This window comes from Lepisma saccharinum, chromosome 10 (assembly GCF_977018435.1).
Source record: "Lepisma saccharinum chromosome 10, izLepSacc3.1, whole genome shotgun sequence".
NCBI classification, from domain to species: Eukaryota; Metazoa; Arthropoda; class Insecta; order Zygentoma; family Lepismatidae; genus Lepisma; species Lepisma saccharinum.
Window position 1 is genome coordinate 87,110,176 of NC_139238.1, and position 72,089 is coordinate 87,182,264.

The following is a 72,089-nucleotide window of genomic DNA, read 5'->3' on the forward strand; positions in this document are numbered from 1 at the left end:
TAAAAGAATCATAGTTTTAGGGGACAATAACCCCTTTACGTACCCTTGATTATTTTTCTGACACTCTTGCAAAACCTCCGAGGCTAAACTTTGATCTAAATGTTCTGTAAGCCAGTCTCTGTGTCGCTTTTACACCAGTGTTTTTCTATTCAGTTCAGGAGAACAGTTCTCTGTTGAGGGATTATGTTCCTGTTCTTTTAGCTACTCTTTTCTTTTTTTCTTTTCAATTTCAGTCGTCCGTTGTCATGGATGAGGTGGAAATCCTATCTGATCAAAAACTTCCAGGTCACTAGTAGCAGCAAATATACTGTCTCCATCCAACATCAACGCATGTTCAACTGCGTAGTCGACCCATTTGTCTTCTCCTTCTTGATACGACCACGTCACGTTACTTTCCGTAACCCTGCAAAGACATTTTCAAAAATCGTATTAATTAATATTTGTAGGCGCCAAAACAGAACTGCTACAGATTGATACTTATCAGTATCGGTGTTGTAATTGTTTCCCCCAAAATTGATGTATTTTTCCTATTCACATTTCTCGTGCGACAAATACTGATGCTACGGCTCCCGAGTGACGGCAAGTGCCTGCTCTTACTCCGGCAGTACTGCGCCACTTTGTTCGGTGATGCAAAATGTTCCGATAGAAAATGAAAGAACGTGAAAAACATCTATTTACACGTGGTTTCACGTGGATGTCGTGATTGTTCCACGTGATTGATTGATTGATTGATTTGGTGTTTTAAGTCCACTTTATGCACAGTAAGGCTAATCGGGACTGGACCTACAGTTTAAAGTGGGATCCGAACCACTTGTGCCTCCACCGGGTATCGAACCCGGGACCCCTTGATTACAAGGCGACGACGCTACCACTGCGCCATCTGGGAGGCCCTGTTCCACGTGTAACATGCACCATATATTATTTTTTGCAACTGTCTTTTGTGGCTGGAAAGGTTATATTAGAAATAAGGGGTGTTTAGGTTCGAATGTGGTCTTACGTTAATTAAGCATAGATGTTCACTTATGTAAAAGAGATAAATGTACCAAAATAATTAAGACACGGGATTATTCATCATGTCGACGGTCCAAGAGTTCGGCCAATGAATAAGGATGCACAGGTTCCTTATACATTGGTCTTCATTTACGAGCCAAGTTCATGCCAAAATTATCATTACAAGAAGAAATCAGAAATCAGAACACTGAAACATGTTATGACATAGTATTTAATGCACTGCAGTCGACATACTTACAACGCTTCGCCACCCGTCTACGCACGCACCATGCGAACAAAACACTATCGTTTACCCATAAGCCTTTGGGTAAAAGCAATTTAGCAGCGGTGACCACTGATGGTCAGCGTTGCACGCAAGCACTAGTCTTTACTCGAGCACCATTTCCTAACAAGTTTAAAAAGTTAAAGTTGAAATTTCAAAGCTAAGAGTCTAGACTTTGTCAAGAGAGGAGAAAATATTTTCCTCTCCGACATGTTAAGGTGCTGAAACGAGAGTCTCGATGCGAACGTTGAACTGTGAATTGTGTTGAACTGTGTCTCTTAAGTCCTTTCTTTCTCCTTTTTCCTCGAGTTTCCTTCGTTCCCGGAAGAACTATCGCTTACTCTATTGGTCGTCGAACTTTTAACTCCTCCCACACATGGTCATGTTTACACTGAAGTGGTGAGAATCGCATACACTGAAGGGCGTGAAGGGCGATAATCGCGTAGCACAAAAACACAATAACACCTTGTTTGAGAGCTGATCCAGAGAACGAAAAGTACCTAGTTCTAATTAATTTTTATTGCTCACAACTCGGACACTTCGTTAAAGTTATGCCCTCTGTGGCTGTCTAAACTTCACTGAGGCGAAGAGATACGAAGAGATATTTTCGGGCAGGGTTGTAGTTCAAGATTCCATATTATTACCCTTGTCACTTCACTGTCACTGAGCCAGACTGGCGGGCGCGCGCTCGTAGGAATTATGTCCATCTGCGAGGCTGTTATGTGAATTATGTCCATCTGCGAGACTGTTATACGTGAGACTATTGTCTTGATTCAAGGCCTGGCCGGCTGCGAACTCGCTTGAGAACAGAAGGTCCTTGTTCAGGACGAGGGTGAGAGTCTTCGTCGGGGGTTTTAAATTTTAAAGTGCCTGAAGTTCCGTGATTAGCTCCATCTCTAAATTTCAACCATCAGGCTGAACTTGAATTTATGGTGACGTGAGCCGAATGTGGACTGGATGGATATGAGAGTTTATTGCGGTATTTTTTATGTAACCACAGCCGGCCCTTCCTTACAAAATGACATTAAATACCTTAGTTTATATTTTAAAACGCATGGTTATGTTATTTGGTTATTAACCTTTATGTACTACGTTCAAAGGAAACCTTTGGAAGAGTAGTAGATAGTATTTGTACCTTTGAGCACAGCTTTGATTTCTTGACCAAACGACCACAAAAAGTTGAAAAACTCACTTTCTCTCCACGTTCCGCGCCTTATTTATTGTGCTGAGGATGTTTCACGGGCGCAGAAAAGCAGTGATGAGTGAAAGATGAGCTCTCATCCTCTCATCCTCTCATCTTCTCATCTTCTCATCTTCTCATCCTCCAAAATGTTTGTAGATCGTGACCTTTGTAAACCTCTCTCTCGAGAACGATGTGCCACACACACACACACACACACACATACATACATACACACATACACACATACACTCATTTTCTCTCCACGTTCCGTGCCTTATTTATTACGCTGGCGATGTTTCAGGGCGCAGAAAAGCAGTGATGAGTGAAAGATGAGCTCTCATCTTCTCATCTTCTTATTCTCTTATTTTTGAAGGACCAAATGTTTGTAGATCGTGACCTTTGTAAACCTCTCTCTCGGGAACGATGTGGCACACACATACACACGCGCGCGCGTGTATCATTTTCTCTTCCTGTTCCGCGCCTCATTTATTGCGCTGACGATGTTTCACGGGCGCAGAAAAGCAGTGATGAGTGAAAGATGAGCTCTCATCCTCTCATCCTCTCATCCTCTCATCTTCTCATCCTCTCATCCTCTCATCTTCTTATTCTCTCCACCTTCAGAACATTGTCGTCAACATTAGAGATGAAGTTGGAGTGCTGGAATCAACGGGAACAAATATTTATATATCGTGACCTTCGTAAACCTCTCTCTTGGGGGAAGGATGTGGCATATACACACGCACGCGCGTGCGCGTATGCCTTTTATTATTTCCGTATTGTAACACAAACAAACAAACAAAATAATAATTGTTGTTTTTAGGAGGCCTGGCCCCTAACCCCGCCAGGGTGCGTGGTGCCCAACCCAAAAAGGTTCTAACGGCTACGGTTATAGATTACCGCACCTCTGTAGAGTTTCACGTGTTTTTTTTTTCCCCCAAACTTCCATGAAACCCTACAGAGGACCTCCGTAATGCATGCAACGTGTACTAACGACTCTAGTGTTATTTGATGTTGTGATATTTTTGGATATAGAGTTTTATTGTGAGATATAGATAAAAATAATTATGTTTATTATAATATTTTCTTGATGAAGATGGAGAATATGTGTGTGTGTTACAAATAAAGTTGCATGCTTATTTTTTTAGTGTGTGTGTATATGTTTTTGATGTTTCGACAGCATCTGAAACGATAAAAAAGAAATTTTATTGTTAATTTTCACGTGTAAAAACAACAACAAATTTTGTGCAAATTCTGATTGTCTCGTGCTATAGTGCAAAAAAAAGATATTGTAACTAATAACTAATGAAATTGATATTTGTAACTGATCTGAACTAGTGAAATTCGTATTGTGCTATTGTAACTGATTGTGCTAGTCCAAAAAATTACTTATTGTGCAAGAAAAGATGTTAAAAAACTTGTTAAAACTGCTCTGTGATCCTCTCGTTCTTCACGTCGTAGGCGAAGGACTTCTCTGCAATCAGGATGACACTGCATAGGGTATCCTCGGGCAAGGCATCGTGGAACTCGCAGACGACCTTGATGTTGGTTCGATCGTTGACCACAACCTTTTTTCTCTTAGATGTGTTGATGACGGTCATGGGTCTCCGTGCTTTGAACTCGCTGGGCGTGTAGTACATGTCCACACTTCCCTCGGTCACGCGTTTGTAAGCCGAAAACGCTTCGTAAAGTTTGAGGTAATCGTTTTTGGTCACGTCGAGGTTGTAATTCTCGCGCGGGAACACTTCATTACGTCCATTCTTCAGATAAACGTTCTTGATCTTGCAGTCGTCGAATTTGCTGGAATCTTTTTCCTGATTCTTGTCCCTCCCGGTCTGAAAGAGCACTACGACAAAATCTGGCATGTCGAACTGTATGTTGTTGAACTGCGTCGTCACGTCGAATTCCATGTGACTTCCCGTCGCCATCTTCTGCACGCACTGGTAACCGTGAAAGTGAATCGGTACCTGCGGACTTTTCAAGATCTCCGCTTTGTACTTGAGGGCGTAGTTCGTTTCGTATTCCACCACCGGCATTCTCAATTCCATGCTCCGGATGACGCACTTGGCTGCTTCGGGTAGAGTGTTGGCTATCGGCGTGGTGCCGTCCGGACCCAAAGTAGCGTATCGCATCAGTGCGTCGTTGTCGTTGGCCGCTCTTCGAAACGTGACCCTCAGTCCTCCCTTCCACATGATCTCCTTGTAATCGGAGAAGAATCCTGGAAGCAGACGCATGGGAAAGAGCACCGTGTGACTTCTCGTCGATATTTTGGTCCCGGCTTCGAATCCCCCGGCCTGGTAGTACGCTGCGTCCGTTTTGGATAATTTCAACGTTCCCACTGCCGTCGACGTGATGCCTGGATAATCTATTCTGTCGATGACGGTGTTGTGTTTCCTCACCTCCACCTGCGAGAACAGGTGAGGCACGAAGTTGTCCACGAGTATCAAGTTTGCTGCTGCGGGAAACGCGTCTCCGCTTTCTTTCTTCACCACGTCGAATTGAAGGTAGAGGTCTGCTCTGTGAGGATGAATGAACCCATCGCCTACGTCCACGTCGTATTCGATCTCCCTGTTCGCTTCGTTCAGATTGGCGAACGTGCGACGGTTGGGAGGGAAAGATTGCAATTCGTAACTTTCGATTTGCTCCATTTTACATGTATGGTTATTTATTATACGTTGATCTCCATGATGGCCGTCGTAGTGGCACCTGCGAAATCCACCACGTCTCCTTTCTCGTTCGTCACCACCAACTCTATGTCGTCTATGCGGTTGCGACATACTGGAAAATAGATCGGCGAAGAGGGCGTGTAGATGATCGGTTCCATGAACTCGGAACTTGGTTTGAAAGTGGCTATGATTCCCGTCTGCTTGTGACTTCCTAATAATCCGTCCGAAGATTTCGTGATCATACCTTCCGCCACGTTGCAGTGTACGTTCAGAGTCTCTATGGCCAAGAATTTAGGAATGTTGGTTGCCACGTGCTTGATGCCAGCTTCGAGTTTGGTGTCGTTCTCGAAACCTAAAAGCTCTCCCATGGTGCCCAGGTCCACGGTCTCCGTCGCGGATAGGATTTCCACTCTGTGCGTGACCGAATTTTGAGAAAGGTATGTGCCTTTGGGTAATTGAGCTTGCAAAGTGGAAAGATTGTATTGTCCTGGCGTGACGACGATGTGTTCGCTTCCGACGCTAATTTTGTTGTTGTGCTGCGTAACATTGGGTATGAGGTACATGCTGTAGAATGCACGCAGAGCCACGGATTTAGGATAGACGATGTCGTCGTGCAGCGTGAGTTTCAAGATTGAAGATTCGCTCGTGAGATGGAACACGCCCATCCTAGTGATGCTGTTTGAGGTTCCACAATGCTTTCTGGAAATCCTCGATCGTAGGGTTATTTATTTTAGAGAGAAACGCGAGCACGGAGAGGCAGAGATGACCGCAGTTCACGTCTCCGAAATTTTGAATGCGTTCGTCGTTGTAGTATATAGAGGTTTTTTTTGTTTTCAGATAATGAATTAAATTTGTAGGTGGAACACCTCCGAAAGAATCGAAAACGAATGCTTTATCATTGTCGTTTTTGTGGTAACATATCCAATGCGTGCCTGGATTTTCTTGACCGTCCAAGTTGACTACTCCGCATTCTCTTTTTTTAACGCTTGAAGGTAACGAGTCGGACATGAAAACTCCTCTGAAGTGTTTGATTTGTAACGGTTCGATCAGAGATTCAATGTCTCGGTTGGTGAGTGCTTCTGTTTCTTTTTTTTAAACTTCCTCATCACGCCCTTTCCTCCTTTTTTCTCCATGGCCAGGTTGTGACGTTTCTGTTCTTCCAATTCCGCCTTGTTCTTCTTCGAGTCGATGACGGTTTTCGCGATGGCGGCACTTCCGCCGGCCAAACTTCCAACGGCCCCCAATGCTGCCAGGATGGCCGGGATGCTGAATATGAAACCTCCGATTTTTTGCTGTTTCCGCGAACGCTGCAATCTTTTCAATTGAGGTGTGCTGAGCAGCAATTTCATTCCGTGTCCTTTCGACAAGCAAGAACGTTTCTTCTCGCGTTGTTTCTTGGTGAGTAACCCATCGAGGGCACCTAGATTTTTAAGATTGGAGTATGGTATCTGGTACACGACACCCTTGGGCTTCATGTTGATGCTCTATGTGTTATTTTTACGGTATGTTATTTATATATATATTCTGAGATTTTTTCTTGTGTAGTTTTTTTACGGTATGTTATTTATATACCCCACCCCAATTTTTGTTTCGTGTTCATGGCGATGGTGGTACCCAGTGCGGCGACCCGTTCACCCAGCGATGCGTCTCTGCTCACGAACCTTTCGAAAGCTGCATGTTCCAATTTTTTGTCTGCTTCGTGACGTGCGTCCAGATCCGTCTGCGTGGTGTTGTAAGCGATGTCGTGATCTTTGCATGCCGCGTCCAACGGATTCACACCCTTGTCTCCTCTCTCCAATCTTTTCTCGAGTTTGGTACCCGGTCCGCAGTACTGGTAGCCAGGTAGATGCATCTCGAAAGGTAACTTGTTGATGATGTCGTTCACGAGTCCCTTTCCTTCGGCCACGTTCCAAAATTTCGGAGGCAGCGTGTTGATGATTTTGATCAGGTAACCTATGCCCTTGTCGTCGTTCACGATGAAGTTGGAAAGTTTCGTGCTGATCATGTCCACGATGCCAACCTTCTCGTTGTAGAAATTACGGTTGCCTGCATTCTCTTCGCCGGCTATCACCAACAATCGGTCCACGAGTTTCCTCACGTCGTCCACCCAAACGAATTCTTTGGGTAACGTGTTGTAGCGTTTGACGCCGCTGCCTGTTTTGACCTGGTTCCAAATCGGTTTGATGAGATTCCTGTACTTCTCGCCGCTGCTCGATTTCACCCTATTCTGCGAGGCGTCGTTGTTCTGGTACAAGGCATCCGTCATGATCAGAATTTCCTTGTAACTTTGGTAATCTTCGTCGGTGTAATCTTTCGGCTGCTTTTTGGCGACGAGTTCCCACAGTCCCACCGTACCCGGATACCTGTTCCAACTATCCTTATCGCCTAAATTGACTTTAATGTCGTTGCCTTCGAAGGTCACCTTCGATTTCCCAATCTTCCACACCACACCGCCGCCTTCGCTGGTTTCCATGCTGGGATACAATCCGAACACTTCATCCTTGTCGAATTTCCCCGTACTCAGGTAGTCTCGTGCCAAAGGTCCCAACTCGATTTTATCCGAAGACGTGCTGCCTATGGCTCGACGTCGTGCCGGTGCATCCTTCAGTTCGAACGGCGTCGAAGGAATGCTCGAAATGGGTGTGTGTACGGCGTAACTTTTAGCTGCGAGCGGTACGAGTTCGTTGATCAAATTTTTATTTTGTTCCGTGACACTTTTAATTTCTTTACCTAGACTGCTGATGGCATCGATCACGGGTTGATCCTGACGTTTCTTCTCTTCGTAGAATCCGCGATTCTCGGATTTCCAACCTTTGAAGCGTTTCGCGAGGTAATCGCGAAGCTTGAGATTTTCGTCTTCGATTTTTCGTTTCGTCATGACGTTATTTATACACGTCGTTTCTCACAACGTTGCAACGTTTAGAAAGTCGTTGATTTTGTTTCTGTATTTTCCGTCGTTGGGTTTCCTCGTCATGTCGATCGTCGCGAATCCGAAATCGTCACCGTTCCAGCAAGTAGAGCAGCAGCGTTCCGAAAATTGATTGTAGTTCATGTCTCCGCCTACGTAGTCATCGTACGCGTGCTTGAGGTTGGTGTGATCTTGACGAAACAAACATATGAAATTAGCGTTGTCGCGTACTAACTGTTTTGGAATTTTGGAAAACGTTTGAGCTAGGTAGAAGCAATCCATTTCTTTGTGACGACCTTGCGTGAAAAAGTTGCGAATTTCATTTTGATTTTCCAGGATGGCGTCGTCGAACACAACGACTTAATTTTCACGACAATCGTCGAGTGGTTTTATTTCCGAGGCGAACGTTGCAATGTCCAGACCATCGTACAGTTTCATCAGTTGCTGGTATTTGGATTGCTCCAAACTTTTCGAGAACACGTACAGGTGCCTGTTCTTCCAATTTAACCAATTCGGTGCGAGGAGAAAATTGTCCACGAGCAGTGTCGTTTTCCCACATCCCGAAGGACCTACGATCAGACAGCGGATGCTGTCGGGAAGCAACTCGCCGTTCTTTTTTTTTCTCGTTTGACTTTCCGGATCCGGTAGACGCTTCACCACGTTCCACGTACTCACAAGATCACTTCGTTCGCGTCGATCCAACTCTTTTCCGGAAGTCCCAGCCATTTGACAAACAGTTTGTCACCTTTCCTACGCAATACTTTCTCGATGAGGTACGTGTCGGGGTGTTTTGTTTTAGAGAGTTCCTCTTCGTAAAATCTTCCTTTCAAAATCTCGCCGCTACTATCTTTTATTATATACGTGTGTCGGTTTCCGGGTAAAACTCGAACCACCGTAAAGAGTTCTGTGCTCCAATTTTTTGTGAATCCCTTCTCGAAGGTGCGTTTGAATTTGCTGATCCTCACCTGGTCTCCAATTTTGTATTTAGCTTTTTTTGTCGTGGGAGTGTACTTTGGACAGTAAACGGTAGAAATTAAACGCTGCTCGTCGGACTTGGTAACGTCGGCTGGCTTCATGCCTATCGTTCTGTGTACCGTATCATTATAGGTGTCGACGAGTTCCGGCAGGATGTCGACCCATTTGTAATTTCCCCGAAGCGTGAATCGTTTCCACATGTGAGTTTTCAAGGTTCGATTAAATCTTTCCACGATGCTGGCTTTGATGTGACTGAAGCTCGAATAATGTCGAATCTTGTGTTTTTGAATAAACTTTTGGAATACGGCGTTGTAAAATTCTTTACCGTTGTCCGTTTGCAGAAACCGTGGTCGTCTGCCGCCGCTTTCGCAAAAAATTGTCTTGAATGCTTCCGTGACGCACGTTCCCGTTTTCGCCTTCAAAGGTAGAGCCCATGCGAATTTCGAAAACGTGTCTATGACGGTGAGAAGGTACTTGTTGCCCTTGTTCAATTTATGCACGTTTTTCAAATTGCCGCTACTCATCTCCACGAGGTCACTTTGCCAGAGGTCGTCGATGCCCTTGGTTACCACAGCCAAACGTTCGTAGTTACGGCGTGCAGGTTTATGCAATTCTTCGACGATGGCTTGCCTAGACATTTTTTTTAGAGATTACGTTTCAAGAGAAGCACAAGCGTGATGGGATTCAAAGAGGGTGGCACTTCGCTCGTGTTTTGAATGATCAGCTTATCGCCGGCACTCACGTCGAAAACGGTGAGATCTTCGTCTTCGTGTATTTCATATATCTTGCGCGTTTCGTTCCAACGTGCCAGAGGAATGTTTCCTGCTTTCTGGACACCACGATTCGATATCAAAGTCATGGTGGGAACGCTAGCTTTTCTGCCATGAGACCAGTACGAAAATTCGTTTATCTGAATCGTGCCATCGAGGAGAAACTTGTAGTACGGATTATAAGGATGTAACATGTACAGTTTGTTACCTTCGACGAACGTGGAGATTCTCTGTTGATTTGGTACGCTGTTGATTTCGATGGCTTGCAGAGAATGCAGTTTAGCGAATTTAGTGTCGACGCCGAGCAGATTACTGTGAACGTGTCCGAGTTTATTTTCGATGGGCAGCAAATGCTCGACTATGGTATCCGTTACGGTAGACAACGACGGTTTGATTTTCACTTCCACGTTCAACTGCTTGTAGTTTTCGTTGAGTTCTTGCAACTTGGCACCGAAAGAGGCCAGCGTCGATTCCTGCGTGGATTCCAGCACTCCGACTTGATCTCTGATGTTGACGACGATGTTCTGAAGGTTCTCGACTTGATTCAATTTCGAGCTCTTCTCGGTAAGATCGTTCACGATGCTTCGCATCTCTGTAAACTGCGTGTGAAGGTCGGCTACGCTCTGCGAAGTGGGCAGCGTCGACACCAGCGAACTGATTTCGTCTCGAATCTGTTCCACGTTCGCCGTCTCCGTTTCCAGTCGTTTCAGCATACGTGATATGTTCCTTTTCAAAGCGTGCAATTCTTTGGAGGTGGGAAGATTGGCCATTTTACTCTCGAGATCGCTCAATGAACTTTTGATGTCGCTCGAATCGGATAGTGCCGTCACCGCCGTTTTCAATTTTTCCAAATCTTCGCTTGAAGGCACGCTCGTTCGTAACGATTCCAAGTCACCCTGTATGTTGTCCAGTACGTGATGAAAATGAGTAAGATTGGATTCGACGTTCAAATTTTCCAAATATTGGATCTTCTGCTGAACCGTGCTTAACGTGTCCTGAATACTCGTCAACACACTTGCTTCAGCGTGAATATTTTTAATTTCTTCGTTGATCAACTCCAGAGACGCCTGAAGCGTAGCGATGGTGGTTTGAATGTGTTCGAAATCTTGATAAGCCTCCAGTTGAATTTTTATGTTCGCGACGCTTTTACCGATGACCTGCAGTTCGTCCGACGATGGTAGGTTCGTCATTGTATCTTCCAAAGTCTGCAACTTGGATTTGATTTCTTCCAACGTGCCGGTGAATTCTTCTTGTAATTTAGAAACAACAACCTGCAAGCGTTCTACATCAATATCATTCACGACGGTTTGAAGTTCAGAGAAATTCTTTTCTATTGCGGAAGTTCGTTCTTCGATTTCGAGTTTCAATTTTTCCAAATCTTCATTTTTCGATTGAAATTGCTGTAATTTGGCCAAATCATTTTGAAGCGAATCCATGCTCAACTGTATATTTTGAATGCTGTCGTAAGAAGGTACGTCGACATAATTTTTTATCAGCGTCTTCAGTTCGGAATCGATTTTCAGAATGGGGTCGAGACATTGCGTTTGGAGCGTAGCGATTTCCGACTCTAAACTTTTGTTTAAGGTTTCCTGCAAAGCAATCAAATCGGTCCTCAACTTCTTAACTCGAATGTCCAACATGAGAATCTCTTCTGCGTGGTCTACACGCTTGGTGTTGCCGAAAATGTCGTTAGGCATTTTTGGTTAACGGTTATTTATAATAGAATAGACGATTCGTAATTCTACAAAAAGAGGAATGAGTTTGTCGTAATCTCCGAGGAGTTCCACGTACAGGTAATCTCCTGCAGACACATCGTACGTAATGTTAGAAAGCATCTTGTCGTGCTTGATTCGAAAAATGTTCTTGCCGGTAGAAATTTTGATTTCGCCTGCGTTTTCCGGATTCACGGTGATTTGAAGTTTCCCGTCGATCGGAATCTCGTAGAAATATAAATTGTTATTGAAGACGTAAAACATCTTGCCCACATCGTCATTTAGTTTCATCCAAATGCTGTTGAGATGAACAATCAGTAAACCATTGAGTTTAGATAATACGGAAGGTAAGAGGTTATTGAAATTTGGCGGTGCAGTCTCCATGTTGATCTGTTTGCGGAAGCCAAAAAGATTCATTGTCCTTGTTAGTTATTTAAGAATACGGTCAAAGTTTTTTTTGTAATAACAGGCAAAGTTTTTTTTTGTTTGCTTGCGTCACAATACAGGCACGCGCGCGCACGTGTGTGTGCGACACATTGTCCCCCGAAAAAGATTTACAAAGGTCACGATATATAAACATTTGGTCCCACAGTTGGAAACTTACGATAAGTTGCATTCAAAAGTTTTAAAATATCATATAGTGGAATTTTTGTAGAGTGGGTAGGCAACTTTTATTTGTAGGTTAGCTTAACCTGTGAAAGATCATATAGTGGAATTTTCTTCGGATGGGTTGGCAAAACCCAAGCCTCAAAAAAAAAAACATCCAATAAAATTGCCAAATATAAAAAGGAGGCAATAGACCCCCCTCATAAAAGGCTACAGTAAACCCACAGTGTTGCCAACACTAGGCCCCCAACAGTATTGCCAGACATAAAAAAATACATAGGCCCCTCAGGTCCTTTGATGAAAATTTACAGTGAAAAAACCCAGTAGGTTAACAACACTGTCAAAAAAATCTACGGTAGTGTTGCCAGATGTAAACAGAGGGCAATAAACCCCCCCTCATAAAAGGCTACAGTAAACCCACAGTGTCGCCAACTCTGTGCCCCTCAAAATATACATCATAAAAGGCTACGACGACAGCTTTTTTTTTTGTAAAAGGTTATGGCAAAAATACCAGTAGGTTGGCAACCTTGCTTTATGCACTGTAAAGCAAGCCTCAAGCAAGATTGCCAGCTCCTTGCTTGAGGCTAGGTTAGACAAAAAAAACCTTGGTGATTTTTTCGAGTAAGATGTTGGTAACACTGCGAGAAAATAAGGCTTATGCCTTACAAGAGCAAACCATCAAGGCGAGCCCCACCGAGCTTTACTTTCGGGTGTAGTGTTGGCAACACTGCGAGAAAAAGGTTGCCAGCTCCTTGTTTTAGGTTAGGTTAGACCAAAAACTTTGGTGATTTTTTCGGGTAAGAGTTGGCAACACTGCGCCTTACGAGAGAAATCCATTAAGGCGATCGAGCGCCACATGATGATTCGAGCGCCAAATGATGGCTTAGAACCGGGCCACTAGGTCTACTTGGAAGTTAGGTTGAAATGTTATTAAGTTCACGTTTTGCGGCCTGTCACATAAAAATATCGTTTTTGAACTTTTCAAAACTCACAGAACTATTTAAATCTTTGGATTATTAGGAAAAAATGAAAACTGGGAATTTTGATCCAGGTTCTATACTTTACATTCAATTCTACGAGTTATGCTGTTTTGAATATTCAGCTAGAATCCTAATGATCAACTTAAAGAGTTTTATTGTTTTTGTGTAATTTATAATTTACAATAAACAATTCCAGGAGGATGTCGACAGACCATTTGAATCCCCTTCCCGACGCCCATGCCAGTTGCTTACCTGAATGAAGATTGCAACCAGTTAGTGCTTCCGTCACCTATAGGGGGGACATAGCCAACATCGTACAACATGACGAACGTGTTGTCGCCTACCAAGGCTGATGTGGTTCCTTCCCATATGTCGTCAATGCCATCATTTTGACGCATGAAGAAGTTGGATGTAGCCTGAAAACGAGACAGGTTGATATCATATCATTCTTATAATAATTTACTCTGTGCCAGTGTTTGGAAGTAACATCCCCCCCCAAAGTTCTTTAATAAAGGCAGCATTTAGATGTTACTCTAATGTACTAAATTATGTACAGGGTGTTTCAGCTGATTTGCCCTGATTTCAATCTTTATTTTAAAAAGTACTACAACAGATACAAACTTACACAAGGTATCATTGGGAAGAGGAAGGTTAAAATATATTTTTGTATGTTTTCAATCTGGCCACCATGCAGTTCGGTGACAACGAAGACGAACACATATGTTGCCGAATACACGTTTCAATGTCTCCTTCGAAATGGCTGCAGTTGTCCTGATTTCATCTAGCACTTCATGAATATTCCTCCGGCCAGATTAAATAAAAATCTTGATTCAGGTATCCCCAGAAGTAAAACTCCCCTGGCTTTAAGTCCGGACTTTGTGGGAGGCCACGATATGCCACAGTTCGACATTTCAGGATATTGATTCAAAATAACACGATGTCAGAAATGCTTGTTTAGGAATTCAAGAACTTCTTCTGTGGTGTGCGGTCTGGCCCCATCTTGTTGAAACTGCTGCCTTCATATTGGAATAAGTTTACATCACAGTTCTGGGATGTACACTAGACAAGAATTTTCTCTGGATTGTCCGACGACTCTTGAAACTCGTGTGGGTTCTCTGCAACTCAAATTCGAATGTTTAATTTATTTATTCACGTCCCTGGCGAGATGAAAATAAATCTCGTCAGTTACCCATAAATTTTCCAGGACAATCATCGTCTTCCATAAGATCCGATTGATTTGCTTTATTTTACTTCGCTAATTGTGCCACTTTTGGCTAATTTTCGAAGATGGGAATGAGTGATGACTTGATGAAAGTGATGAATGGACACTCGCATACATTCATGCCCAGGCGATTCAAACCCGGGACCCCTGGCGTCGTAGCGCGATGTGCTAACCACTCCGCCGCGGGGGCCGGCGTCTACAAGATCCGAGAATTCATGTGCAAAATCCACGAGTAATTTCGACAATATGTGTTTTTGCCTTCACTGCGTTGCCAAACTGCATGGCGGCCATATTGAAAACATACAAAAATAAATTTGAACCTTCCTCCTCCCAATGGTTTCTTGCGTAAGTTTGTATCTGTTGTAGTAATATTTTTTTAATGAACCTTGAAATCAGGGCAAATCAGCTGAAATCAGTTTTTGTATCTGGAGAATGGTTAGAACACTCAAATAAAATATTGTTTAGTTTCCCATCGGACTGTTCACTTGAATATATTGATTGTACAATACAGGATAAGCTTTTATTACTTTTTTGTAGGACTTGGATGAAAATATCATTTTTTGTTGTAATTGACAAATTTTCTACAGTTTGGTATGAATCAAATTCGGTACGATCGGCGGCCAACAGTAGGAAGATTTGTTCATAGATCTTTTCAATATGTTTTGATTCTACACCCTTTGTTCTTTAATAAATAGAATTTTGGTGAGTCTCACTCAGAGAAACCTAAATGTCACCTTGGAAACAGGCTGGAGCTAGTAACAGCAAAATTATTGCCAGATTCATGATACAGGTAAGCTGATTTCCACATGAATCACGTTGATTGGATTAATTCAAAAAATTCTGATTGTCAATTACCAATAGACAAAGAGCACACGGCATAAAACTATTGCAAGCTTTTGAAAACTATGACAAAGACATTTCTGGAAACCTATAAAAATTCTGATAATTTTTTACGGGTCGTTACGAACATTGCTTTCGAGGTGAAAAAAACAAAAACATTTGTATATCAGAGATCCTTGTTTTGTTTTTGTTCGTATTCAAAGTTAATCCTCGATTTTGTTGCTAATGCCTGAGAGAGAGTTCTAATACAAATACCCAGGGGTCCCGGGTTCGAATCCATGCCTGGGCATGGATGTTAGCAAGTGTGCATTCATCAATTTCATCATATCATCACTAATCCCCATCTTGGCAATTAGCCAAAAGTGGCACAAAAGAGAAGTAAAATATACTAAATCAATCAATAATACCAATTCAAAGTAAATGTACCTAATTTTCACATCAAAATTGAAATTATATATCAATTTATACATTACATGCGTTGTTAATTGGACATTGCCCATTGTCTAAGTACAACGTTTCGAGAGGGCATATTTTTTCTCGTTTCAAGATGAACAATTTGTTGTTTAGGTGAACAATCTGTTGGTTAGGTGAACAACTTGTTTCTTAGGTGAGCAATTTGTTGGTTAGTGCATCAGGTGTATAGTAAAATTTCAGGTTTCTTTCGAAAAAAGTGTTAGAATATGTAGAATCACCAGAAGATTGATATGTCCAATTAACATTGCATGCTAACATAGAAACATTGTGAGAAACATTCAAAGAACAATTTATACATGCCTTAGCGTCAGGTATTTGACCGAAAACCGGAAAAAATACGTATCATCCTCGTCGCCGAGGGATTCCACGCTTACGTTGGTTATTCTCTGGATGCTGGAAATGTTGTGCAATACCGTGCTCGTCGTCATAAAATCCACATAGTAAGTTCCCTCCTGTGAAGAAATCATATCGTGCTGAAAAGTTAATTCATAAACCGCGGTTCTCATTAATCTATGAGTAAGTTGTTTGATGCAATATCTTAAATCATGCTAAATCATTTACAATCATTCACGATTTTGTTCTGTCTTTTTTTATCAACAGTCATTCTTATACAGAACGCCACCTAGGAAGGCAGTTGAGATTTCTGCCATGAGATTCGTGAACGAGCGCGCTGTTGCCAAGCCGATTGTCACTGCAACATTCTGCGTAGTTTATTGGCCATGAACACTCACATCACTTAATAATGCGGCAATTTCCTTTCTTGTACAGCTCATTTGCAGATAATGGAATTATATCTATATTATTCAGTTACTTTTAAGCCGATTTCTCTTTTCTTTTACCCAGTGTGTCTTTATATCTTTCTTTGTGAAAGTGAAATATATATATATATATATATATATATATATATATATATATATATATATATATATATAGTTCACTAAGGGAAAAAATGAGCGCACCATTAGCGCATTATATCAATGGTAATGCACTACTAAATTTGTTGACCCTGTACGGGCTGTCAGGCTGCAGCCTGGTCAAGCTGCAAACTGGCTCAGGAACTGTGGAGGTCTTCCTCCTTCCCCTCCTACCTTGTTTAAAATAAGCAAGGACTTGACCTCGTTGGATTTTTGCGCTTTGCCAGAACTTCCTACTAACTGTTTTCATAGTTGGAGTTCCTCAAAGACTGTAGACCGAACAAGAAATCTCGATTGTCTAATATCCAATTTATCAAAACGTATAACATGTGCAGTGCTTCCAACTCTGCTCATGCGCGAGACTACTTCCAAACAGTACGCGGAAGGATGGTTCTGATTGCCTCCAACGTACATTTGTTGTGCTTAAAACCTGCTTCAAAACAGTTCGAAATAAATGTCTTACAATAACAGAAGTTCGAGCGGGAGGATAACTTATTTTAACCTAATTTTGCATTTATCTGGAATTTTAGATATAATCGAACTTTTACGTTACATGATTAAGCCATACTTGATTTATTAATATTTATCAATTTATTTCAAGTTGTGGTGTGTTTGGATGGAATGAGGAACGAGAAAGTGTAAGCGTCAGAATGAACTGGAATGCAGAATGGTGCGGGGGTAAAATGTGGTATGGGTGTTAATGTTGAGTGAATGGTCAAATTTTTCAAGGAAATGAGAGACCAGAGTGAGGGAGTTCGATTAGAGACAGGAATGAGAGAGCATCGAGGAGATGAGAAGGTCCTCTCGAAACCCAGGTAAAACCTAGCCAACCTAGCACCTAAGGCCGCGTCTGTCTGTGCTTGTAGTACGTTATTATTATTATGGGAATCAAGAGGTGTTTTATAATTTATTTGCATGAATTCATCGGAGTTTATTCATTCCCTTTGCCAAGGATGAAAGGCTGCCGAACACATCCCCCATTGAGTTAACGTAAATTAATGCGGGTTTTTCCTTTACTCTTTCCCTGAATTGTATCAGAAATGCAGAAGCATGAATATTTTTTACACCGCTAGTTACTTATTAGGTAGAAGAAATGAATGGTTGTACCTGGAAGTACCCCCAGGACATTGTGCAATTTTTATTCGTCGTAATTTGATTCCCATACATTTTTCTATTGGTGTTAGCTTAAGTATTGCAATTTTATGTCATCTAATGGTAGTGATGAACTGGATTGATCCCTAAATGTAATAAGAAACTTTGTAGAAAGGGCTGTTCCACAGGAAGAGGCTATACCTTTCCATGTAGCTACTTCCATCACCGTGCACAGGGTGGTAACGCGCGGCCAGGGTAGATTAGCCCAGACTCGACAACAGGACGACTCAGCTGAATCGCAAACGATGGCGCATCTACGTTTTATATATCCGTCATTGCTTTACACGATCCAGTTCGTCAATAATATAAGGGACAATAGGATGACAATATCTGTCATGATTGTGACATTTGTAACGTAAATTAAGGCCGATTGTGCCGAAACTGCCCATAGATGGCATTTGAGTGCTAAATTTATATTGAACCGAACATTAATACAAAGATTTGATAATAGATGGCCTCAAGGTACTCTATGTGAAAATTTAGCACGAATGATTGTATAAGCGATAAAATATATAAGATTGGATTGTGTATACAACAAAAAATAATGTTTTTCAAAATAGATTATGAACATTTAAAATGTATCGCAATAGTAACGTACGTTGCGAAATTGCAACATTAGAGAAACTTTCGTCAACACCGGAAGAATGCGCAATACAAGTGACCTGGTTCGAAGAACGGGTCATCGAACCCGTTGCCTGTGCATAAGCGGTGGAATGGACATAGTGGGAATCGGATCGGCGGAACTGTTCTGGGACTCGGTCCGGGAGAAGGAAGAAGCTTTGGCGGATGTGAAAGAATTTGTAATAAGTATCAATGGAAATCGAACATAATTGGAAGTGATAAGTGAATCCATTTGCCTTAAATTGTTAATGAAGGACTGTTCTTCAAAATTTCCGATGAGTATTTACCTCCATGGTGTCTAAAAATGGATATTTTAAATTAAAGATGACGGAATTTTCCCCGATGTCAGCTGTCCTGTAAGTACTAATCTGCTGTCATTTCTTGCATCACAGTTATATGAACGGGAAGGATCTTGAACTATACAAAAAGTTATTTCTCAAATATATTAATGCTAGCATCCGTGTGTCAAATTATGGCCATAATTCGTGTGCTTTCCTTGTATTGAGTTTCGGCGGGAAACTTGGCGTCCTAGGCAGCCATATTGAATAAAAGAAAATAAGAACCGTTGTGGAATTTACAATCAGTCGTAAAATAATGTTATAGGTCTCAGACGTTTGTCTTTACGGCAAAACTATTGATGAATGATTCAGTATTGATTTTTTGAATAATATAATGCCAGTACATGAAACTTTTATAATTTTCTGGTAGGAAAGATAATAATGCGTACTTGTCACATGGTATATGAGAAGAATACTTATTGTCAATTACAAGTTTGTTTACGTTCTGATGTAAATAAATAGTTGTCGTCAAACCAGTATTTCTGACTCCGAATCAACAATTTGTATCCATGCATGCTTTAGTGTAATTTAAATGGTATCATGTTAATCATAATATTTCTTTCAGGATGGGAAGGTTCATCTCGCTCTGGTCTCCTAGGGCAATAAGCTGAACTTCCATTTCAGCAAGGGTTTTCATGTTCAAATCTGCTGTTCTGGGTTGGGGTGTACGGAAAGCTAGCATACTTCCCCCCCACCCCGCCTCCGGTTAAGCGAAATAGTTGAACTTCTTTGAGTTTACGAATTTCATCCATCAGTGTAGATTAATTGTTTTGTTTTTCTTTCTAAAAGCCTGCGGGAATTTAAGTTAAAGGTAAGGGCTAGGGGTGAGCTTAATTCATTCGTAACCCTGTTCATTCTTACCGGTTGGTCAACATATGTGTTATTTTTGGACGTTTATTTTTTTTTTTTTAACTTGGAGCTTTAAGTGTATGATCTCACGAGAACAATCACAATGCTGCGTATCCGTGCGTTGCTTGACGGGTGAGTCCAAAGTGCGGTGGCTCTAAAATTTTGAGGGAGAATTTAGGTTTGGGAACTTTGTAGAGCTATTGCATGAGGACACATAGGAACGGGGAAGTCTCGTCTGCCTAGTCTCGTCATAATAGGCATAGCATAAGAGCTAATTTTAGGTCATTTTCCAGAGGAAATAGGTACGGTGGAAATGGCAGCATTTACCGCGGAGGCTATTCTAACAGTTCGTGTGTGGGAAGGGGGTGCCTCACGCTCTGGACATTTTAATCGTAGTCAACCAAATTATGCTCCACGATATGTTCAGAATTTCACTAGTAATCAGCACACGGATAATTCACAGACGCAACTTTCAAGTAATAATAGTTGGAACTGAGGTAAATTGATCGTTCTACGGTTTTCCAAACCACACAGACGAGCGCTATTCTGAGCGACAGAAAATTTTAATCTGACAATAGCTAGGAGTAAAAGCTCCCTATGGAGTCATTCTACGTTTTTGCCATGAGACCCTGCTGGGAAACGATTTCTTGAAGTCTCAGCGAGCACAATCAGACTACAAAAAAAGCCGACTAGTAATTCATAGATTTGCAGCGCCTTCCAGAAACAAGATTGAAGAACAATCCAAATAAACCTTTGATGTTTCCATTAGATTAGCAATTCTTATACAGGGTGTCCGGCATAGACCTTTAACATTACAAAACATTATAACTTTAGTTATATTCAATTTCAAATGAAACTTATTATTTGTATGGGACTGGTAACTGTGTGTATTTGCGAGAATCGCCAGTACTTCGATTTGACGTGACGCGCATGCGCGTGTAACGCATAAATTCCAAGATGGCGTAGTGGACGGTTTAGCAGAAAGTGTACTGCGTTCTTTACTAGCAAAAAACAAATCTGTGAAGCGTGTTTAACGTGCTTTTCGGCGTGAATTCAATCTTCAACGTATCGACGATGCTCCTTCCTATGTGAGTATTGTTAAGTGGGATAATCAACTAAGAGAAACTGGAAGTGTTGTGTCGGTGCGCGGGAAGTCCGCGAAGCGGAAGGTATCAGAGGAAAACATTGAAGTGATTCGCACTGCATCCACAAGAAGTCCAAAAAAATCAATAACATGTGCAAGGTTTGTACTCAACATTCCTCAGTCTACTATCCATGACGTTGTGCACGTTGTGCACGTTCCATCCAACGAATTTATCCTGATGATAAACCTAAGACAGACATTTTCGGGCAAAATGTTAACAGAAATTGACAACAACAATGCTTTTCTGGAGAAGTTGCATTCCACACGTGTGGCAAAGTTAGCAAGCATATTTGCCGTTTTGGGGAAGTGACAATCCTCATGGGTTTTGTGAAATTATGAGAGACTCGCCAAAAGTTAATGTGTGGTGTGGGTTAATGAATGATAGATAATAGTCCCGTTCTTCTTTGCTGAAGAAACAGTGAGAGGAACGAATTATTTAGACATGCTTTAGCATTACCCTGTGCCTCAAATGCTTCCAGAAACAATTTTCCAACAAAACGGAGCCCCGGCACATTTTGCTATCATTGTACGAGAACTTCTCGATGAGGATTTTCCTAAAAGATGGATAGGAAGGGGATCTAAACCATTTGCTTGACCTCTGCGCTCGCTGGATCTTTCCCCCTAGACTTTATCTTTTGGAAGTTCATCAAGGACCAAGTCTACAGTATGCCGGTCGAGAACTTGGAAGATCTGCGTAACAGAAATCGTCAGGCGATTAACAATGTGACCCCTCAAATGCTAGTGAATACCTGGATGGAATTAGAATATCGGTTTGAGATCTGCCGTGCCACAGGAAGGGGCTCATATCGATGTTGTGTGAGGTTGTGTGAACTGCTGGTGCTGGGACAAAAATGCGAGTTTTCTACCAAAATGCAAATTTTGGAAATGAAATTGTGTTTTCTGCAAAATTATGCTCTTTTGTAATGTTAAAGATCTAAGCCGGACATCCTGTGCAGTGTTCAGCAAGTGCAGTATTTGTTTCAGCAAGAAACGTAAGGTTAAATAAAATCTATGACGAATGTATGTGTACCGTTACAAGTTAATTTAATATCTTACAATTTGTTAGAACCAGATAGCTAATTCCAGCAGCAAACCAGTCTGTTAGTATCCAGAACTCCAGTCAATACAGAAACGGACTTGGTATGGATCTCGAATCCATTTAAATACCGAATTGCTATTCCCAGTATACAAAAATAGGTTCAGGTAAAACTTATGAAATTTTAGAAAATAACAAGAAAAGCAAGTGTAGAGTTTAATGTTGCAAAGGAAATGTTCAAAGAAGTGAAGAGAAAGTTGATATGTCACAATTTACCATCAATCCAGAACTAGATCCTAACGAGAAAAAAGTCAGCTCATATACCTGCTATATAGATTCAGGCATGTTATCGTTTGGTCGGCAAAGTATTTAAGTAGAGCAACAAATTACGAACATCAAATTAAGCTATCTGAAGATACGCCTTTCCACAGACCTCAATTTCTGACCACCGTTCATCTTAAGCCAGATGTTGAGACACAAACCTCAAACTTTATTAATTATATGCGAGTGTAAGAGGCCCTACAATTCTCCCATAATCCTGATTAGGAAAAAAAGAACAGAGTTGGAGAATTGTGCTTGATAGCCGGGCTCTGAACTCGTTAGGCGTGTTCGACGCTTCTTCTATGAATAATATAAATGATATATTGCACACTATGGGCGGTAGAAAGTATTACTCAGTAGCTGATTTAAAGCTTTTTTTTCAAATTCCGCTGAGGACAGTAAGCCATACACAGCACATTCTATTCCTGGCATCTGCTCATATGAGTATAATGTTTTACCACAGCGACACGTAACTTCTCCTGCAGCTATGAATAGTATCATTAAGCTAGCGTTTGCAGGACTAGATAATCAAAATCTTTCTTACTACGTCGACGATTTGTTCTAGAGCGCCTAATAAATTTTGACGTTAGGGCACTGTGTTTGTCGTTTTGGTGCCAAATTAGCGATCGTTCAGGATTATAAGCTTCCAAAAATCACTAAGCAAATAAAGAGTTTCTTAGGCCTATACTCTTACGAACGCAAGTACATTGCAAAGTATGCGGAAAGTACTCAACCCCTAAGACAGCTTTTATGTAAAGGAAATAAATTTAAATAAAAGAAAGAACAAAATCTGAAAACAATGGAATTTCAAAATCTTTTGAGAATCTCAAGATAGCAATTATGAATGCACCTGTGCTACAGGTATATGATCCAGAGAAATAACTTCGAGTGTACGCCGACGCAAGTACCCTTGGCATTGCTGGAGTTATGATGCACCCTTACGCGAATGGCGATTTCATGCCAGTTGGATATTGCAGTAGAACATTGAAATGGGAGGAAGAGATCATCAGCGTTATGGAGTTGGAATTGACCGCTGTTCTGTATACATTAAGGAGTTTCTGCTAGTACTTAGTAGAGAGGCATTTTGGCCTCTACACGGATAATAGAGCCATAACAACTTAAAACAGCCAAGAATTTAACATCTGAATTAGTAAGGTGGTCTGTAACATTAGAAGAGTATAATTTCTCCTTAGGTCACTGTACGAGTAGAACGCACAAGAACATCACTGATGTGTTGTCCTCGGATTCAACTATTCCTCACGAAAATGCAAATGATGAACTACTGGATCCAAGGATGTTCCTGTTAGAGGATGAATTTGTTGACGTCAGGCAACACTAGACGGACGATTATTTGTTTTCCGCCAAATCTCAGCACGAGAAGGAAGCTTATTTTTGTACGCTTTGTGAAAGTTCGGCCCCCCAGTCCCTTGTTTTAATTCGGCCCTCTGGATTACTTCCTGCTTTATGCCTTCAAATATCCCCTTTCACCTCACCCTGGGTGCCAAGCATATAATATATATTTGTGTCGGAGTTAAGAAAGGGGCATTTCACATAACAATTTATATTTTTTAGTCCCTGGTTCCTTACACATGTACAGCAACTGAATAAACAACTGGTTTAAAATGGACAGTTCCGTAATTCTTGGAATCATAACATTTCTAGTAGGATTATGTTGGTTTATTATACGTAGTTATCTATATACATATTTACATAGCGTTTCCATGTGTTTCTTGCATAGACCAAATTAACAAATCTCTAAATCAACATAATTGCGCACCTATGGCTTACACGACCTGCAGTTTTTTTTTTTTTTTTTTTTTTTGCGCAGAGTTAGCATAACTATCTCTGCGAGCCTACCCTCAGTTTAAATGATATTCCGTTCATTACAAATGCGTTTCCTTACGCCTTAACTCTTTCTTTTGGGCATCAATTATTCAATACGGAAATATCCAAATATTCAAAGCTTCTCTAAAAGGGGACTTGGGGACAGCAAACAGGGGTTGGCTTACACCAAATGCTACTTTCTTATATCAGTCTAGCCACCAAAAGTGGATGAACTCGAGGAGACGTTCCTCGTTTTCGAAAAGATGGAGAAACACTGTTTTTTGCTAAAGCCCACTGGCCTTTTTTATAGTCGGGGTAAACGTCCGTGGACGTGGACCCCGTAGCGTTGGAAAAATTCCACGGTCTTTGGTAAGACAGCTAGCTCCCCCAACCGGGAAGATAAAAACAGGGGAATCTAATATCCAGTAAAGCATAATCAAATCAGCACATACTTACATACAGTAATGACATAAATGTACACTCATGGAAACATATTACTTAACCCTACAACTTGTAGCTGATCAGCAATTTATTAATACAATATACCAAAACCAGTAATGGTCAATTCGACCATTACAGCTTGATGGGATTTTGTACAATACCCAAAAAATGGCATTCGGCGTTATGAAATTACTATGTATCCCCAAGTCGCTAAGAAAACTGGTACTTGAAAACCTTTATAGTCATCCAATAGGTGGTGGTCATTTGGGCTTTACCAAAATTTACTACCGGTCTTGAATCGTATTTGTTATCCCCACATGAAGAACTTTCTTAGAAATAGGTGTAAGTAATGTCGCTCATGTCAATGAAATAAAGGACCTACAGGTCTCCCTCCTCGAGTTTTCCAAACTTTTCCTGGATATTGTTCCTCCCAGAGGATAAACATTGATTTTAGTGGACCATATCCAGTGAGCGGAACGCTTCGGCAGAAGTATCTACTCTCGTGTGTTGACTTTTACACGTCCACTGGTGACAGAGTAACTTCAACAGTAGCAAATTTTGTTTATGAGAAGACAATTTTGAGATTTGTGGTACCGAAAGAAATTTAGTCGATTAAGGTTGGGCATTTACATTAAAGATGATCGAAGAGCTGAATGAAAAAACTAGGCGTAAATTTAAAATTTGCTCTTGCCTTCTACCCCAACGCGATAGGAGTCGTAGAGCCTTCATATGGAATCATTCAGCGAATAGTTAAGTATTATATAAATAACTCGCATTCTAATTGGACAACCTATTTCCAACCTATTTTCTAACGGTGGAAGCGGCCCCGGCGCCCACCCAGCGTCGAATAACATGGGTACCTGGGGGAAACCCTGGGGGGTAAAGGCGGTCAGGGGCGTGATGCTGATCACATCACCCCCACTCACGACCGGATCAAGAAAGTGTGAGGCGTTACCCACACACCCCCTATACGCCTTCATGGCGTGGTGCTATGCACAGGGGAACATTTTACCTTTTTTATTTCCAACCAGCTTTCTTTACGTATAATACATCTATTAACGAGACGATGAGATTTGGTTCCTTCTATCTTTTGAACGCCTCTGAGGCAAGACTCCTGGGGAAGCAATGGAGGTGACGAAGTGCCCATATTAATTAATGTATAAAGTCTTATTTTTTTTAAAAAAAAAAAATAGAAATTTATCTCTGAGTACAGTTGTCGCTATTGGGGCATTTACTTTACAAGATGAATTTACCGGACCGTGGTTTTACCAAGATTGAGAATTACTGCCGCAATGGAAGGTTATCTCAAAGAATTACAAACATTCTGTTTTCAAGCACGAAATTAAATTTCTGTTATATGAAACCATGTCAATTCAAAACGAATTCGCATATTTTCTTCCAAAGGAATCTTACAAGAATGTAATACGTTCACAAATGTTTACGAATGTCTTCTTTAGTTTTTGAAAATATATAAATTTAGTTTTCACACTTCAACCGCTTGCGCACAAATGTCAAACTAGTAAGCGTTAATAAGAAAAACTCTGAGCTTCATTCATGTCTCATGAGTGCTTAGGATACTTACTGGATCTGTGTAATGACCTATATTGTCGCGCATATTTACTGAATCTCCATTTTCTTTAAGTTTTGCTCCCAGAATATCCAGAAAATAATCAAAATAATGATTGTATATATCGTCGCCCGTTTTGTCAAGCTGGGAAATCCTGAAATTTGAAAATACAATTGTTACATACGTAATTGTTTATGCTTACACTTATTCACGTTTAAAAGAAATACAAGATATTTCAAATTGGACATCCCTATGACAAAAATGTATAATTAATTACAACTACAGTTGGCGATAGAAGAAAATTCTTGTTTACACAATATATTCCAAGTATCCGCCATTTCTGATCAACACTTCCATGTTCAATTGAACATGTTGCCTTGACCTCGATTCAGAGTTTCACAGGCGAAAGTTGTAGCATATCGTTCAATCTTCAGTCTCAGTTCGCTTAATGGACTTTGTGCTTGTTTAAGGATTTCTTTCCTTACAAAGTGTCCATTGAAAATAAGCTTTGTCAATACCAACGGTTGAACAGCACATTGGGTTGCTTTTCGATCCAGTTTGAAGATTCGTTTAAGAAGAGCATAACCGTATTTATTTTGCATTGTTTGCCAATGCCTGACGCACCTGAATTTTATAGGAAAATATGTGTTTCTTGTTGCAAAGTACGCCACACTATTGTCATGGACATGTGAGTCTCACCTAATAGTTCTCATATAGTTTATTTCGGGGGCTGCTGTTTGAATGATTTAATGATTTGTTCGGTTTTCTGTCAGTTTCACTTAAAACGAAGATGAGGATGAATGATGATGAGATGAAATGGATGAAAGGGCAATCACACACAAGTATGGACGACACAGCACGAGCTCCACTGAGGATTTTACTGGCCGTGAGTCAAACCCCAGTCTCTATAGTCTGCAAAGTGCAGTCCAGGGTGGAAGGGAGTTTGCCATTTCGGTGTCACCACTTGCACACTTTTCATAGACTGTTGACGACAGCTTCATGCACTTCTGCAACACGAGGTGTTCTGACTATTGTTGGCACACATTGATTAGGATGACCGGTTCCCATATCGCCTAATTGATTTTGGATCTGGTGCCCACGTACATTGGTACTCTTGTAGGAGCTTTCGTTGGACTGTGATTACTGATTTGGTCTAATATATACCAGATTAAGATACTCTCTTTTGTTCAACAAACAACTTATGGTTCGCCATTGTTGCGTTTTCCTGGTGGCGTCAGATAAATAGAAAAGTGTAACAAAAAACATTGTTAAAATTTTTTGAACTATGTTCTTTCGACAGTTGTAGTTGTTTTGCCTTTGGGATGAAAGTAAAATTAATTGTGAATTTTTGTTATAAGGCCGTGTCATTTTAAATATCCTGTAATACATATATGGAGAGAATATTCAGAAACCTATTTACTGTGATTTCATTTTTTTTTTTTTGCATAACATTTGTCTGTATTACCCCTGGAAAATTGACATTTTTTCTCTAAAATAGTTTGTACACCTTTACTCAAGTGATTAATTAGATTAATCTTCCTTTATTAGTCTCTTTTTACAAACAGTTTTCATAAAGTAGCATAAATTACTGTGGATTAAACGTTGGCTGTCATTTTTATAACAGCGATACACACGTTCCACTAGTTTGGAACTGATTTTTTTCTTATCATTTTACATTCTTAACCAAAGTTTTCCTTTTCTTCCTACTTAGTGAGCTATTACTTCGAGTGAACATTTCTGTCCTAGCCCATCCTGAAGCCAAACCAGCGCCTTAGTTAACAAATATGTGGACAATATAATTAGTGTGTAGAGATTAATTCTTGGAAGTAAAACTATGTATATCTTCTCAGCACGTACATAACAAATTGCGGATGCAAACACTTACTTGAAATCTGTGCTCTCTCTGAATCGGTATTTTATCATACCATCATTTGAACGTATGGCATGCGCAAAGGATACTAGCAGAGCTGCAACAACGATCGTGACGTCAAACATCTTCTTTTCGAGGGAGGACACTGTGGATGAGAAAAATAGAAATTACATTTAATACCCAGAATTTTCAAGAAAATTTGAATATTTTTATTTCTAATCTTGTAATATAATTAAGCCATGTTTTAATATTAAAAGCACTAAGTTGCTGACCAAGGCAGTTTATTAAGATATAAAATTTCTTATATCATAATGAACTGCCTTGGTCAGCAACTTAGCGTTTCTAGTCTTGTATCTCTGTCTGGAAATAGATTGTGATAATACAAGGTTATTCACGTTCATTCCCCGCTGATACAAGAAAAGGAATCACTCAGTGAACAGTCAGAGACTATAAAATATTATGCAGTATATAGTAAAGACAATAAATAAAGGTGAAGTCATGGAAGACAAGAACTCGCCCCTGTACTTTGAAGCCACTTAATTTGGAGGGGATATGGAGGTATGGCTACATGCATTATCAATGTCAATGATACTGGTAGTTTCTATGTACTGAATATGTAATAAGTACATACGAAACGGTATATACTTATTATTTCTTCAGTGTATGGCAACAAAATTCAACTAGGTAGAAGATAGCCCCCTGATAGCGCAGTGGTAGCGTCGTCGCCTTGTAATCAAGGGGTCTTGGGTTCGATACCCGGTGGAGGCACATAGTGGTTCGGATCCCACTTTAAACTGTAGGTCCAGTCCTAATTAGCCTTACTGTGCATAAAGTGGACTTAAGACTAACTCAACAACTCAAGTAGGTAAAAATAATCAGTACGAAAATCGAAACAAGATTAATACTAAATATTGAAGTAGGATCATGTATAAATACCTAAGAATTACTTACTTGGCTTAGTTTCCAAACAATCCAATTGTTCAGCTGACTACTTAGTCTATAACTGAGATAGCTATTATTTGTTAAATTTTAAAATGACAATTGAATTGCTCAATAGAGATAAGATAATGAACTTGACAGCGATAGGCAAAGATTATGAACATTTTTCGTAACTAAACTGTAGATAAGTGGTAATTGTTAGCCTTTATTATTTTTACATTATCTCCTTGTTACATAGAAAGTATTATCTTCGAAAGTATCGAAAGGCCATAACTCATTATTCTAAGAATAATAAGAATAAATTAATTGCTCAATGCTTTTGAAAGTTTTATTTGTGCACAGTTATGCTCTTGTTGCGTGCCACAAGTAAGGCCTTGAACTGGACAGTTCCTTACGATTTGTCTGAAATGTTGATTCTATGCCTTTTCCGGGTCCTCGAGACAAAAAAGTGAAACTCAAATTCCCGAACATTAATGAGGCTGCAACACTTGTCTGTTACATCACACGTTCCTGTTTCATATTAGTACCATATTTTTCTGAGGCTTAGCACAACGAACATCGCATACCGTCGAAAGAAATGCACACATCCAAAGTGGCGTGCCCAGAAATTTTGAAAGAGGGTGATGATGTCTGGTTTATTAAAGGTCCTGGAACTAAAAAATCCTGATGGGTTCCGTAACAGAACCAGATTCATTTTTCTCACACAATTAAAATTCGACCCAAGATGGCTAGTGTTTCATTTCAGTAACGAACATGGACCGTATATAGATTGACCCGGAAAAAAAGTTTCCTGGAGCGAATTGAAAAGGTTCTTAATGGTTCAGAACCGATTTACATTTCCTGATTTTCTTTCCTGGTCAGAAATTGAATGTATTTACCATTCATGGACCTTTATAAATCATTGGTGGTGGGATGTATTTTATCTTTTGTAGTCAATCCTATATTTTCCATCTTTTGTTTTTTTTATATATTTTTGGGATGGCGTCCCAAGAGAGGAGTGGTAAGAAAATACGTATATTGTACTTTATAAGTTACTGTAAAATGTAAAATATTATATCGTTAATTTACAAAAACTGGACACGAACGTTTTGTTGTTAATATTTTAATATCTTAAGATTAATAGAGATAGTTAATTATTATAAATTACTGTTATGTGCACCATAAATATATTTTTAAAAACTAATCATAAATATTATATTAATGATAGTTTTTGTATAATGGCCGTCAGTGGCGTCAATTGAGTTCGTAACGTACATAACGTTTAACATGGTGCGGAAGCAAAAGTGGCAAAAAGTGGGGGCAACTGCCCCACCTAATCGCCGCCACTGATGGTGTTTAAGAAACAGCTATCCTATTGCTTGACGTTCTGTGTTAGTTGAACATTAAATTCATTTTTAAGGTAACACAAGGAGTTACAAACCAAAGCCGGTCAAATAACCAAGCAGAGTTATTAGTGTAAAAATGAAGAGAGTGGAAACCAATAGTAATGCAAGTTTTAAGTCAGGTTTATAAATAGCAAAATATAAGGGCTAATTTTTAGTGTAATGTTTATTTGACAATAAACCCTGAATGGATTTAGAATAGGAAGACAGTATACACCTCAATAAGGCTGTAACACTTATATCCAAGAATATTGTGAAACAGTTTACAACACCTTAAAGCTCTTTACCTAAAAAAGAAGCAGTGACTGTTCGATGTCATCATCTCCCAAAATATTTCAAGTTCAAATTTTATGTGTCCTAACAAGATTACCCATTACTTCAGATTTAGACCACTTTAATAATAGAAAAATGACAAAGTATCTACATTTAAATTGAGCAAGGGCTGCAGCGAGTAACAAAAATACTATCCAAACTACTTAAGTAAATATTTAAAGTTTCTACAACAATAATAAAACTACTACTCCCTTGTCTTTGTTCTATTTAGCCCGACATCTAGAGGGGAGAGACTCGACGTAATATACAAAGTGGACACATAGGGAGCGTACCCCCTTTATTTTCGATACTATGATGGTTATGGCTGAATGCTTGATATGTACACATACCTGATGGTTTAAGAATCCAAAGCATTGCTATGGATACCGTCATTTTCGTAGCACAGCCGAATTCTGTGTCATGTTCTGGCAGATGTTTTTAGGAGATAATCCGGGTCACGTGCGTGAAGGAATCTTCCACAGCTCTCGTAACTCTTCAGTTGTGCGATACCGGTTATTTCGGAGTTCCGACATTTCCGACACCGTCATTTGCGACATTAAGGCAAAAGCTGTTTTTTTCCCGTCATAAGAGACACTGCTTGAATTTTCCCCTACTATTTCTAATTTGTTTACCAGAATTAGCGACATTTGCGTACGTGCAGCAGCAATAGCGTCTCTGAAGAAAATATTTCCTGAGGCTCAGGTCAGTGGTTGTAATTATCACTTTAACCAATGTTTGTGGCGATAGGTGCAGGAGTTGGGACTGACAAACGATTGCAAAACAGATCCAGACGTGCGGCTGTGTATAAGAATGTGTTCAGCTCTGGCTTACCTCCCTGTGGCGGACGTCGATGATGGATGGCTGTGTGTGATGGAAGATGCGCCAAACCACGACATATTGAGAAAAGTTTTGGATTATTTCGTTGAACAGTGGATGAACAATTCTGATTTTGACATTTTTATGTGGAACTGCTCCCAACAGCTGTACAGGACTAACAAGGCAGTCGAGGGATGGAACCATGTATTTAATGTATTGATGGAAGAGTCAAGTCCTAACGTGTACCAATTAGTGAAGACTTTAAGATTAGATTCTGTGTACAACGACTACTTATGTGAGAGGAAGGCCTTGAATCTTTTGAGGAGAATTGCATACGTTCAGAAATTAGAATGAAAATAGTAAGATGTTGGTTCAACTACAAGAGAAACGACGCATTGACAAGGAATTGCAGTCTGCTCCTATACTGACAGGGGATGTAAAAATTCCGTCATTGACAAAGGATAAATACATCAAGCTTTTAAACACCCAGCTTTCATGATGCCAGTGTGAAGGAAAACTAACGAAGGTTTCCAAAAACACACAAGCTTCCATGATGCTGCCAGTCCTAAGCCTGGATAAAGTGTGACGGGAAGCTATTTACACTTTGTGTCGCAGATGACGGTGTCGCAACTGACATGGAATATATTTTCCATACAGTGTCGCATATGACGGCAGAAATGCTAGTGTCGCATACGACGGTGTCGCAAAAGTCGTGGATTCGGTTATTTCTGACCCTGTCATTGATGAACTCCCAGAGATGAGGTTTTGACTTCTTGGACTTTGGCTAAGTGAGCTGTATAATCTTCAGAACATCTTGCCCAGCAAACGTATTATTCAAGTAATGACAGTTGCAACGCGAAATGTGCCAGAACATGGCGCAGAATTCGGCTGTGCTACTAAAATGATGGTCTCCATACGGGTTCCGGACTTTAGTGTATCAGGTACGTGTCCATCTCATGCATTCAACCAGAGCTATCGTAATGTCGAAAATAAAGATGGCGAACGGGGGTGTAACATGCATCAAGGATGGAGTACTTGGTCTGCTACATATTAAATATGTTTTCATTCATGGCCAGTGACATCTATAGAAATTATAAGATTGGATCAAAAATTTTGAAACACCGTGTGTTTTAGGACATGGATGGGTTGGTATGGTTTGGGACGAATTTAGATGCAGAGGGATGGAGTGTCAGGGAAATAGAATCCAAGGGTAGGGAGGTTCCCTCCCTCCGTCAATTTGAACACTGAATAATAGAACAAGTATAAGTTACACAGCATCATATTTATTGTTAATCTCAGTTAGTACATGGTGAAATTAACAAATCACACATAAATTATAATAACAATATAATACATTTTCAGCCTCTGTATAACATTACAGAAAAGTTACTATAGTAAGACACATTCGGACATGACATAAACAGACACCGTTGGTATTTCGTTGTCCAAATGGCGTATTGTGAGTGTAAAATCAATATGTGAACTTATCAACAAATAGTGTGAGAACAGTGTTCCAATTTCCAGAGTTAAACGTCTAAATATATGAGAAACAACTGTTACAGCTTAACCAAGATAAGAACGCTTCTAGCAAACTCAAGAACTAAAGTGCACAGTCATTTGTTTGCTAGTCTCGCTCCCCCTTTTCTCAAGCTGCATTCCGAATACTAAAATCCATACACAACAATAAACTGCAAGTATTGTCACAATTAGAACAATAAGATGAACAATTATAAATTATTTAATTCCATTTAAAAATGATAGAAACTGACTTCAAATAATAAGAATAGGTATGTATTTTTTTGTGTGTTAAGCTGCGACACTTTTTAATGTCAGCATAGTGCAACAGTGCCGCACAGATTTCCGTGTCAGGTTTCATGGATAAGTTAACGTTCAGCCTGTTTACGTCATCAAAATACAACAAACGTGTGTCCAAATCTCTGTAATTCCTATAACCGTGTAGAGTAGCAAGTGCGATGGTGTCGTAAAGAAACATCCTGAAAAAAATATGTGAAGAAGTAAAAGTGCATATTTCACGTGTCGTTAGCGAAAGTGGTGTTGGTGAAAACGACTTATTTTTGTAATACTAGCGAATACGATGAGGATAGGTATGGTATACAAGTAATAGAATACACGCGGGTTAAACATTTTTAGATTTGATGCTGTTCCTAATTTTACGTTTTTGTAATGTTTGATGCTGTTCCTAATCCTAGGTTTTTGTTGTGTTTGATGCTGTTCCTAATTTTGCGTTTTTGTTCTGTTTGATGCTGTTCCTAATCCTACGTTTTTATTGTGTTTGATACTGTTCCTAATCTTACGTTTTTGTTGTGTTTAATGCTGTTCCTAATTTTACGTTTTTGTTGTGTTTGATTCTGTTTCTGGGTCGAGGCATCCACGACACTGTAAAGGCATGAGGGATAGAGGAAAGAGGAAAAGAAGAACATGCATTCCATGCACCAAAAATGCATCATTTTCAATTTATGCACTTTTAGTCGTTACTGTAGTAAAGAAATTAGGCATTTGTGTGAATTGTTACATTTTTTGTTCGTGTGTAGGTTTATGTGTTCTTCAAGAACACGTATGTGCAACAACACGTATATGCTCTGTCTGTCGTAAATATTTTCGGTATCACCAATGAAAACTTCACTAACATCACCATCGGTAAAGTCACCTAAGCGCACTGTAAAATGAAATGGTATTGAAGCGTCACAGACACTGGTCCTAGTAGATCGAAAACAATTTATTCAGTGTTTAGCCTCAGTGGTGTTACATTAACACCGTTTAACGGTTGTAGAGGGACGTAGGACCGAATAAAAAAAATCCGAAATACTGTTGGAGAATTATATTACCACCAACTCTTTGTTTTAGTATGGCAGCTACAGCTGAACCTACACTTGTAGAGTTGCAATATTATGGTCCAAAGTAATGGAAAAACTTCAACTTAGCTATGTGCTTACTGACTGCATTCATTGTCCAAAGTGTTACAATTGTATTCCGCAAATTTACAATGTTTTCAAATTTTCTTCTACCACCACCATTGAACAACCGCGATAATTCTACTATGTTTAGAAAGTAACATTCATAAATTATACATATAGTTTGGTTCTCAAATTGTGGTACTCGTACCCCCAGGGGTACATGAACGACTTGAAAGGATCAGCTCGGAAGAGAGATGTCGGGAACACCCACACAACGTTTTTTTCTGCAGGAGTGTAGACCAGTCATATCTTTAACACTCAACAGGAAAATAAGGGTGATTCCGTCACTGACACTCTTATCTTTGTCTTATATATTTTGAAATAAAATAATCGTTCGAAATCTAAAATAGACTAGATTTTGAGCAGAATCTCCTCTTGAAAGTTTCAAGTGAACAACCAAACATCACGAAACTTGTCAGGCTATGCAGGCACATCCCTCTCACTAGAAACCCACGATTGACAATAAGAACTCCAAAATTGTGCTTGACAGTTGGTTTATGAACTTTTTTTTGTCATTTACTTATTTTCAACAACTCTGGAAAAAATATATGAAAATTGAAGTCTTTTATATACTTCTTAGCATGTATGTGTTTAACTTTTTGTTGTAATTATCATAAATATTGTAAGCGTAGGAACACCAAATAAAATAATAAAAGTAGTTTTCTAATGTATATTTATTTACTATTTTTCCATATACAGCCCGAATGCCATTTAGATCCATTGCAGATACACGCCTCCAACGTTTGAAAAATACCCCACTAACCAGGCAGCCAAGAAGTCTTTAAAACCCACTTTTCGGAGAAAACTTATGGTGAGGGTACATAGACGTTTGGTTACGACTAAAGGGTGCAATGAGAAAACAATTTGAGAACCACTGATTTAGACTACACGTATTGGTAATGATTCTTCTAATGAAGACCATGCATGAGCCTGCTCCCGTGGCGGAGTGGTTAGCACAACGGGCTACGACGCCAGCGGTCGCGGGTTCGAATCCCAGCCTGGGCATGGATATTTGTGAGTGTCCATTCATCAATTTCATCATATCATCACTCATCCCCATCTTCGCAAAATTAGCCAAAAGTGGTACAAAAAGCGAAGTAAAATAAAGGAAATCAATTAATCAAAGAAGAGCATGCCTGACTATGAGTTAACAAAAAAAAGGGACATTTTCACATCGTGACTGCAGTTCGAAAATAAGTCTGGAATTGGATTTAAAAATGTACATCAAAGCTTACAAAACTGAAATTACCAAATGTTGCAGACTGCAGAGTTCTGGTTCCTGCCTCTCTTCATAAACAATCCATTCATTTATGGAAGGACGGAAATCGAAAAAATCGTTAATGTTATTTTCGTAGGTTTGTATAAAAGAATCATAGTTTGAGGGGACAATAACCTCTTTACTTCCCCTTGATTATTTTCCTGGCACTCTTGCAAAACCTCTGAGGATAAACTTTGATCTAAATGTTCTGTAGGCCAGTCTCTGTGTCGCTTTTACACCAGTGTTTTTCTTTTCGGTGAAGGAGTACCGTTCTCTGTTGAGGGATTATGTTCGAGTTCCATTAGCTACTCTTTTCTTTTTTTCTTTTCAATTTTTGTCGTCCGTTGTTATGGATGAATTGGTACTCCTATCTGATCAAAAACGTTCTTTCCAGGAAGAGCAAGAAATATACTGTCTCCATCGAACATCAACGCATGTTCAACTGCGTAGTCAACCCATTTGTCTTCTCCTTCTTGATACGTCCACGTCACGTTACTTTCCGTAACCCTGCAAAGACATTTTCAAAAATCTTATTAATTAATATTTGTAGGCGCCAAAACAGAACTGCTACAGATTGATGCTTACCAGTAGATAGGTACCTTACGTTTTCGGTTTTGTAATTGTTTCCCCCAAAATTGATGTATTTTTCCTAATTACATTTCTCGTGCGACAAATGCCGGTGTTAGGGCTCCCGAGTGACGGCAAGTGCCTGCTCTTACTCCGGCAGTACTGCGCCACTTTGTTCGGTGATGCAAAACGTTCCGATAGAAGGTGAAAGAACGTGAAAACCATCTATTTACACGTGGTTTTCACGTGGCTGTCGTGATTGTTCCACGTGTAACACGCACCATATTTTATTTTTTGCAACTGTCTTTTGTGGCCGGAAAGGTGTCTTACTCATTGATTTCCTGGGATGCGGAGCAACAATCAATGCTGAGGCCTACTGTCAAACGTTTCAAAGTCACCGTCGTGCCATACATAACAAACGGTGCGGTCAAATACATTGGCGGAAACCGAGAACAATGACGGTATCAACAAACTGGTATCACGCTATGGTAGGTGCTTGATTGTATATGGCAAATATGTGGAAAAGTAGATTAAGACATGTAGTTTCTCTCCCACAATTATTTTGCACACACCATTGTCGTTTGTGTTTTACACCGAAACGTTCATTATTTTCTGGATGACCCTCGTATATATGTAAAAATTTGCATATTGATCACAGCGAATCCTCTGTCTTTCTATTAGCACTTTAGTTGGTACCCAGCGCATTGGCTGAACTCATGTTCCTTCTAAAGGCGTACAGAGTATAGTTCTATTTGAGGATCATGATGGAATTTTCACAGGCGTACAGAGTATAGTTCTATTTGAGGATCATGGTGGAATTTTTACAGGCGTACAGAGTATAGTTCTATTTGAGGATCATGATGGAATTTGCACAGGCGTACAGAGTATAGTTCTATTTGAGGATCATGGTGGAATTTTTACAGGCGTACAGAGTATAGTTCTATTTGAGGATCATGATGGAATTTGCACAGGCGTACAGAGTATAGTTCTATTTGAGGATCATGATGGAATTTGCACAAAGGTAAACATAGTCAAGAGTATGACTGGACTGTCCCACCGGAGAATGTCCAAAGGCCCAGTGGCGTAGTCGTAGTAGGGCGTCGCTCTGGTATTTTTTATGTAACCACAGCCAGCCCTTCCTTACAAAATAATATTAAATACCTTAGTTTATATTTTAAAACGCATGGTTATGTTATTTGGTTATTAACCTTTATGCACTTCGTTCAAAGGAAACCTTTGGAAGTTAGGTTGAAATGTTATTAAGTTCACGTTTTGCGGCCTGTCACATAAAAATCTCATTTTTGAACTTTTAAAAACTCACAGAATCATTTAATCTTTGGATCAATAGGAAAACATGAAAACTGGGAGTTTTGATCCTGGCTCTGTACTTTACATTCAATTCTACGAGTTATATCATGTGTTTTGAATATTCAGCTAGAATCCTAATGATCAACTTAAAGAGTTTTATTGTTTTTGTTTAATTTAAAATTTACAATAAACAATTGCAAGAGGATGTCGAGCGACCATTTCAACTCCCTTCCCCCCTTCCGACGCCCATGCCTGTTGCTTACCTGAATGAAGATTGGAAACAGTTAATGCTTCCGTAAGTTTTGGGGACATAGTTAACTTCGTACCACAGGTCGAACGTGTTGTCGCCTACCAAGGCTGATGTGGTTCCTTCCCATGAGTCGTGAATGCCATCATTTTGACGCATGAAGAAGTTGGATGTAGCCTGAAAACGAGACAGGTTAATATCATATCATTCTTATAATAATTTACTCTGTGCCAGTGTTTGGAAGTAACATTCCCCCCAAAGTTTTTAAATAAGGCAGCATTTATATGTTACTCTAATGTACTAAAATATGTACAGGGTGTTTCAGCTGATTTGCCTTGATTTCAATCTTTATTTTTTTAAAAAAAGTACTACAACAGATACAAACTTACACAAGGTACCATTAGGAAGAGGAAGGTTGCAATATATTTTTGTATGTTTTCAATCTGGCCACCATGCAGTTCGTGACGCAACGAAGGCTAACACATATGTTGCCGAATACACGTTTCAATGTCTCCTTCGAAATGGTTGCAGTTGTCCTGATTTCATCTAGCACTTCATGAATATTCCTCCGGCCAGATTAAATAAAAATCTTGATTCAGGTATCCCCAGAAGTAAAACTCCCCTGGCTTTAAGTCCGGACTTGCGGGGAGACCACGACATGCCACAGTTCGACATTTCAGGATATTGATTGGAAATAACACGATGTCAGAAATGCTTGTTCAGGAATTTAAGAACTTCTTCTGTGGTGTGCGGTCTTACCCCATCTTGTTGAAACTGCTGCCTTCATATTGGAATAAGTTTGCTTCACAGTTCTGGGATGTAAAAGGTATTGAGCATTTCCAGGTAATTTTCAGATGTGATGTACCTTTCGAAAAAAAAAATGGGGAAATGAGAGCATTTCGCGAAATTGCACACTAGACAAGAATTTTCTCTGGATTGTCCGACGACTCTTGAAACTCGTGTGGGTTCTCTGCAGCTAAAATTCGAATGTTTTATTTATTTATTCACTTCCCTGGTGAGATGAAAATAAATCTCGTGAGTTGCCCATAACTTTTCCAGGACAATCATCGTCGTCCACAAGATCCGATTGATTTGCTTTATTTTACTTCGCCCTTTGTGTCACTTTTGGCTAATTTTCGAAGATGGGAAAGTGATGACATGATGAAATTGATGAATGGACACTCACATACATTCATGCCCAGGCCGGGATTCAAACCCGGGACCCCTGGCGTCGTAGCGCGATGTGCTAACCACTCCGCCGCGGGGTCGGCGTCTACAAGATCCGATAATTCATGTGCAAAATCCATGGGTAATTGAGACAATATGTGTTTTTGCCTTCACTGCGTTGCCAAACTGCATGGCGGTCATATTGAAAACATACAAAAATAAATTTGAACCTTCCTCCTCCCAATGGTTCCTTCCGAAAGTTTGTATTTGTTGTAGTAATATTTTTATAACGAATCTTGAAATCAGGGCAAATCAGGTGAAACACCATGTACCTTAAAAGGCAACTGAATTTGACTATTTACGAGTTTTTGTATCTGGAGAATGGTTAGAATACAAAAATAAAATATTGTTTAGTTTCCCCTCGGACTGTTCACTTGAATATATTGATTGTACAATACAGGATTAGCTTTTATTACTTTTTTGTAGGACTTGGATGACAATATCATATTTTGTTGTAATTGACAAATTTTCTACAGTTTGGTATGAATCAAATTCGGTACGATCGGCGGCCAACAGTAGGAAGATTTATTCATAGCTCTTTTCAATATGTTTTGATTCTACACCCTGTGTTCTTTAATAAATAGAATTGTGGTGAGTCTCACTCAGAGAAACCTAAATGTCACCTTGGAAACAGGCTGGAGCTAGTAACAGCAAAACTATTGCCAGATTCATGACACAGGTAAGCTGATTTCCACATGAATCACGTTGATTGGATTAATTCAAAAAATCTGCTTGTCAATTACCAATAGACAAAGAGCACACGGCATAAAACTATTGCAAGCTTTTGACAATTATGACAAAGACATTTCTGGAAATCTATAAAAATTCTGATAATTTATTTACGGGTCGTTACGAACATTGCTTTCGAGGTGAAAAAAACAAAAACATTTGTACATCAGAGATCCTTGTTTTGTTTTTGTTCGTATTCAAAGTTAATCCTCGATTTTGTTGCTAATGCCTGAGAGAGTGTTCTAATACAAATACCTAGAGGTCCCGGGTTCGAATCCATGCTTGGGCATGGATGTTAGGAAGTTTGCATTCATCAATTTCATCATATCATCACTCATCCCCATCTTGGTAAATAGCCAAAAGTGGCAAAAGAAGAAAGTAAAATATACTAAATCAATCAATAATACAAACTCAAAGTAAATGTACCTAGTTTTCACATCGAAATGGAAATTATTTATAAATTTATACATTACATGCGTTGTTAATTGGACATTTCACATTGTCTAAATACAACGTTTCGAGAGGGCATTTTTTCTCGTTTCAAGATGAGCAATTTGTTGGTTAGTGCATCAGGTGTATAGTAAAATTGCAGGTTTTTTTTTTTTGAAAAAAGTGTTAGAATATGTAGAATCACCAGACGATTGATATGTCCAATTAACATTGCATGCTAACATAGAAATTGTGAGTAACATTCAAAGAACAATTTGTACATACCTTAGCGTCAGGGAATTTGACCGAAAACCGGAAAAAATACGTATCTTTCTCGTCTCCGAGGGATTCCACGCTTACGTTGGTTATTCTTTGGATGCTGGAAATGTTGTGCAATACCGTGCTCGTCGTCATGAAATCCATATAGTAAGTTTCCTCCTGTGAAAAAATCATATCGTCGTGAAAAGTTAATTAATAAACCGTGGTTCTCATTAATCTATGAGTAAGGTATTTGATGCAATATCTTAAATCATGCTAAATCATTTACAATCATTCACGATTTTCTTCTGTATTTTTTATCAACAGTCATTCTTATACAGAACGCCACCTAGGAAGGCAGTTGAGATTTCTGCCATGAGATTCGTGAACGAGCGCGCTGTTGCCAAGCCGAATGTCCCTGCAACAGTCTGCGTAGTTTATTGGCCATGAACACTCGCATCTCTTAATAATGCGGCAATTTCCTTTCTCGTACAGCTCATTTGCAGATAATGGAATTATATCTATATTATTTAGTTACTTTTAAGCCGCTTTCTCTTTTCTTTTATTTTCTTTTACCCAGTGTGTCTTTATATCTTTTTTTGTGAAAGTGAAATATATATATATATATATATATAGTTCACTAAGGTAAAAATTGAGCGCACCAATAGCGCATTATATCAATGGTAATGCACTACTAAATTCGTTGACCCTGTACGGGCTGTCAGGCTGCAGCCTGGTCAAGCTGCAAACTGGCTCAGGAACTGTGGAGGTCTTCCTCCCTCCCCTCCTACCTTGTTTAAAATAAGCAAGGACATGACCTCGTTGGATTTTTGCGCTTTGCCAGAACTTCCTACTAACTGTTTTCAAAAAAGACTGTAGACCGAACAAGAAATCTCGATTGTCTAATATCCCATTTATCAAAACGTATAACATGTGCAGTGCTTCCAACTCTGCTCATGCGCGAGACTACTTCCAATCAGTACGCGGAAGGATGGTTCTGATTGCTCTAAGGTACGTTTGTTGTGCTTGAAACCTGTTTCAAAACAGTTCGAAATAAATTTCTTACAATAACAGAACTTCGAGTGGGAGGATAACTTATTTTAACCTAATTTTGCATTTATCTGGAATTTTAGATATAATCGAACTTTTACGTTACATGATTAAGCCATACTTGATTTATTAATATTTATCAATTTATTTCAAATTGTGGCGTATTTGGATGGAATGAGGAACGACAAGGTGTAAGCGTCAGAATGAACTGGAATGCAGAGTGGTGCGGGGGTAAGATGTGGTATGGGTGTAGATGTTGAGTGAATGGTCAAATTTTTGAAGTAAATGAGAGACCAGAGTGAGGGAGTTCGATTAGAGACAGGAATGAGAGAGCATCGAGGAGATGAGAAGGTCCTCTCGAAACCCAGGTAAATCCTAGCCAACCTAGCACCTAAGGCCGCGTCTGTCTGTGCTTGTAGTACGTTATTATTATTATGGGAATCAAGAGGTGTTTTATAATTTATTTGCATGAATTCATCGGAGTTTATTCATTCCCTTTGCCAAGGATGAAAGGCTGCCGAACACATTCCCATTGAGTTAACGTAAATTAATGCGGGTTTTTCCTTTACTCTTTCCCTGAATTGTATCAGAAATGCAGAAGCATGAATATTTTTTACACCGCTAGTTACTTATTAGGTAGAAGAAATGAAGAATAATGATCCAACTTATTTGGTTTATAATTAAATGAATGGTTGTACCTGGAAGTTCCCCCAGGACATTGTGCGATTTTTATTCGTCGTAATTTGATTCTCATACATTTTTCTATTGGTGTTAGCTTAAGTATTGCTATTTTGGTCATCTAATGGCAGTGACAAGCTGGATTGATCCCTATATTTAATTAGGAACTTAGTAGAAAGGGTTACACCTTTCCATGTAGCTACTTCCATCACTGTGCACCGGGTGGTAACGCGCGGCCAGGCTAGATTAGCCCAGACTCGAGAACAGGACTACTCAGCTGATTCGCAAACAATGGCACAGCTACATTTTATGCATCCGTCATTGATTTCACTGACGATTCAGTTCGTCAGTAATATAAAGGACAATAGTCATAGCAGAAGAGCTAATTTTTGGTCATTTTCCAGAGGATATAGGTACGGTGGAAATCGTAACATTTACCGCGGAAGCTATTCTAACATTTTTCTGTGGTGAGGGGATGCCTCACGCTCTAGATATTTTAATCGTAGTCCACCAAATCATGCTTCACGATATGTTTAGAATTTCACTAGTAATCAGCACACGGATAATTCACAGACGCAACTGCTTCCAAGTATTAACAGTGGGAACTGAGGTAAAGTGATCGTTCTACGGTTTTCCAAACCACACACACGAGCACTATTCTTAACAACAGCAACTTTTAATTTAACGAAGCTAGGAGTAAAAGCACCCTTTGGAGTCATTCGAAGTTTTTTGCCATGAGACCGTGCTGGGAAACGATTTCTTGAAATCTCAGCGAGCACAATCAGACTACAAAGAAAGCCGACAAGTAATTCATAGATTTGCAGTGCCTCCCAGAAACAAGATTAAAGAACAATCCAATCAAGCCTTTGATGTTTCCATTAGATTAGAAATTCTTATACAGTGTTCAGAAACTGCAGGATTTGTTGCAGCAAGTAAGGTAAGGTTAAATAAATCCTATGTCAAATATATGTTTACCGTTACGAGTAAGTTACAACCTTACCACTTGTTAGAACCAGATAGCTAATTCCAGCAGGAAACCAGTCTGTTAGTATCCAGAACTCCAGTCAATACAGAAACGGACTTGGTATGGATCTCGAATCCATTTAAATACCGAATTGCTATTCCTAGTATACAAAATGGGTTCAGGAGAAATTTTATAAAATAGCAATAAAAGCAAGTGTAGAGTTTAATGTTCCAAAGGAAATGTTCAAAGAAGTGAAAAGGATGTTGATATGTCACAATTTACCATCAATCCTGAACTAGATCCTAGCGAAAAAAGTCAGCTCGTATATCTGCTATACAGATTCAGGCATGTTATCATTTGGTCGGAAACGGATTTAAGTAGAGCTACAAATTACGAACAACATATTAGGCTCTCTAAAGATACACCTTTCCACAGACCTCAATTTCTGATCACCGTTCATCTTAAGCCAGAAGTTATCACACAAACCTCAAACAGTATTAATTACATGTGATTGTAAGACGGCCTACAGTTCTCCCTAAATCGTGATTAGGAAAAAAGATCAGAGCTGGAGAATGGTACTTGATAGTCGGGCTCTGAACTCGTATATATAAATAATATATTGAATACTAAGGGCGGAAAAAAGTATTACTCAGTAGCTGATTTAAAGCATTATTTTCTCAAATTCCGCTGAGGACAGTAAGCCATACACAGCACATTCTATTCCTGGTATCGGCTCATATGAGTATAATGTTTTACCACAGGGACACGTAACTTCTTAAAGTTATGAATAGTACCTTTAAGCTTGCGTGTGCAGGACTAGATAATCAAAAAGTTTCTTACTACGTTGACGATTTGTTCTAAAGCGCTTATAAAATTTATCCGTTAGGTCACTGTGTTTATCGTTTTGGTTGCAAAATTAGCGATCGTATATGTTCCTCAATTCAGGATTATAAGTTTCCAAAAATTACTAAGGAAATAAAGAGGTTCTTAGGCCTATACTCCTACGAACGCAAGTACATTGCAAAGTATGCGGAAAGTTCTCAACCCCTACGACAGGTTTTATGTAAAGGAGAGAAATTTATATAGAAGAAAACAAAATCTGAAAGAACAAAAGAATTTCAAATGAATGCACCTGTGCTACAGGTATATGATACAGAGACAGAACTTCGAGTGTACGCCGACGCAAGTACCCTTGTCATTGCTGGAGTTATGATGCATCCTAATGCGAATGGCGATTTCATGGCAGTTGGATATTGCAGTAGAAGTTGAAATGAGGGGAAGAGATCATCAGCGTTATGCAGTTAGAATTGACCGCTGTTCTGTTTACATTAAGGAGTTTCCGCTAGTACTTAGTAGGGAGGTATTTTGACCTCTACACCAATAATAGAGTCACAACACATTAAAACAGCCAAGAATTTAACATCTGAATTGGTAAGGTGGTCTGTAACATTAGAAGAGTATAATTTCTTCTTCGGTCACTGTAGCACGGATAAGAACATCACTGATGTGTTGTCCAGGGATTCAACTATTCCTCCAGAGGATGCAAATGATGAACTACTGGAAGCAAGGTTGTTCCTGTTAGAGGATGGATTTGTTGATGTTACGCTACACTACACGGACGATTCTTTGTTTTCCGAAATAATTAAAGTAATTACGCAGGATCCCTCCGCCAAATCTCAGTACCAGAAGCAAGCTTACTTTTGTATGCTTGAAGATGGGATTTTGTACAATACCCAAAAATGGCATTCGGCGTTATCAAATTGCTATGTATGCCCAAGTCGCTTAGAGAACTGGTATTTGAAAACCTTCATAGCTATAACACCATTAAGCCTTGTTTCCATGATATGAAAACTTCATAGTCAACTTCAACTTCACCTTCATAGTCATCCAATAGGTGGTGGTCATTTGTAAAAGTAAAGTGTTCCCCTGTGCTTAGCACCACGCCATGGAGGCGTATAGGGGGTGTGGGGGTAACGCCCCACACTTTCTTGATCCGGTCGTGAGTGGGGGTGATGTGATCAGCACCACGCCCCTGACCGCCTTTACCCCCCAGGTTTCCCCAGGTACCCATGTTATTCGACGCTGGGTGGGCGCCGGGGCCGCTTCCAACGTTAGAAAAGTTCCCGGATTTGAACCGGCCGGGGATCGAACCCGGGACCTTTAGCAGACGCGTTACCGACTGAGCCACCGCGGTCATTTGGGCTTTACCAAAATTTACCAGCGGTCTTGAAACGTATTTGCTTTCCCCACATGACGAACTTTCTTAGAAATAGGTGTATGTAATGTCTCTCATGTCAATGAAATAAAGGAGCTACAGGTCTCCCTCCTCGGGTTTTTCAAACTTTTCCTGGATATCGTTCCTTCCAGAGGATAAACATTGATTTCAGTGGACCATATACAGTGAGCGGAAGTCTTCGGCACAACTATATAATCTCGTGTGTTGACTTTTACACGTCCAGTGGTGACATAATAACTTCAACAGCAGCAAATGTTGTTTATGAGAAGACAATTTTGAGATATGGGGTACCGGAAGAAATTTACGTCGATTGAGGTTCGGCATTCACATCAAAGATGTTTCAAGAACTGAATGAGAAAACTAGGCGTAAATTTAAAATTTGCTCTTGCCTTCCACCCCAACGCGATATCAATCATAGAGCCTTCATATGGAATAATTCAGCAAATAGTTAAGCATTATATAAATAACTCACATTCTAATTGGACAACCTATTTGCAACCAGTTTTCTTTACGTAAAATACATCTATTAGCGAGACGCTGAGATTAGTCCCTTCTATCTTGTGAACGCCTCTGAGGCAAGACTCCTTGGGAAGCAATGAAGGTGACAAAGTGTCAATATTAATTAATGTATAAAGTTTTTTTTTTCTTAAAAAAAAAATTGAAATTTATCTCTGAGTACAGTTGTCGCGATTGGGGCATTTACTTTACAAGATGAATTTACCGGACCGTGGTTTCACCAAGGTTGAGAATTATTGCCGCAATGCAAGGCTATCTCAAAGAATTACAAACATTCTGTTTTCAAGCACGAATTTAAATTTCTGTTATATGAAACCATGTAAATCCAAAACGAATTAGCATATTTTCTTCCAAAGAATCTTACAAGAATGTAATACGTTGACAAATGTTTACGAATGTCTTCTTTAGCTTTTTTTTAAAAAAAAGTTTGCACACTTCAACCGTTTGCGCACAAAAGTCAAACTAGTAAGCGTTCATTCATGTCTCATGAGTACTTAGGATACTTACTGGATCTGTGTATCGACCTGTATCGTGGCGCATATTTACTGAATCTCCACATTCTTTAAGTCTTGCTTCCTGAATATCCAGAAAATAATCAAAATAATGATTGTATACATCGTCGCCCGTTTTGTCAAGCTGGGAAATCCTGAAATTTGAAAATACAATTGTTACATACGTAATTGTTTCATGTTTACAGTTATTCGCGTTTAGAAGAAATACAAGATATTGGACGTCCCTATGACAAAAATGTATAATTAATTATAACTAAAGTTGACGATAGAAGAAAGTTTTTTGTTTACACAATATATTCCATATCTGCTCAATGTTTGAATGAAGATGTTGCCATGACCTCGATTCAGAGTTCCGCAGGTGACAGTTGCAGCATATCGTTCAATCTTCAGTCTCAGTTCGATTAGTGGACTTGGTGATTGTTTAAAAGATTTCTTGCTTTAGTAAGTGTCCAGTGAAATTAAGCTTTGACACTCACTACGAACGGTTGTCCAGCACATCGGGTTGCTGTTCCATCCAGTTGGAAGATTCGTGTACGAAGAACACAACTGTTTTTGTCTTGCATTGTTTGTTAATGCTTGACGCATCTGTATTTTATAGGAAATATGTGTGTCTTGTTGCAAAATACGCAACACTATTGTCATTATAACACCATTAAGCCTTGTTTCCATGATTATGAAAAACTAAATATGCTGACCAAGGCAGTAATTTATTTTATTAAAAACATAAACTAAACGTAACGTTTCAACCTTCTAGCAAGGTCTTCTTCAGACTCTGTATCAAGTACAAAAGTAACAAGATACAAAAACAGGGCATTATATATACACAAACATTACTCACTCCAGACTATTTAGAAAGTTGTTGGGAACTTTCTAGCAGGTGACTTTCACTTACCAACTTTACTTTCACCTAAAAGGCTAAACACAATTACTTCCATATAGAATGTGGTTGGACTTTTAATCTCACGCTCTTTTCCCTTCATTTTTCTTCCTTCTCCTCTCCTCCTTCTCTCTTGTCCTTTCCACTCTTTCTAACATCTTCTTCCATTCTTTGTTTAACTTCAGTCCCCCATTCCAGTTCATTGTGTCTTCTTCACCTTTCTTCTCTATTTCCTTGGCTTCCTTCCATTTTCTCACTAGCATTCTTTTCTCCCTTCCTATCTGCTTAGCCTCATCCCACTCTATGTCATGTCCTGTTTTGTATTTGTTTTGCCTTTGGGATGAAAGTAAAATTAATTGTGAATTTTTCTTATAGGGGCGTTTCATTTTAAATATCCTGTAATACAAATATGGAGAGAATATTTAGAAACCTATTCACTCTGTTTTCTTCTTTCTTGCATAAAATCAGTCTGCATTGCCCCTGGAAAATTGACATTTTTCTCTCTAAAATAGTTTGTACACCTTTAGTCAAGTGATTAATTAGATTAATCTTTCTTTATTAGTCTCTTTTTTACAGTTTTTATAAAGTACAGTAGCATAAAATGATTGTGTATTAAACGTTGGCTGTCATTTTTATAACAGCGATACACACGTTCCACTAGTTTCCAACTGATTTTTTTCTTATTATTTTACATTCTTAAGCAAAGTTTTTATTTCTTCCAACTTAGTCAGCAATTACTTTGAGTGAACATTTCTGGCCTAGCTCATCCTGAAGCCAATCCAGCTCCTTGGTTAACAAATATGTGGACAATATATTTAGTGTGCAGAAAATAAATAATTCTTAGAAGTAAGACTATGTAAATCTTCTCAGCAGGTACATAACCAATTGCGGGTGCAAACACTTACTTGAAATCTGTGCTCTCTCTCAATCGGTATTTTATCATACCATCATTTGAACATATGACATGCGCAAAGGATATAAGCAGAGCTGCAACAATCATCGTGACGTCAAACATCTTTCCGAGGGAGGAAACTGTGGTTGAGAAAAATAGAAATTACATTTAATACCCAGAATTTTCAAGGAAATTTGGATATTTTTACTTCTAATCTTGTAATATAATTAAGCCATGTTTTAATATTAAAAGCACTAAGTTGCTGACCAAGGCAGTTTATTAAGATATAAAATCACTTATATCATAATGAACTGCCTTGGTCAGCAACTTAGCGTTTCTAGTCTTGTATCTCTGTCTGGAAATAGATTGTGATAATACAAGGTTATTCATGTTCATTCCCCGCTGATAAAGAAAAGGAATCACTCAGTGAACAGTCAGAGATTATGAAATATTATGCAATATATACTAAATATAATAAATAAAGGTGAAGTCATGGAAGACAAGAACTCGCCCCTGTACTTTGAAGCCACTTAATTTGGAGGGGATATGGAGGTATGGCTACATGCATTATCAATGTCAATCATACTGGTAGTTGCTATGTACTGAATATGTAATAAGTACATACGAAACGGTATATACTTATTATTTCTTCAGTGCATGGCAACAAAACTCAACTAGGTAGAAGATAGCCCCCTGATAGCGCAGTGGTAGCGTCGTCGCATTGTAATCAAGAGGTCTTGGGTTCGATACCCGGTGGAGGCACATAGTGGTTCGGATCCCACTTTAAACTGTAGGTCCAGTCCTAATTAACCTTACTGTGCATAAAGTGGACTTAAGACTAACTCAACAACTCAAGTAGGTAAAAAAATCAGTACGAAAATCGAAACAAAAGTAATACTAAATGTATTGAAGTAGGATCATGTATAAATACCTAAGAATTACTTACTTGGCTTAGTTTCCTAAAAATCCAATTGTTCTCCCGCCTAGTTAGTCTATAACTGAGATAGCTATTATTTGTTAAATTTTAAAATGACAATTGAATTGCTCAATAGAGATAAGATAATGAACTTGACAGCGATAGGCAAAGATTATGAACATTTTTCGTAACTAAACTGTAGATAAGTGGTAATTGTTAGCCTTTATTGTTTTTTACATTATCTCCTTGTTACATAGAAAGTATTATCTTCGAAAGTATCGGAAGTCCATAACTCATTATTCTAAGAATAATAAGAATAAATTAATTGCTCAATGCTTCGAAAGTTTTATTTGTGCACAGTTATGCTCTTGTTGCTTGCCACAAATAAGGCCTTGAACTGGACAGTTCCTTACGATTTGTCTGAAATGTTGATTCTATGCCTTTTCCGGGTCCTCGAGACAAAAAAGTGAAACTCAAAATCCCGAAGTTCAATGAGGCTGCCACACTTGTCTGTTACATCACACGTTCCTGTTTTATTCGTACCATATTTTTCTGAGGCTTACCACAACGAACATCGCATACCATGGAAAGAGATGCTCACATCCAAAGTGGCGTGCCCAGAATTTTTGAAAGAGGGTGATGTCTGGTTTATTAAATGTCCTGGAACTAAAAATCCTGATGGGTTCCGTAACAGAACCAGATTCATTTTTCTCACACAATTAAAATTCGGCCCAAGTTTGCTAGTGTTTGATTTCAGTAACGAACATGGAAGTAGTAATGCACCGGCGTTGAGTCCGATAAATCAATTGATTGGAAAAGATCGATCAGAGATCAATTGATGATGTAGTTGTGTGGGCAAGCAAGGGGTATTGTTGTGAAAGATGACGTCATAAAATGGGCGGGGCTTAATTTTGTGAGGCTGATTCTGATTGGTGGGATGTTTTAAAATGGGCGGGGCTTAATTTTGTGAGGAGCGTTTTGATTGATAGTTGGGGATGAGGAAAAAGTATTCGGGTTTTTCCCGTTTTGCCGGCGTCTGAAAACAGATGGCTTTGATGATTCTGAAATTCTGTGAATGTGGGTTGGGGAGGAGGAAAAGTATTGACGATTTTCCGGTGACGGTTGGTTTTCTCGGAATTCCGGCGTCTGAAAACAGATGGCGTTGATGAGGCTTTTAAGTGGTGCGGTGAAGGTTAAGTGCCTTTTCTTGAAAAATGGGGTTTGTTGAGTGTTGATTCGAGGAAATGTTGTGAGAATTAATGGATGTGGTTTTGGTAATGGGTCTGGAATAGTAATTGCTTTTGCGTGTTTGAGTCAAGTGTTTTAAGGTCTGTTTTACAAGGAATTTTGTCGGGAGATTATTTCAGGGTCTGGTGAGTGTTCGAGCAGATGACGTTGAAGTGTTGAGTGTTCGAGTTCTAGGAATTGTGTGGGATGAGAGTAGGGTTTCGGGGAATGAGTAATGTTTGATGTCTGGTGTTAATTGGTTTGGTGTTGCGAGAAAGATTATCGTTAAGTGGTTCCAGGAATTGGTGAGCGATGTATGTGTGTGTGTGGACGGTTGAGAGTGATATGCATGGACCGGATGAATGATGTGCGGAATGTTTGAATGTTGTGCTGGAAGGAGGATTCTCTGCAAAGCATGTGGGATAGCACGTGATGGAGAAAGAGCATAAGGAGAAAAAAGTGCCGGAGAAGACGGATGTAGATAAATTATACAGAGTAAAAAAAGTACGATTCTCGGAAGAGTTGAGTGTGTACAGTGTACCAGGACAGAAAGAAGATAGGAGAGGCACGTGGGCGTTGGACGCTCTGCGCGAACGAATACCCACGGAATGTATTGATAACGTAGATCGGAAGGAAGGTATATAAGGGGCTAGCGGATTGTGTTGTTACCAGAATCACCATCTCCATTGTAGAATCAGCAGAGTCGCCTTTCACCTGGAGCAGCGTGAATTCCCGGATATCATAGAGGAGACCGACACGTTGGAAGCAGAAAACGATACAAATTGAAAGGTGAGAAAATAAAATACATTACCTGTGGCAGCAGAGGTTTATTTTGGAAATGTACAGCCTATGGTGGGGGGGGGGGGGTTGGCTGTTCCCGGTTCTCTGGTGGAGGTAATGGAGGCGTAAGATGTCCCTCCTCCTCCTCCTCCTCCACCAAATTAATGAGGGGCGGATCTTCCTCCTCTTCCAGACCAGGAGAAGGAGGACGAACATAGCCTCTGAGGACCGCAGGAGGTAGCAGAAGGAGCAGGTTGTCGGCCCTACGAACATTGCGTCGATCCATTCTGAAAAACAATATATAAGAATTTAAAAAATATATTCGGTACCATGTAGATATTGATTGGCTATAAAAGAAATAGTGGTATGTGAGATATATAATCGGGGCTTATTTGCAGTAAGTTTTAATGAGGCCTAACAGGGCCGCAACAGGGCATTCTTTGAAACATGAGTACAGGAGGCCTACAGCCTTAAAAGTGGGGTATGTGTAGATTCCGAATATACAATACTCTAGGGATAACAGGACCGTAACTGAGGACCCTTTGAAACACGAGGTCCGGGAAACAGGGTCAGTAACGAGGACCCCTTGAAAACAGGATTGTGACTGAGGGTCTTTTATTTCAATTTTGTTCAAAAACTTTTTAAACGTGTTTAAAACATTTTAAACTTTTTTCGATTTTATATTTTCGATTTTATTTTTCGATTTTATTTTTTTGATTTTAATTTTTCGATTTTATTTTTCGATTTTATTTTTCGATTTTATTTTTTCGATTTTAATTTTCCCGATTTTAATTTTACGATTTTATTTTTCGATTTTATTTTTTCGATTTTATGTTTCCGATTTTAATGTTCGATTGATATATCTGCCCCTAATTGAGCTACAAGGATAGTCGATAGGTTGTCGGACCATACCAAAATATACAATGTTATAAGAAATAAATTAAAATAAGTACCTTTGGCGATAATGACGGAAAGTGTCCTCCATTCTTTGACGATTGAGGTGACGCCTAACCGCGAATAGGGCCAACGTCTGTTCGTATTGCCGATTGATTTCTGCCTGCTCCTCCAGACACCTCCTAACATCCCTGGTGAGCTCTGCGAAGTGCTCTTCTTCTTCTGCTCCTATCTGGTATTCGTGAAAAGCATTTCGCAGAGCCTCCCCTTGTTGTATGTTACGTTCCTGAAAATATGCGTGAATTAATATATAACAGTGATTACAGGTTGTGTAATATATATATATATATATATATATATATATATATATATATATATATAACTAATATATTTTCTGTCTATTTTCAGATGACTACACTTCCACTAGGGTTCAGTCTACTGTATGGTGACGTAAAAGAGGATACGAGGACTACAACAGAAGAGAGAAGAAATTTGTGGAGCAAAGTTCACGCACGACAAGTAGAAAAGAATGTAGGCAGCTACGTCAATTTCTGCGAAGAAAACGGGTTGGCCGAAGATTTATTGCGCCGACTAGAAGAAACGTGTAAAGATTTTGAACTGAAGGTGGACACATTGGTGAAAATATTCAGCTTCATTATTGAAAAAAAAAGAAACGCGGCAGTGTTTGGTGATTTTGTAGAAAACATACAGAGAGCCCAATATGTACCCTCGCATTTATCGTTAAGAATCTGTTTCGAGTTAATGGAACTATTTAAAAGTGTGAGGAATAAAAGAGCAGAAAATAAGAAAACAGGGGGAACGGGGAAAGAGCTAGAGGAACGGATGGTGGAGATGTTAAAAAAGAGAAAACTGAACGAATAAACATTACTAATATTACTAATAAACTAACACGTTTCGTTCAGTTGTGGGATAATTAAACAATCTAGCTGATTTTAAATTTACTTTATGCACAGAACCATAGGTTTCCATCGGGAATCGAACCCGAGATTGTACATATAACGTCTACATTGAGAGGTATTGCATTTAATGGGTATAATAAAATATGTATAATAGTTTCTTGTAATAAAAATATATGGTGTATACAGAAAATATGTTATTTTTAATATGAATATGAAATAGGTACTTACCAAATTTCCATCAGCCATCGCACGTTCTGCTTGACCCAACACGAAGTAACAGAATGAGTGGAGGAAAATCTGTTTCAGAAGTTCTGCAGACTTCCTTACACGCTTAAGTCATTAGCAAGCGTGTTACGCGGAAATCTGTAGAAGAGATTAAATTGCGGTGACAGGAGTTCTTTATTACATCATGACAGATTTACAAGGAGGAAATTGCGGCACTGAGGCCTGCAGTTCTGAGAGGAGTTTCACAGTAGTTCCTTGTTGCATCCGGTCGACTCTGATAACGTTATGTACATAGTACTTCCTTGTTTCATCCAGACAGATAATAAAAGTATGGAGATATAATTGCAAAACCAACTTCCTTGTTAAGTCCTCACAGAACGTCTGAGAAAGAACATCGTGAAATAGATGATGTTGAAAATGTAGCGTTATTGTAATTGCGTTTGTTTCTTAAATAAACAGAATCAGAGTCGAACTACACATATGGAAAATTCGTTTTTACAGGGTTTGAGTGGACTCGTTGCAAAATACAAAATTAAAGAAATCAGTTTGTTTTTTGTTTTTAGAACACACAGGGGGGAGTCGAACCCCTTTGAAAATGCAAAGTTATATCTATTATTTCTTCCCGGGGCCAAACCGAGTCGGAGTCGCACTTTGAAAATGCACAGATATGGCAAATCAATTTTATGTTAAATCACACAGGGTCGGACAATAGGGCCGCCATGTTGACGGCAATGTAGGGTTTCTGTATTTCAGATCGTAGACCCCTTCCACATACTCTTCACGTACAGATTCCGAATCTACAATTGCCTTCACTTTAGTTAAATTAGGGTTGGCTGGCCGGCCCTTCGAAATTTTCCGGTCATGTTTTTCGAGTTTTTCAATTTACCTACAACAGATAGGTGCCATTAAACATCACCGACGGTTACTACGTAATATTATACAATTAATTGTCATCTCACCTCGTCATGACAATGGGGGCCGCCATCTTGGTTTTTGTTATTTTGACCGTAGACCTCCGTCCATATACTCTATTTAAAGGTGTTGACGTACAGATTCCGAATCTACAATTGCTTTCACTCTAGTCCAATTAGGGACGGCTGGACGGCCCTTCGAAACTTTCCGGACATGTTTTTCGAGTTTTTCAATTTACCTACAACATATAGGTGCCAGTAAACATCACCGACGGTTACTACGTAATATTATACAATTAATTGTCATCTCAGCTCGTCATGACAATGGGAGCCGCCATCTTGGTTTTTGTTATTTTGACCGTAGACCTCCGTCCATATACTCTATTTAAAGGTGTTGACGTACAGATTCCGAATCTACAATTGCCTTCACTCTAGTCCAATTAGGCTCGGTTGGAAAAGAGTGTTAAGTAGTTCCGAGAATTTTAGATGGTTTCATAGCAGCCAGGAAAACATCTGGTGAGGACAGTTAGCTATTTCCGAGAATTTTACATGGGTTTGATATCAGCCAGGAAAACATCTGGTGAAGACAGTTAGCTTTTTCCGAGAATTTAACATGAACATTCATATCAGCCAGAAAAGGCGAAGACGGTTACCAGAGGAGTGTTACAGATTTCCGGAGAGTTTACAGATCAGACAGCAGAACCGTTAGGAACGGAAATAACTGCTTTGCCATGCTTGCGTATATAAAGAAGAGCGTTCTCTCCACAACACAGTGTTCGTGAAACAGTCATCGTACGATCATGGATGTACAGTTATCCGCTGACGATCTGTTAGCACGTTATCGTGATGGATATTACACAACACATGGACAGTTGCGGGAAGTGTTTGTTGACTATCATCGCGCAAAAAATAATCGCGGGAGAAAGTATCTCCCTAGTAGAGGAGTATGACCGTCTACTACAGACCGTGACATCATTCGTACCCAATCTTACCGGAGAAGGATGGAGAGATATTTCCGAAGAGTCGCCAGGCCCGTCATCGACTCCCGATCCTGTATCCAGAGTTGCCGAGCAGAAGCAGATAGCCGTCACATCACCAGGAAATTCCAGAAACACCGCATCCGGATCAAACCCGGAACCTTTACCAGGACCGTCATGGAGACCGTCATCCCAAAGTGCTTCTGTATCAGATAGAAGAGGTAAAAAAAGAAAACGCGATACAGTGCCTCGTGAACAAATAGGGAACATAATGTTACATAACATTCAAGAACGTGAATATCCCATATTCCGTTCCAAAGGGCGTCGTGTAGAATTCAGTTTCTCGCACCCTCCAGAAAATGTCGATCCTCACACATGGATCCGTGAAGGTGTTGAAAATCTTCTCACCTATGTTAAGAAAGACACCAAGGATGAAGACAAGATAGGTTTAACTCTCTCTAACATATCTGACCCAACCGTGAAAGATATTTATATCGGGTGGCACAGAAGCGACCAGTTACACAGTGATATGGTGTGGAACATTATGTATAAAATATTGCAGAGTGCGAAAACATTCACGGCTACAGATCGGTTAATTTTGCGAGCCGACCATGTCAATATACCTGTCGGAGGTTGTGGAGGTAAACGAACATATTGTTTACCTAATTACATGTTAAGCACGCAAAAAAGGAGTATCGTCGGTGTGCCGAATAGGAAAAAAAACACTCTGTTTAGCTGAAGCTTTGGTAATAGGAAAAGCCTATGCTGATAATGATCCGTCCTATTCACAGTATCGAAAAAATAGAAATCTTCTTAAACCTGTTTTCGAACTTATGCGGAAAGCAGATGTAGATCTGACAGACAATGCGTGTGCCGGAAGCGGAATTCCTGAACTGAGAAAATTTCAGCAAGTTCTCACAGATCATAAAATTATTGTATACAACAATCTTCGTGATGCTAAAGATGTTCTGTTTGAAGGACAGGTTGAACATGTTTCAAAATTTATATACCTTCTGTATGATAATGCCAGACAACATTATGATGTGATAGTGAACCGTGTTGGAGCATTTGCAGCAAACCAAGAATGTCATGGGTGTAACCAGCTCATATTTGGTAAACCTCATAGTCACATGTGTAAGCAATTATGTTGTATGTGCCGTGCAACTCCACCGTGTGTACCTGAACCGGGTGTCCGTAGAACATGTCAGACATGTCACCGAAATTTCAGAAATGAACAGTGTTTCACAAATCATATTTCTACACCATTCCGAAACGGTACTGTCTGTATCGAAATCCAACAGTGTCCCCGATGTTTCAGAATTATTCTCACAAACAATAGATATGAGAAAGTACATAGATGCAACATGAAATATTGTACTGTGTGTAATTGTGTGAAACCTGTAAATCATTTCTGCTACATGCCTATACCGAAACCTAAACAGTACTAAAAATTTCTATTTGTGTTTTACGATTTCGAATGCTACACTGACATTCCTTATTCTGACAAAGAAAAAACTTTTCTTCATGTTCCGAATCTTATCGTGGTGCAGACAGCCTGTCACGCATGTCACAAAAGAGAGGATTTAACAGCTTCGTGTTCTGTTTGTGGAACAAGACAGTTTATATTCTGGGATGACCCTGTAGATACATTTCTGTCGTATCTCGAATTGCAACATAAGTTACCAATATAACCATCTGTGCACACAATGCACGAGGTTACGATTGTACATTTCTATTACGGAGAATGCTGGAAAGAGAAATGAAACCTCGTGTTATCTTAGATGGTACCAAAATTGTCAGCATGACATACCAAAATCTCCATTTTGTGGACAGTCTCAACTATGTTCAGTCAAATCTTGCAGGATTTTCAAAACTGTTTGGTTTACCTGTGCAGAAAGGATATTATCCGCATTTGTGGAACACTTACAAGAATAGAAATTACATAGGACCGCCACCTCCTCCTTCTGCATACGGATATGAATATATGAAAACAGTTGAAGATCAACACCGTTTCATGTCCTGGTACAACAATGAATGTGAAAAAAATATATCTTTTAACAACCAAAAACGAACTTCTCCAATATTGCATCAAGGATGTTACCCTGTTGAGACAAGGATGTCTAAAGTTGAGACAGAATTTTCTAGACATATGCAAAATATACATTTTCAGGGACTGCATCACGATAGCATCTGCCTGTTCACTAATTTACAGGCAGAAATTTATGCCGGCTAACACTATAGGAATAATACCTAAAGGAGGTTACCATCATGCAGATCAGATGTCCAAGTTCGCATTGAAATGGTTAACCTACGTGGAAGAACAAAATGATGTAATACTTCTTCACGGTGGACGTACTCGTGAAAAATATGTCATAGGAGGGCGTTACAGAGTGGACGGCTATCACGAGGAGACGCAGACGGTGTACGAGGCGCTTGGCTGCTACTGGCATGCTTGTCAACGCTGCATATCAATTAACAGGAATATGTATCCGAAAGGTGACGAAGAAGATGGAACCGATCAGGATAGTAACAGTAAGAGATATAACGACATGTTGAACACAGCAGCCTTTAGATACGAGACAACATGCCGTAAACTTGAGGCATTGCGTTCTGAAGGATACCGTGTCGTCACAATGTGGGAATGCGATTTCAAAAAAATATTGCAAGCAGATCCTGAACTCGATAGACATCTATCGACACATCCTATCGTTTGCTGCATTCCTTTAAATCCACGAGACGCCTTATATGGAGGAAGAGTTGAAACAGTCAGGACGTATTACAAAATCAAGGAAAATGAAAAATTACAGTACTATGATTTTACAAGTTTGTACCCTTATGTGAACAAATACTGTGCCTATCCTGTCGGACATCCTACCATATTTCTAGGAACTTCTATTCCTTCGGTAAATGAGGTTTTGAACATGAAGGGGCTCATAAAATGTACTGTTCTGCCACCAAAAGCCCTTTTACATCCTGTTTAACCTACAAAACTGCATGGAAAACTGATGTTTGTCTTGTGTAACGAATGTGCTATCAGATTAAAATGTGAAGATACATGCAGCCATTCCGATGAACAACGCGCACTTTCGGGGACTTGGGTCACCGCCGAGGTGCGTAAAGCTTACAGTTTAGGCTACAGAGTACTGTCAGTGTCGGAAGTGTGGAAGTATGAAACATCGATGAACAACCCTGTCACAAAAACTGGAGGACTCTTTGCTGGTTATGTCAACACCTTCTTGAAAATAAAACAGGAAGCGAGCGGTTGGCCTTCATGGTGTCAGAACGACGAGGATAAGAAGAAGTACATACAGAAATATTTCGATAAGGAGGGTATTCTATTGGAAGAAAACAGTATCGAAGTCAATCCTGGTAAACGTACTCTGGCTAAACTTTGCCTTAATTCTTTATGGGGCAAGTTCTGTCAACGGGACAACCTTTCCCAGACGTCCATCATCAAGGAATCGAAAGATTTTCTCGATAAAATGACTGATCCAAATATAATGATTGGAGGAGTCGTATTCATCAATCAGGACACCGTTTTAGTGAACTGGAAATATGTTGAAGAGGCTGTCAGTCTGAACAGGAAAGTAAATGTTCCTATCGGAGCCTTCACAACATGCCATGCTCGTCTGAAACTGTACGAACTCCTCGAAAAGTTGGGTGACAGGATATGTTATTGTGATACAGATTCTGTAATTTACGTAGATAGTCCTGAAATGGAATATCATCCCCAGACAGGTGACGCACTAGGAGAACTGACGGATGAATTGACAGATTTCGGGCCCGGTGCAGTTTGTGAACAGTTTGTTTCAACGGGATCGAAAAGTTACAGCATGAAAATAACAAAACCGTTCTCCGAACCGCAGTATATCTGTAAAGTGAAAGGAATCACATTGAATACCTCCACATCGGAATTGGTCAATTTTGATACCATGTGCGACATGATAAACAGTGAGCAACCTGAAGTTATGGTCGAAAATATTTTCAGGATCAGAAGAACAAAACAGTTCCAAGTAATCAGTACATATGAAAAAAAGCTGTTTCAGCCGGTACTGTTGAAACGACGTTTCGCCGATGAACATTTATCGTATCCCTTCGGATACTGTGCTGACTAAAATATGTCTGTAGCGGTCCAGAGTTTGAACCCTTCTTCGGACAGTCAGTGTATAAAATGTGTTTACAATGCGCCAGATCTTCATTTTTCTTCAAATCTCCAGTATAAAACATGTTTCCTAAACTTTCCCATCCTTTCACCATGATGGTCTGCGGAGCATCAGGAAGTGGAAAAACTACTTTTGTGACAAATATGGTCGACTCCATCGTTCATCTTGTCGAAGGACCCGTCAAGAAAATCGTATGGTGTTACGATCAGAAAAACAGTATTCCGCAAAATCTTCGAGATGTGCAATATCATAAAGGGATCGTCGATTGGCAGTCGTGGAACGGAAAAACCCCTACTCTCATAATCCTGGATGATCTTATGATGGCTGCTCAAGGAGAAAAAGTCGCCGACCTTTTCACAAAAGGCAGTCATCACAAAAACATTTCGGTGGTGTTCATAACACAGAATCTTTTTCATCAAGGGAAAAATTGCAGAGACATTTCACTGAACGTAAAGCATTTCGTTATTTTTAAAAATCCGCGAGATATGAACCAATTCACTGTGTTTGCACGATAACTTCATCCTCACCGCATGAAGGAACTCCAAAAAGTATATATAGATGCTACCACTCAACCTTTCAGCTATTTGTATATTGATCTTTCACAGTCAACACCGGATCCTTTACGTTATCAGACAGACATTTTTAACCAGAATTACTCAACTGCATATCTTCCTCAGGAATGTTTAAAACATCGAGATGAGGAGAACGAGGAAGACACGTACCAAATCACGTTCTAACAGGAATAGACATTCGTCTTCTTTCAATAAACATTCACCTTTCTTGCACGTGTTGAAAAATTCACCGACCAAATTATGTAAATCATTATTGAAAAGTGCTCCGAAAAAGACAATTCGTTTCATCAGCGAATGCTGCCTGAACGTTTTAAAAGGAAACGTGAAAATTAAACCACCCACAAAACTTTGTCTGACACCTTACAAGTCGGTCTTACGCAATCTCGTGAAACCGAAAGTGAACATCGAAAAACGAAGAAAACGTCTTGTGCAAAAATGTGGATTTCTACACTTACTTCTAGGTTCTTTGTTATCGGGTCTTCTCGGTACTCTCATTCCTCATTGAGAAATGACATCTTCCTACAAAAAGATGATCGTCCTTTCACCGGAACAGCTAGCACGTATTCGTGGTTCGTCTGTAACTCAGAAATTATCCGTTCTGGATAAAAAAATGAATGATATTCTGAAAATGAAAAATATATCAGACGATCAGAAATGGCGTCTTTACAGAAAGGAACTGGACGAGTATTTATGGCTGAGTCGAAAATCCAAAGAACCATTACAAATTCCTATTGTTCAAGATAACGACGGTTTTTCTACTATTTCGCCAGGATCGACGTATTTTCCTCCGAACCTAGCAGAGACGTTACCCCGTAATACACGTCATCAGTTACAAAATATCATCGACGAGTACCAATCTACGGCTCAACATTTGATAGACGAACGTCAGGAAAAAACACTTCCTGATCCGAAGACGTTGAACTTCTCAGCGTCGTCAACGGAAAGCCCTGGACCGTCTCATCGACAGAAACAGAAAAAGAAGAAGAAAGCGGCTGTCCGTGTTTCCAGAAAAACTACACCGTTTCTGAGAACACCTGACGCATACAAGCTGGTTCCTCTGAGAAAAAGCCGTAGACAGAGAGATCAGTCATGGGAGTCCCTAAGTTAAAACACTATAAAATCCTCACCAAAATATATTACGATCCCCGACACCGTGCTTCATTCTCATCTGTAGATCGTTTATGGAACGCGGTACGGGATAAAAATATATCCCGCAATACGGTGAAAAAATGTTTGATGCACCAGGAAACGTACACTCTCCACAAACCTGCAAGGAAAAGGTTCCCCCGAAATCATTACAATGTCTGGAACATAGACATTCTTTGGGAAGCTGATCTCAACGACATGACATCGATACAAAAACATAACGATGGATACAAATGTCTTCTGACAGTGATCGATGTATTCTCAAAATATGCCTTTGCATTACCACTAAGAAATAAAACAAGCAATTCGGTAACCGAAGCTTTCAAAAATATTTTCGGACAAAGCAGACGAAAACCTTTCACACTACAGACCGACCAAGGAACGGAGTTCACAAATTCTACATTCCAGAAGTTTTTAAAAAATGAAAATGTAAATTTTTCGATCGCTTCAAATTATCCTGTGAAAGCAAGTGTAGTGGAACGTTTCAACAGAACATTGAAAGATCGAATGTGGAAATATTTCACATCGAAACAAACAAGACGTTACGTAGACATTTTACCGCAACTTCTCGAAGGTTACAATACAACTATCCACAGTTCCATAGGAATGGCACCTCGAGATGTGAACGAGTCTAACGTTTACATCGTGTGGAAACGTCTCAACAAACCTGACAAACATATTTCACAACCTTCTTCAGATCTGAATGTTGGTGATTTCGTACGAATCTCTGTCGTCAAAGGACATTTTGAGAAGGGATACGAACAATCGTGGTCACGAGAACTTTTCAAAATCCACTCCCTTGTTCAGCGATCACCTGTACCTGTATACATATTAGACGATTTAAATGAAGAACCTGTAAAAGGCACATTTTACAAACATGAACTGCAAAAAGTTTATTCGGATCCTGACGAAGAGTATAAAATTGATAAGATTTTGAACAGCCGGGGAAAAGGTAAAAATTTGGAATACCTGGTTCGCTGGCTCGGATATCCACCTAGTTTCGATTCGTGGATCAAGGCATCTTCCGTAAAACAGTTATCAGAAAAATAATTTCCAAAACATATTTATATCAAAATATATCGTCACCACGATCCAGTGAATTCTTTGTGTTCGGTGAGAATGGACGATAATTTCTATGTTTACCTTCCGTCATCTGCATCGGAGAATTATTTTCCGAACAACACGCTGACCCATTTCAACGTAAAACTTGCAAAACGGATCGATCTGTCTCCAGAATTGTGGGAAGTCGGATTAGCAGAACTGCATTATTCAACTCTATACGACAATGTTTTGGAAACAGATTACGGAGCGGTAACCTTTCCTGTTCGGACGTATGCAAATGCTGAGGACCTGATCTCTACCATCGAAGAATCCCTTACCAACGACCTGGAAATACGGAGAAACGTTCTTAAGCAATTCTGGCATTTTCTGTTGGAAGCTCAATGGGACGCGTCGGGATCTTCTGTTTCTACAGATAATACACTCTATATTAACGAGCAGCCATTTTATTTTCCTGCAGCAACATATACAATAGAGGAGTTCATTCAGTTCCTGAAAACAAACCCTGCTAACGCCGTTGTTCCTACTCATCTCAAATTTTTCTTTAAAGAGGCTGTGAACAAACATCTGTCCATGATAGGGGTTCCCGATCCTGAATCGGAAGGTGTTCCAACAAATACTGTTACACCCATAGACGAAACTGATGACTACTCTAAATTTCGATATGACGTATTGAAATCTATTTATTCTACGCACGCAGTGTCCAATAACGTCGTGGATAAAAACCCCTACATATTCATTTATTCCGATCTCGTGAAACAGCAATTGGTCGGAGGAGAAATGCTACGTCTTTTACGTCTTGCCCGAAAACAGTATTCGGAAACAGAATCATCTTGCACAGTACCCTTAGCCCATCATACGTTTAATCCGATTCATTACGTTTCTCTGGATAAAGGTTCTTTCGAAACAATAGAAATTGCGATGTATGATAGACAAGGATATTTCCTGCCTTTGAGAAACGGCTCCGTACCTACAATAGCTGTTTTACATTTTCGTAGGAAAGCAAAGTCCTTTTAAAAAACAGTAAGGAATCATTTTGCTCAGTCTATGTCGAAAAGCTGATGAATCACCATGAATTCGCAGACCGAATATTACAGTAATCAGATCCGTGGAGGAATTGGTCCCATCTATCATTCAACTAGAATTCAAAAAGGGAGAGGATTGGGGTCTCTCTTTGCAGGACTCTTTAGAATGGTGAAACCTCTACTCTGGAGTGGTGCAAAAGCGATCGGAAAAGAAGCTTTGAAAACAGGCGCTAACATTATCACCGACATTGCAACAAGCCAGCAAACTCCGAGAACTATCGTTCGTCAACGTGTACGTGAAGCGGGTCAAAATCTTCAAAGTAAAGCACAACGGAAAATCGACTCTCTGGTAGGTTCCGGTATAAGAACAAAACCTGCAACAAAAATTGCTCAGTCGATGTTAAAACGTTCAGCCACCCGTATTAGAACATCTACGATCCGTAAAAAAAGCGCATCCAAAAAGCGGAGAAAAACATCCACAAAATCTAGGACAACACGCAAAAGGAAAATTAAACAGAAGGCGGCAGGAAAATATATTTTTGGATAATGTTGGAGAATAACACTTGCATGATCTCGCAGTTCGATCTTTTCAGTAAAAAACCTATTCAGCAAAATGTCGAAAAAACTTACACGGTCGCCTACAAGCCTATCGCTTCCATCGATAATCAGAACATACTTCAGTTTGCCATTCCGCCGGCAGGAACAGATTTTCTAGATCTTTCATCTGCCTATCTTCGTCTGTTAACGCAGATGGTCAATCAAGATGGGTCTCCCATGAGCGCTTCCGAACCTTCCAACGCCCTCACAAAAAACTGCGGGGTCGTAAATTATCCTCTCCATTCACTTTTTTCACAAGTTACAGTGGCTCTCAACGGTATCGCTGTAACAGTTGCCGATAACAATTACGCATATAAATCAATCTTCGAAGCAGAAGCAATTACGGCAGCGATGCTGCGAACACGCATCTCACAAATGCCTTGTGGTACTTGGACACACCTGGACATCAACATGAAATCACCGCCGACAACAAAGGTTTTACCGCCAGAAAAGACTTTTTCCAGCACGTTCCGACAACCGGAAATCCTACGGAAGTGTCTGCCGTAGTCGAACTTATGGGAAAACTGCACATTGATTTTTTCCACCAGCCTAAATACCTGATCAACGGCGTTGAAGTACGTATCGATCTAGCCAGGTCACGTGATGTTTTTTACATCTGGGGAGATCAGACTTCACCAACCACCAGAATAAAAAATTTAAAGGCTGTTCTCGAAATAAATCACATCATTCCTACTCCTACCACCAGTTTGGCCATAGACAGAGCACTCTCTTACGCTCCTGCCCATTATCCGTTCACCAGAAGGGTAATCAAAGCTTATTCTTACGTTGCCGGAACGCAGCAGATTTCGATCGATAATGCTTTTCAAGGTCCTTTTCCGAATGTTGTTCTTTTTGCTATGGTATCCACCGCCAGCTTTCTCGGAGACAGTAAGAAAAATCCGTTCGACTTTAGAAGTTTCAATCTATCTTCTTTCCATCTTGTGAAAAATGGAGAACTCGTACCTTACGAACCCTTGCGGGTCACCACAGGAGGAAACGGCGGATTGATAACACGTGCCTATCAAACTCTATTTTCCGGTACAGGCATTCACCACGCCAATTACGGACACCAGATCACAAGGAAAATGTTCGAGAACGGATCCTTTTTCCTGATTTTCGACATAACGCCTGACTCTTCAGGAAACGACACGCACACCAGTCTCCAGGAACAAGGTATCATCGGAGCCGAGATGCAATTTTCTCCCCAGCTGTCGGAAAATATAACATGCCTTCTGTATGCTGAATTCGAATGTGCAGTAGATATAACAAAAGACAGAAGTGTTTTCCTCCATCAGTGAGACCGACTTGTCTATAAATATGTGTGCTCGTGTTTCTGGCTCGCAGTGTTATCGAGACAGTTCTGATGTAGACATTATACTACCTGTGATGGAAAAACCTACCAAAGTGATAACCCGTACTATTAAGCATAGTAGTGTTTCTTCGAAAGTGACAACTTCAAAACCTGTGAACATACAATCGTTTCCCGAACTACTTGACAGCAGCCCTGGTAGCATAGAAATGACCAAAGACAGAAATATTATTATAAACATATGAAAAAATATGTAACGTGAGATGGGAAAACTCATCGAACTGATAACCTGTGATGATATTTATAATAGTGATTCTTTGGAAGTACTGTCTGCCAAACCTGTTGACACGCAATCGTCCCCCCAAATATTAGAAGAATATCATCTTGAGAGTATAGAAATAACAGAACGCTGTACACTCATTTTACGTTTTCGAAAACATAGGCAACATGAACACGTCGCAGATCAGGGAGATTCTATCTCGAAACTGTTCCACCAAGAACATTTTCTAAGGTGTTTACTCGAGAGATCTTTTACCTCGGACGTTTTCTACCCCTGCCTTGATAATCGCAAACACTGACACTTCCAACTTCCAGGTTACACACTGGGTGGCCTTCTATTTTGGCAAAAACAATATAGCTGAATATTTCGATTCATACGGATTTCATCCTTTCTATCCAGAATTCGTAACTCCTGAACCGTCATTCCTCGGTTTGGACTTACAACAACATTCCCTTACAGGGGGTGTTGGCCACGACGTGCGGACATTGCTGTTGCGTGTATGCTTATTACAAAGCACGCCATGTTACGACCAAGGATTTCATTCAAGCATTTCCGCCCGGTGTCAGTAAAGATGGATATATCCTACACCGTTTTCGTCAGATCTTCAAATGTTTACCCCATTGCAAGTGCCCGAGAGGAGATCAATCGTGTTGCTCTATCCACGCGATCCGGTGTCGCGTTATGCAAAAAGCTATATAAATGTGTGCTGCTGTATCTTTCTCTCAGTGCCGTCGAGACAGCTCCAGTGAAAACATCATGGAGGCTGTTAGGGATTCTACAATGGAAAAACACGATAAACTAGTGAAACGCATGACCCGTCAGGATGATGCTTCCAAACGTAAAACTCGCAAACGTGTGCAACCCCTCAAAATCGAAACTGTCCCTATCAAGAACGAACCGATGGATGAGGGAATAGATGTGACTACAGACTGTGATTTCATAAAACGGCGTAGGGAGATCGGCTTTTCCCCAGATACAATCGAATGTCCTGGACTACATAACGTAGAGGCATATTTAGATCTCTATCTTGCTAACACATATTTTCTGAACAAGGAAAAAAACAAGTTCGTAGCAATAGGATTCGAAAAGCAATCCCCTTTCAATTTGGTGTGGGAGTTTTCGCAACAGGGGAGATCACCCGTACGCATCGATTCTAAGCAGATTAGAGAACTGTGGGCTTTGAAATCTGACTTACTGAATTACGTCGAAACAGGTCGTCGATTCAATTACTTGGTTACGGGAAATATCACCGTCAGTGGTGTAAATTTTTTCGGGAAACGTTGTATCTCGATGTATCAGCATCATTCATCCGATGCTTTTATTTTCACAGCCTCTGAACTACACTTATTTTTGTGTAACCTTTTTTGGCCTCTGCAGAAATTAAAGAACGAACGTTATCATAAATTGCAACCCGAAATGGAGGCTTTTGTATATTATATCAAGAACAATATGGTTTCAGAAAAAAAAGAAGTGCCCAATTTAGTGAACTATTTTTATATTCTTTGGTACAACGAACTGATGATTGAAATATATCTTGAGAACAATCTTGGACAGACATTGACATTGTAAATAAGTTCTGTTACTTTCATGTATCTGATGTTGTAAATGAACCATTGTTCTTTCTGTGTATTGTTATTTTATGTATTGTAATATAACCCTTCAGGTATTGTAAACCTTTCATATTCAATTGTAAATACAACATTTGTGTTATTCTATGTATTGTAAACCTATATCCATATTATCGATTGTAAATAAAACATTTGTATATTTTAAAACACTATTTTATTTCTTGTACTTATTACAATAGAAACTGTACATCTTCCAGACATTTTCAACTGCACAGGTTTTTTTTACATTTTTACATTTGCTATGTTCTTTGCATCTTCCTGAAGTGTTTTTCACACTATTCAATTTTGGACATTCAAGTTCTTCGATGTTACGTACGGATATTTTACCCATACCTTTTTCTCCAAGTAATTTTTCAAACCATTTCACTTTCTCCGTAACTTTGACGTACACTGTTTGATTCACAAGCACAACATATAACAAATCTCCTAATTTCTCATACGGTAGCCATCCATCTCCCCAGTTGAGACCGTGTTTGTTGGTACGGAGCCAGTAATTCACTCGGCGATACTTTTCACTCAAAAAGCGTAAACCATATGGAGATTTCACTAAATAGTCAAATGCATTGTCAAAAGGAAATTTTAAAACTCCGACTTCTTTCCATACAAATTCTCCTCCTGCTTCTCGAAGACCTTGAACGTCCAAAAAACAGACATCCATTTTGGGCATCAGGTGAAAACTGTCAACGTATCTTCAATGCTACCCCGGCATACGGCGCACTTGTCCAATTGGGAAGCACAGGATCCGCAGGAAACAAAATGTCGACACGGGAGAATTACAACACTGCTAGGATTCTGAAAACATATTTTGCACACAGAATCCACACTAGGTTTATCGGACGTTTTCTCAGGAGTCTCTATACTGTCGCAATACTTGCAGCTCTTGGAGTTACGATGTAACGCCGCAACACTCTGTATAAAAGGACACTGGGGTACCAACATGTAATGTCCTAGAATCGGACAATCTTTGGATGTCCAATCGCAAAGTCCGTACGAACAATGAAAACATAATACTCTGTCGCTAAAGCCTGAATAGTAAAATCCTGCAGTCACTAATTCTTCAGGAGTCTGACGTAATCCTATAGGCCACTTTCTGTATGTTCTGTATCTCGAATTCACTGATACGTAATTGATAACATACGGCTCGGCGTGAGTCCAGCAGACGTGGTGAGTAAACACTCTCATACGTCATAAAAGGTAAAGTAATCGGATACTGTAGGTGACGGCGTTCCAGGTATAAAGGAACAACCTGAAGATCGTCGGGGAACATACGTCTGCGGACGCCGAAACCTTCTGCAGGAACCACAGGGAAACAGGGATGTCCTTCTAATTTACGTAACAAAGGACGATCACAGCCAGAACACCACAAGGAATTTCTGTCTGCCAGCAATGAAAGCCACTCTTTCACTCTCTGCTTCAAAGCTTCACCGATCTTGTCCTCTCCCTTCCTGCGACGTAGTTCGCACATACACCCGTGACTTGGAAATCCTGTTCTCTCGTCCGCTCTTCTTTTCCTCTCTTCTATATCCTTCAACGTCTCGCAGTGATGATGGACTCCTTTTCCTAATCCGTCGAACAGGTAACATCCACACCAGGGAGATTCAGGTATCGCTACATACATAAACGGGAAATAACTCAGCACCCGATGCAGGGCCGTTGGATCGTTGTCCAGGTCGCCGCAAGATCGAACAAGTTCCCAGAACTCCTCGTAGCTAACCTCGTAGAAATTCACACCATTATCAGACAGTCTTGTACCGTATACATCCATCCTCACATGATACTATTATCCTGTATCCCTTCTAAATATACCTTCTTTTTTCTAGGTCACGATTTCCGTTAAAAAAACTTCAAACATTCACCCTGGAATGTTAAACCTAAAACATGCTAGGACATGTTTTTCAGACCACACCCAATTCCAGGAATTTCAAACTCATCAACGGCCGCCCGAGAAAAACACCACCTTCCCCGGAATGACTCATCAACGCCATCTCTCTTCAAACAACAAAAACACGTGCTCAATTTCCCAGAATTTCGGAATCATCAACGCCACCTGTCTTCAGACAACAAAAACACGAACCCAAATTCTGAGAATTTCAGGAATGCAAAAGCAATTACCATTCCAAACCCATTACCCAAACCACATCCATTAATTCTCACAACATTTCCTCGAAACAACACTCGACAAACCCCATTTTCCAAGAAAAGGCACTTAACATTCACCGCACCACTTAAAAACCTCATCAACGCCATCTGTTTTCAGACGCCGGCCGACCGGGAAAAGCAATTACCATTCCAAACCCATTACCCAAACCACATCCATTAATTCTCACAAAATTTCCTCGAAACAACACTCAACAAACCCCATTTTCCAAGAAAAGGCACTTAACATTCACCGCACCACTTAAAAGTCTCATCAACGCCATCTGTTTTCAGACGCCGGAAACTCCGACCAACCGGGAAAAACCCGAATACTTTTCCTCCAACAACCAATCAAAACGCTCCTCACAAAATTAAGCCCCGCCCATTTTATTACGTCATCGCTCACAACAATACCCCTTGCTTGCCCACACAACTACATCATCAATTGATCTTTGATCGATCTTTTCCAATCAATTGATTTATCGGACTCAACGCCGGTGCATTACTACTATGGACCGTATTTAAATTGATCCGGAAAAAAAGTTTCCTGGAGCGAATTGAAAAGGTTCTTAATGGTTCAGAACCGATTTACATTTCCTGATTTTCTTTCCTGGTCAGAAATTGAATGTATTTACAATTCATGGACCTTTATAAATCATTGGTGGTGGGATGTATTTTATCTTTTGTAGTCAATCCTGTATTTTCCATCTTTTGTTTTTTTATAAATTTTTGGGATGGCGTCCCAAGAGAGGAGTGGTAAGAAAATACGTATATTGTACTTTATAAGTTACTGTAAAATGTAAAATATTATATCGTTAATTTACAAAAACTGGACACGAACGTTTTGTTGTTAATATTTTAATATCTTAAGATTAATAGAGATAGTTAATTATTATAAATTATTGTTATGTGCACCATAAATATATTTTTAAAAACTAATCATAAATATTATATTAATGATAGTTTTTGTATAATGGCCGTCAGTGGCGTCAATTGAGTTCGTAACGTACATAACGTTTATCAAGGTGCGGGAGCAAAAGTGGCAAAAGTGGGGGCAACTGCCCCACCTAATCGCCGCCACTGATGGTGTTTAAGAAACAGCTATACTATTACTTGACGTTCTGTGTTAGTTGAACATTAAATTCACTTTTAAGGTAACACAAGGAGTTACAAACCAAAGCCGGTCAAATAACCAAGCAGAGTTATTAGTGTAAAAATGAAGAGAGTGGAAACCAATAGTAATGCAAGTTTTAAGCCAGGTTTATAAATAGCAAAATATAAGGGCTAATTTTTAGTGTAATGTTTATTTGACAATAAACCCTGAATGGATTTAGAATAGGAAGACAGTATACACCTCAATAAGGATGTAACACTTATATCCAAGAATATTGTGAAACAGTTTACAACACCTTAAAGCTCTTTACCTAAAAAAGAAGCAGTGACTGTTCGATGTCATCATCTCCCAAAATATTTCAAGTTCAAATTTTATGTGTCCTAACAATCGTCTTGTGACACACTTTTACTAATCGTGTGAACCTCGAAACGTTCGGGGATCGAAACTGGAGCCCTTTAGATGAAAGTAATTATTCTTCAATCGGGGGTTAGCGGTAGCCCGTAAGCTCTCGCTTGACTGCATCTGCTAACTGCAGGAGGTACCTGAATAAACTTAAATTTACAGAACCCTTTATAGAATGGCAACTCTCTAGATTTGGGTTACAATGACCTTAAGTCTGCATTGGCAAAGGATGGCATTAGAAGCGTGGACCGAAGAGTTTCTAAAGTAACTGTCACTCGCTTGCTGAAGTTCGCCTTTGAAATTGTCACTCAGCTTCGCTGCACTCCACTTCCAAACAAGTTTCTAAAAGTCTCCGTCCAGCCTGAATCTCCTTCAAAACCAAACTCACTCTCCTCTCTCCAAAATTCAAAACTCTCTTTTCTTACTCCCGAACCACTCTCCTCTTCTCTTCAAGACCCAAGACCAACTCCCCTGTCTCTCTCGAGCCAGATCCAACTTGCCTTCCTCCTAATCAAAACTCCTCCCCTTTTTCTCAATCATCAATTTTCCTTTGCAAATATTGGCGAATGCTTTTCGCTGAGCTGGTGCTGAAGTTAACACTTTCCTATACTTCCTACCAAGCTGCTTAGCTAAACGTAACTCGAAAATGAAAATGAGGGATACGTAACGCAAGATTACCCATTACTTCAGATTTAGACCACTTTAATAATAGAAAAATGACCAAGTATCTACATTTAAATTGAGCAAGGGCTGCAGCGAGTAACAAAAATACTATCCAAACTACTTAAGTAAATAGTTAAAGTTTCTACAAGCATAATAAAACTACTACTCCCTTGTCTTTGTACTATTTAGCCCGACATCTAGAGGAGAGAGACTCGACGTAATATACAAAGTGGACACAAAGGGAGCGTATCCACTTTATTTTCGATACTACGATGGTTATGGCTGAATGCTTGATACGTACACATACCTGATGGTTTAAGAATCCAAAGCATTGCTATGGATACCGTCATTTTCGTAGCACAGCCGAATTCTGTGTCATGTTCTGGCAGATGTTTTTAGGAGATAATCCGGGTCACGTGCGTGAAGGAATCTTCCACAGCTCTCGTAACTCTTCAGTTGTGCGATACCGGTTATTTCTGACCCTGTCATTGATGAACTCCCAGAGATGAGGCTTGGACTTCTTGGAATTTGGCTAAGTGAGCTGGGTAATCTTCAGAACCTCTTGCCCAGCAAAGGTCTTATTCAAGTAATGACAGTTGCAACGCGAAATGTGCCAGAACATGACGCAGAATTCGGCTGTGCTACTAAAATGATGGTCTCCATACGGGTTCCGGACTTTAGTGTATCAGGTACGTGTCCATCTCATGCATTCAACCAGAGCTATCGTAATGTCGAAAATAAAGATGGCGGACGGGGGTGTAACATGCATCAAGGATGGAGTACTTGGTCTGCTACATATTAAATATGTTTTCATTCATGGCCAGTGACATCTATAGAAATTATAAGATTGGTCCAACAATTTTGAAACACCCTGTGTTTTAGGACATGGATGGGATGGTATGGTTTGGAACGAATTTAGATGCAGAGGGATGGAGTGTCAGGGAAATAGAATCCAAGGGAAGGAAGGTTCCCTCCTCCCGTCAATTGGAACACTGAATAATTGAACAAGTATAAGTTACACAGCATCATATTTATTGTTAGTAGTATTGATCCCAGCTAAGCTCGGTCGCTGCATGGGTGGTCTTTAATTTGCACGGGTGTTAATTAATTTGCACGTACTTATAACTAATTTGCACGTACTTAGAACTCATTTGCACGTACTTAGAATACTTTACATTTATGTATTTGCATGTTTATAACTTTTTATGAATATATAATTATTTATTTTATGAAAAAATATGTATATAGAAGGTAATTAGAGGTACTTAACGCTATTCATATGGTTTTATT

At 39.7% G+C, this 72,089-nt stretch overlaps 2 protein-coding genes across 2 annotated transcripts; both read right to left on the reverse strand.

Annotated features, from left to right (window-relative positions):
- Positions 1–243: 243 nt before the first annotated feature.
- On the reverse strand, positions 244–30,709 carry LOC145994172 (uncharacterized). The gene is made up of 6 exons (XM_083130269.1): positions 30,667–30,709; positions 27,699–27,828; positions 25,829–25,967; positions 15,903–16,058; positions 13,323–13,486; positions 244–403 (listed from the first exon to the last, which is right to left on the reverse strand). Exons 1-6 carry the CDS (start codon positions 30,707–30,709, stop codon positions 244–246), a joined length of 792 nt encoding a protein of 263 aa, XP_082986395.1.
- A 4,060-nt stretch (positions 30,710–34,769) lies between these two features.
- On the reverse strand, positions 34,770–47,958 carry LOC145994423 (uncharacterized). Its single transcript, XM_083130551.1, has 5 exons — positions 47,869–47,958; positions 46,082–46,220; positions 40,158–40,310; positions 37,504–37,664; positions 34,770–35,872 (listed from the first exon to the last, which is right to left on the reverse strand). The coding sequence occupies exons 1-5, from the start codon at positions 47,904–47,906 to the stop codon at positions 35,713–35,715; spliced, it is 651 nt and encodes a 216-aa protein (XP_082986677.1). The 5' UTR covers positions 47,907–47,958; the 3' UTR covers positions 34,770–35,712.
- Positions 47,959–72,089: the final 24,131 nt, after the last annotated feature.

What these genes read in the sequence shown, in the direction of transcription:
- LOC145994172 (XM_083130269.1), bottom strand. Translation starts at nt 30,709, where the DNA reads ATGACGGTATCCATAGCAATGCTTTGGATTCTTAAACCATCAG. An exon ending in TTGGATTCTTAAACCATCAG is followed by an intron (nt 27,829 to 30,666) that starts GTATGTGTACAT and finishes TCTCATCCACAG; the next exon opens with TGTCCTCCCTCGAAAAGAAG. An exon ending in AGAGAGAGCACAGATTTCAA is followed by an intron (nt 25,968 to 27,698) that starts GTAAGTGTTTGC and finishes TTCAAATTTCAG; the next exon opens with GATTTCCCAGCTTGACAAAA.
- LOC145994423 (XM_083130551.1), bottom strand. Translation starts at nt 47,906, where the DNA reads ATGATAAAATACCGATTGAGAGAGAGCACAGATTTCAA. An exon ending in CAGGTCGATACACAGATCCA is followed by an intron (nt 40,311 to 46,081) that starts GTAAGTATCCTA and finishes ATTTTTTCACAG; the next exon opens with GAGGAAACTTACTATATGGA. An exon ending in TCAAATTCCCTGACGCTAAG is followed by an intron (nt 37,665 to 40,157) that starts GTATGTACAAAT and finishes TCTCGTTTTCAG; the next exon opens with GCTACATCCAACTTCTTCAT.